Genomic DNA, 70,764 nt, shown 5'->3' with positions numbered 1-70,764 from the left:
GAAGCCTCAGGAGCGGGGGGGGGGCTCTTGTGCTTGAATCCTGCTTGGGGGGTTTCCATAATGGGCACCTGCTTAGCCACGGCAAGAACAGGAGGCTGGACCAAATGGGCCATTGGCCTCATCCAGCAGGCTTTTCTTATGTTCTTAGGATTACTAAGTCTTAAGAAAAGCAGCTCCTTTTTTGCAAATACAGTGGTACCTTGGTTCTCATACATAATCTGTTCCAGAACTTCTGTTCCAAAACCAAAGCATTCCAAAACCAAGGCACGCTTTCCCATAGAAAGTAATGCAAAATGGATAAGTGCAGGCATAGGCAAACTCGGCCTTCCAGATGTTTGGGGACTACAACTCCCATCATCCCTGACCACTGGTCCTGTTAGCTAGGGATGATGGGAGTTGTAGTCCCAAAACATCTGGAGGGCCGAGTTTGCCTATGCCTGTGCTACTTACTAGAAAAGCTTTAAATGGCCAGGTTTCTGCACGCAGTTTCGGGAGCAAGTCTTTACAGACCTTGCCACTCCTCAAGATCAATGGTTTAATCCATTCCAAACTTTAAAAAACAACCCATAAAACAGCAATTTAACATGAGTTTTACTATCTAACAAGACCATTGATCCATAAAATGAAAGCAATAAACAATGTACTGCAATAGCTGAACTGGGTTCCACACAGTCACAAAAACAAAACAAAAAAGAGCCGCAAAAACAAAAATGCAAAATAAATAGCAAAAACAGACAGACCTCATCATAACACTCAAAAGGGAAGTGTGGCACTCAAAGTGGAAGCTTAACACTCAAAACGGAGCATGTTTGGCTTCCGGAAAAAGTTTGCAAACTGGAACACTTACTTCCGGGTTTGCAGTGTTTGGATTCCAAGTTGTTTGGGTACGAGGGCGTTTGAGAACCAAGGGATCACTGTAACAGTTTTGGAAGCAACTTTCCAACCAGCCCCCAAATCAGAGCCAAACCGACTAGGAATCTGCAGTCTTGTTCTTTTTATATTTTACCCAGCCAGATGGGGGCGGAGTACAAATAATAAATCTTCTTGACATGAGTCAACAGTGTGATGCAGCAGCTTAAAAAGCCAATGCAATTCTGGGCTGCACCAATAGGTGCAGCCCAATAGCATCTAGATCTAGGGAAGTAATAGTACCACTGTATTCTGCTCTGGTCAGACCTCACCTGGCGTACTGTTTCCAATTCTGGGCACCACAGTTCAAGAAGGATACAGACAAGCTGGAACGTGTCCAGAGGAGGGCAACCAAAATGGTCAAAGGCCTGGAAACAATGCCTTATGAGGAACGGCTTAGGGAGCTGGGTATGTTTAGCCTGGGAAAGAGAAGGTTAAGGGGTGATATGATAGCCATGTTCAAATATATGAAAGGATGTCATATAGAGGAGGGGGAAAGATTGTTTTCTGCTGCTCCAGAGAAGCGGACACGGAGCAATGGATTCAAACTACAAGAAAGAAGATTCCACCTAAACATTGGGAAGAACTTCCTGACAGTAAGAGCTGTTCGACAGTGGAATTTGCTGCCAAGGAGTGTGGTGGAGTCTCCTTCTTTGGAGGTCTTTAAGCAGAGGCTTGACAGGCATATGTCAAGAATGCTTTGATGGTGTTTCCTTGTGGTCTCTTCCAACTCTACGATTCTCCTCCTCTTCTTCTTCTTCTTCTTCTTCTTCTTCTTCTTCTTCTTCTTCTTCTTCTTCTTCTTCTTCTTCTTCTTCTTCTTCTTCTTCTTCTTCTTCCTGCATTTCCAGGACACACGCTCACACCATGCATATTTCCTGATCTGAATTGCACCCCCAAAACTGCTGTTTGCATTACAGGTGTCAGAGGAGGACTGTTTTTCTCCTTTACAGATGTCAACTGTGTGCTGCAGTGTTTAGAGCCCTGGACTAGGACCTGGGAGACCTGGGTTCGAATCCCCTCTCAGTCCTGGAGCCCACTGGGTGACTTTCACCAGTCACTGTATCTCGGTCTTGCCCAGCCTCGCAGGGTTGTTGTGAGGATGAACGGGGGAGGGAGAGGTGTGTACACCACATAGAGCTCTTGGGGGGGGGGATATAAATCTAATACTGAATTAAACTGACCCTGCCATGTTCCAAATCAACCCTCAATGAAGTTACTCAGGACTTGATTCTATTTTTGCAGAGGGATGTTTTTTTAAAAAATAATAATAATTAAAGAATAAAGGAATTGTAAGATAAAGGTAAAGGGACCCCTGACCGTTAGGTCCAGTCGTGACTGACTCTGGGGTTGTGGCGCTCATCTCGTGTTATTGGCTGAGGTAGCCGGCACATAGCTTCCATGTCATGTGGCCAGCATGACAAAGCTGCTTCTGGAGAACCAGAGCAAAACACGGAAACGCCGTTTACCTTCCCGCCGGAGCGGTACCTATTTATCTACTTGCACTTTGACATGCTTTCAAACTGCTAGGTAGCAGGAGCTGGGACTAAGCAACAGGAGCTCACCCCACCAAGGGGGTTCGAACCGCCAACCTTCTGATCGGCAAGCCCTAGCCTCTGTGGTTTAGACCACAGCGCCACCCGCCACCATAAACCCAGAGCGTTTTGTTAAATGGTTTGTAGGAACAGACACCCCCTCACACACACACACACAAGCTGTGATTTCAGGAGGATTCCCCCCCCCCCCAATAATTCTGGACTGGACAAAAAATAATTAATTTTAAAAGTCTTAGAAAATGAGCATCACCGAAGCGTATAATTAAGGCTATCTGGGAGGACCAGAAAGAGGCAGCTTAAAACTGAAAAGGAAGCGCGGCGGGGTCGAGAAAATCATTAAGATCTAAATTGTTTTAAAAATGGGACAGTGGGGGCGGGGAGGGAAGTGTCCCTTCGGAAAGAGCTGTGTGCGAAACAGCCACACTTTCCCGCCAGTCGGGATGCCTCTCTGGGCTGACCTTCACATCCCTGGCTCCTCTCTTCTTCCTCAACCTCCGTTTGTGGAGAGGAGGGGGAGCCTCTTTCTTAGAGCTGAGTCCATCTCTTTTTCCATGCTCAGCGCATGATGGACAATTTCCTCCCGACTGAGCCAGTCTCCCAGTGAATCGACAATGGATTCTGAAAGTTTCCCCCAGAGATGTATTTTTGGACAGGAATGTGACAAGGCTATATTTACACACACACCCCGGGCCGCCACCATTGCTCATCCCATACTCTCCCCACAAACAGTATTTTCACAGTCCTGACATATGTGTGAGCTTGAAATAGCTCCTGCTCCTGCCCTGGGGGAAGATTTAGACATTGCATCCATTAAGTGCACCCTTCTCCATCTTTTGTTTAAAAAAAGCCCTTTTCAGAGATGCAGCTGCTATTCCTCCGCTGGCTGTTTCCCTCCCCAGATCGTGCCCCTCTCCAGGATTTTCTCTGCAGAAGGTCAGCAAACCTCTGGGTCTCATGCCTATGGAATGTGGCCCCAAATATTTCAGAAGTGAATCATGCCAGCTTGCTTAGAATCATAGAATCATAGAGTTGGAAGAGACCACAAGGGCCATCCAGTCCAACCCCCTGCCAAGCAGGAAACACCATCAAAGCATTCTTGACATATGGCTGTCAAGCCTCTGCTTAAAGACCTCCAAAGAAGGAGAGTCCACCACACTCCTTGGTAGCAAATTCCACTGCCGAACAGCTCTTACTGTCAGGAAGTTCTTCCTAATGTTTAGGTGGAATCTTCTTTCTTGAAGTTTGAATCCATTGCTCCGTGTCCGCTTCTCTGGAGCAGCAGAAAACAATCTTTCTCCCTCCTCTATATGACATCCTTTCATATATTTGAACATGGCTATCATATCACCCCTTAACCTTTTCTTCTCCAGGCTAAACATACCCAGCTCCCTAAGCCGTTCCTCATAAGGCATCGTTTCCAGGCCTTTGACCATTTTGGTTGCCCTCTTCTGGACACGTTCCAGCTTGTCAGTATCCTTCTTGAACTGTGGTGCCCAGAACTGGACCCAGTACTCCAGGTGAGGTCTGACCAGAGCAGAATACAGTGGTACTATTACTTCCCTTGATCTAGATGCTATACTCCTATTGATGCAGCCCAGAATTGCATTGGCTTTTTTAGCTGCTGCATCACACTGCTGACTCATGTCAAGTTTGTGGTCTACCAAGACTCCTAGATCCTTTTCACATGTACTGCTCTCAAGCCAGGTGTCACCCATCCTGTATTTGTGCCTTTCATTTTTTTTTTTTTTTGCCCAAGTGTAGTACCTTACATTTCTCTTTGTTAAAATTCATCTTGTTTGCTTTGGCCCAGTTGTCTAGTCTGTAAAGGTCATTTTGAAATGTGATCCTGTCCTATGGGGTATTAGCCACCCCTCCCAATTTGGTGTCATCTGCAAACTTGCTCAGGATTCCCTCAAGCCCATCATCCAAGTCATTGATAAAGATGTTGAACAAGACTGGGCCCAAGACAGAACCCTGTGGCACCCCACTAGTCACTACTCTCCAGGATGAGGAGGAGCCATTGATGAGCACCCTTTGGGTTCGGTCAGTCAGCCAGTTACAAGTCCACTGAATGGTAGCATTGTCTAGCCCTCATTTTACCAGCTTCTTTACAAGAATATCATGGGGCACCTTGTCAAAGGCCTTGCTGAAATCAAGATAGGCTACATCCACAGCGTTCCCTTCATCTACCAGGCTTGTAATTCTGTCAAAAAAACGAGATCAGATTCGTCTGACATGACTTATTTTTCAGGAACCCATGCTGACTTTTAGTGATCACAGAGTTTCTTTCTAGGTGCTTGTGCCAGGGCAGAACAAACTAGAACTTTTGGGCATCCACTGGAGATGAATGTTGGCAGATTCAAGTTGGATGGAAGAAAGGACTGACATGCCTTTGCAGGAATTTGTTGCTGAAACATCTCTTTCGAATTAGAAACCGCTAGGAGATGTGATGCCCTCTGGCATGACAATCTTAAAGATGCCTCTGAGCGTGTGCAGAGTGCCCTCCCCAGGAGTCCCCAACCAGGTCACCATAGCCAGGTCACAACTTGTGGAGGTAAAGCCAGGACCTGTGAGTTGCAGGGTGGGATTTCTTTGTAGACATGAGACAAATGCTCTATGCAGCACCAGCTCAGTCCTGGCTTCCCTCCCTCAGCTCCAGTTTCAGTGCTTGTCCTTCTGGGATTGTTGCTTTTGCAGAGAAGCTGGCAGAACTGAGCTGTGAGCCGACATTTCAGGAGCATTTGTGGCGCTTGGTCCCCATTGGGACTGGTTGGGCGGAAGGCGGGGAGGTGACCAGTAGGTGGCGCCAGAGCCAATGAGAGGGTGAGCCAACTTGCTTTGTCTGCATGCTCCTCTTCCCGGCTGAGTTCTGCAAGAGAAGCACTGAGGCTGAGGAAGAGAAAGCTCGAAGGCAGGGCCACTCACTGGGCTGGAAATCAGGCAGGCAGGCAGGTAGGGGCCCAGTTAGGCTGCTGAATGGAAAATAATATAGTGCAACTGACTTTCGGGGTTGGTGTGTTGTGCGACAAGCACACAGAGTGCAATGAGATTGAGTATTTGGGGAGGAGGCTTGGTTAATTTCATTGTGCACAGGTTGTACATTGACAATAAAGGCATTATTATTATTATTATTATTATTATTATTATTATTATTAGGTTGGTGGGGTCATGCCCCATTTCCCCGATACACTAGCCTTCTCTCACAATGACCATCTTCTGAGCTCCCTGCACTAGAAATGAAAGAAACCATATTTAAACATTTTGTGAATCTTTTTACTTTTGTCCATTTACTGTATTTATTTCCCCCGATTTGAACTATACAATGGTGATTTTCTTGAGTCAAAATGAGAGTACTATACCCCTAAACATTTTTTTTAGAAGAAGAAAAAAAGCACTGGGAAGAACTAATTAAGCAACCAAGATTATCATCGTTCTGGAAACTAAGCCTTATGAAGAATGCTTGAAGGAGCTGTGTATGTTTAGCCTGGAAAAGAGAAAGCTGAGATGAGATAGGAGAGCCTTTTTTCAATTATCCCAAGGGCTGCCACATGGAAGAGGGACCACCTTGTTTTCTCCTGCTCTGGAGAGTAGGACTTGAACCCATGACATCAAGTTACAAGAAAGGAAATTCCGGCTAAACATCAGGAATAACTTTTTGATGGTAAGAGCCGTTCGACAGTGGAATGGTCTCCCTCGGGAGGTGGTGGACTCTCCTTCCTTGGAGGTTTCTAAACAAAGGTTGGATGGATGCTTTAGCTGAGATCCCTGCATTGCAGGGGGTTGGACTAGATGGCCCTTGGTGTCCCTTCCAATTCTACAATTCTAGGAATCTATAATTCTTCGCTGATGTAGCATAGCTCTTCTCATGTTCAAGGCTGCTTCGTGTGGGTGTTTTTTTTATAATGGCCACTAGAGGGCAACCAAGGGAGGCCCAATAAAAAGGCACTTCCTTCTGTAGCAACACAAATCAAAATCGCTTTTTTAAGAAAGAAAGAAATATTTGGGGGTGGCTAGAACTCAAATCAGAGCATGATTCCCCTTTGCCCAAAGAACTGCTTGCTAGAGTCATTATTTTTTGCAAGAAAACAAAACATACTTCAAGGCAGAGATCATCTTTAAATACCCCGCTATTTTCCCCCAAACATTTGGGAGATAAGTAAAAGATGTAGCAGGGTACTATAGAAATAGGGGGACTGGGCTATGGGGCACAAGCCTTTGATTGTGGGCCCTGCATTGCCTCCTCCACACTGAGAATGGGAGGGACTCATTCATCTCTATTGAGCTCTGCTCCCTCCCTACCAAATAAGCACATATTTTTCTTATTCACATTTATGCCACACTTTTCCTCCATCACAGACCCTGAGGGTCAGGCCTACAAATTGCCCCCTATCTCAGCACTGACTGGGGCAGCCGATTCAAGCCAGAGGGGCTGCGTCAGGTACCTCCTGATTGTGCCCTGATGGGATCTCGACTGCTGCTGTTAAAATACTTTGGCCCATGGAGCCCCGATTCCTGGCTCAAGGCTTTGGAGCGCAAGGGAATTGAGCACGCAACATGGGCACAATGCACAGCACCTCCAACTGGATTGGGGTGTGAGAGCACATCATGTTTATTTATTTTTATTTATTTGTTGAATTTATATACCACCCTCGACCTGGAGGTCTCAGGGCGTTTCACAAAACAAAATCAAAATATGAAACCACACTATACCACATTTTTCCGTGTGTAAGACTATATTTTCCCCCAAATTGGGGGTCGTATTATTATTAGAATGTTTAAAATGTTTATTAATTTTGGGCTCAAAAAATTAGGGGTCTTCTTATACATGGAGGCATCTTATAGATGGAAAAATATGGTATATAATCAAAATAAAAACAACCCAATACCCCCCCCCCCCACACACAAACCATATTTTAAAAGGGCATAGGATGTAAATTGGATCTGGTTAAAAGGCCTGGTTAAAAAGGAATGTTTTTGCCTGGTGCCTAAAGGCGTATAATGAATGCGCCAGGCGAACTTCCCTGGGGAGAGCAGTCCACAAATGGGGAGCCACTGCGGATAAGGCCCCGTTCTCATGTTGCCACCCTCTTGACCTCTCAAGGAGGAGGCACACGAATGGGGGGCCGCAGAAGATGATCTCAGGGTCCAGGTAGGTTCCTATGGAAAGAGGCGGTATTGCAGTCCTGATCCATTTAAGGCTTTATAGGTCAAACCCAGCACTTTGAATTGGGCCCGGAAACTAATTGGTAGCCAGTGCAGTCGGACCAGGATCGGTGGAATATGCTCAAACTGTCTTGCTCTGGTGGGCAACCTGGCTGCCAAATTCTGCACCAGCTGAAGTTTCCGAACTGTCTTCAGAGGCAGCCCCATGTATAACGCATTGCAGTGACCTAACCCATAGGTTACCAGAGCACAGACGACAGGAGTTAGGTTATTCTTCTCCAGATAGGGGTGCAGCTGGGCCACCAGCCAAAGCTGATGGAAGGCACTTGAGCCTCGAGCGACAGCAAAGGATCCAGGAGGACCCCCCAAGCTATGAACCTGCTTGTTGCATCATGCCTGTGTTTTTCATATATATATGAAAAATTAACCCTCTGGATTATTGCATTCGTCTTGGAGTGTTCAGGATTGTGGCTACTTTGCATGAAGTGTAATTACTAAAGCCAATAGAGGTTTTCTCCTCTCTCATAATGTGGGCATCCAGTGAAGCCGAATGTTGGGAGAGGTAAAAGTCCTTCGTGCAGCTCATAGGTGAACTGTGGAACTCCCTGCCACAGGAGGAAGTGATGGCCACCAACCTGGATGGCTTTAAAAGAGGATTATACAAATTCATAGAGGAGGAGAGGACTATTGGTGGCTACTAGACATCATGACTGTGCTCTGCCTCCACAGGCAATAATGCGTCTGAATCCAAGTTGCTGGAAACCAAAGAAGGGGGAAAGTTGCTCTTCTCGCTGGTTCCCCACAGGGTTTTGGTTGGCCACTGTGAGAACAGGGCTTTGGTCTAGATGGGGCATGGGCCTGATCCAGCAGCTTCTTCTTGCGTTCTTATGCATGCAAAGCAGAATCTCTTCCCAAAAAGTGTTCTAGAAGATATGATCTGAAATCACAGACACACACAGAGAGAAAGTTCTCTGTCTTATTATCCTTTGTTTTTTATTTTTAAATGCTTTATTGAGATTAAAAAGAACTAGCAAACAAAAGGGTTATCCAGAAAGGGGGGGGGAGATGGCAATATTTGTTACATCACATCACATTACATTCTTCTTAAATTTATAATGGCTCCCGCCACCCCATCATGCAACTACCACTTAATCTATCTGACGCACTATTTATTTCCTTTTTCTTTTGTTAAGTTTCATCAGTATTCTATTCTCTTACGGTTATCCATCATGCCATAGAAATAATTCAAGGGCTGCCACAGACGTCATGTTATTCCAGTAAACCTTAAGATATTTTTTGTACGTGTCCCATTAAAAAAAAATCTTTTGTACGTGTCCCATTTCCTAATGGGACCCAGGTGGCGCTGTGGTTAAACCACTGAGCCTAGGGCTTGCTGATCAGAAGGTCGGCGGTTCGAATCCCTGTGACGGGGTGAGCTCCCGTTGCTTGGTCCCAGCTCCTGCCAACCTAGCAGTTCGAAGGCACATCAAAATACAAGTAGATAAACAGGAACCGCTACAGCGGGAAGGTAAACGGCGTTTCCATGTGCTGCTCTGATTTGCCAGAAGCAGCTTTGTCATGCTGGCCACATGACCTGGAAGCTATACGCCGGCTCCCTCGGCCAATAATGCGAGATGAGCGCGCAGCCCCAGAGTCGGTCACGACTGGACCTAATGGTCAGGGGTCCCTTTACCTTTACCTTTACCATTTCCTAATAAAAGTTTGATCAGTGCAGCCTCTTGATTTTTCTGCCAATTTTGCCAACGAGGCATATTCCAGCAGTTTATTTTGCCACTCCAGCTTTGCCGGTGTTTTCTCTCCTTTCCAATTCGCAGGGATTAATATTCTTGCAGCTACCGTGGCATCTCTGTCTTGTTATCACAACGTCCTCTCACACGTCGCCGCAGTTTCAGATCCTGCCACCAGGTGTCAACATAATCCAGAGCCGAGCCCACATGCTCCTTTTGCTAAGTGGGGGGAAAAGATTCTTTGAGACTCTGGCCTATCTCCCTGGCCTCACCCCATCTGCTCTGCTCAACCCACCTGTGGGGTTCCAACGCCAAGAGAGTGCAGCAATGTTCCCGTCTAGAAAGTGTCAGGCCAGGGAAAGGGCCCAAGCAGAATCTTCACACACACACACACAAAAAAAAGTCACTCTTTTGCAACGTGGTTCGATCTCGTGTCAGCTGGCACAAGCTGAGGAGTCTCTTTGTTTGTTTTTTGTTTATTATTATTATTTTCCACTGTTTTACATCACAGAAAAGAAACTATACAAAAACAGAGAAATATCCATCACCTCCTAACAGTTAAAAGGACCCACAAACAAACAAACAAACAACCACAATGTCAACAGTACATTAATATTATTTACCTTAATTTCACATAAGAATATTCTTTTTTCTAAATGCTTGACTTCCCATCTACTCCTTACTTACATCTTTTGGTTTTCATAATTTGTATTCTATCCAAGGTTTTCCATCTAACTTTAGATTCTTACTGAAGTTATTTGAATGCTGCTACAGACTTTAAACTGTCGTTGCTATTTTTCAGATATATTTTAAAGACTTCCCATCTACCGTGTTTCTCATATTATAAGACATGTCTTATATTTATTTTTTCCTCAAAAAAACACACTATGGCTTATTTTCAAGGGATGTCTTATTTTTTTCCTCCTCCTCCTGCTGCGGCCGGCATTGCTGCTGCGCCTATCACTATGTCTTATTTTCGGGGTATGGCTTATATTCCTTGAATGCTTAAAAATCCTGCTATGGCTTATTTTATGGGTATGTCTTAAAATATGAGAAACAGGGTATATCTATCTATCTATCTATCTATCTATCTATCTATCTATCTATCTATGTAGGCATTGCCTGCGCAGAGGTCACAGCCTTTCTCCGTAACCGCTGAACTGTAATGTAACAAATTTGACCACAATGTTCCATGCCCATCAGTCTGGCATAATTCCCCCCCCCAAAAAAGCGAACCTTTCATACCTAAAATAATGATTAAACACAAAAAAGTGGCGCCCAAATTAGACGTCACCAGCAGAAGCTCTGAAGACTCCAGCAGCATCCAATAGAAAGGCAGATCGCCCACTGCTGCCTCAAAAGCTGCGCCACCAGATGGCATCATAAAATTCCACAGCAACCAACTGAAAACAGGCCTTTTGCAGCAACAAGGCCCAACATTGCCACGTGGAGGTAGGGGCCTGTATGGGGGGGGATGGGGAGCCGAATAGGGGGCAGGGATAGGTAATGGGTCAGAACAGGGTGGGGGGAGACACAGGGATGAAACCTGCCCTCTCCACAGTATCTCGCCTCGGCTTTGCAGACTAGGCTGAGTGGATTTAGGGGCCTGCCTGGGGGGGTGAGGGGGGGTCGAATAGGCCGCAGCATAGAATCAACTGAATATGGGCCTGTTACACGGCCGTGTCTTTGAGTAGAATAAATGTTATTTCACCTAACACACGTGGGTAGGGGAGTCAGGGTTGGGACAGGGCAAAAATTTACAGAACACACACATTGGGGGAATGATTGTGTGCAAAATGAATGGGTCACAGGGATAACCGGGGGGCTTCTTTGGAAGAACAGGGGATGAGGCCCAAAACAAGATCCTTCCCCGTCTCAGACACCACAAGCTCCCCCAGGACAGACGCTCTCTCCCCACCCTCCAACTGCAATGCTTTTTATTTTTATTTTATTTTTTTGAGTTTAAAAAAAACAAGTTTATTAATCAATTTAAAATATGACATAGAACAAAAGCATAAATGGCAACAGTGTAACATAGAAACATCCGATCTTATAAATCATGACCATTGCCTATATCTATGCAAATCTATGCGAATAAAAAAATACCCCTCCCCCCTCCCCTCTCCCCTCTTTCTTTCCAGTCATTCCCTTACCATCATCCCTCCCTCCCTTCTGTTACCCTCTTTCCATGTTGTACAATATATATGGCATTTATATACAACAATTTCAAAATAAGAAGAGAGAGAGAAAGTCCAATAGAAGTCCTTGAAACTAAAAATGTTAACTCCTTCCTGCCATTTTCTAATGTATTCTTAAACTTATGCGAACGTACTAAACCCAGTATATTTCTCTATTATACATGTCTAATACGTTCATTTTTCTTCATGCATCAAGAACCACGTATATAAATTTAGTTTTTCTTTCCCCCCTTCTTTCTGTTTAATCAATTATTACCAAGTTCAGTGCACCTTTAGTATATTTTTGAACGTATAGTTTATATTTTATCCAATTTTCTGATTTTTTTTTTTTTTGCGATTTGCCTTTCAGGTTGTTAGTTAATAGGGCCATTTCTGCCAATTCTTGTAATTTACTCTGCCAATCCGTCAAAGTGGGGGCTTCAGTCTCCTTCCAGCTTTTCGCTATCAATAGCCTAGCTGCTGCGGTTGCATATAAGAATAGTTCTTTCAATGCTTTTTAAATAAAGAGGGATTTGATCCTGGAGCAGACACCTAAACAACTATAGAATCCTAGAATGGCTGGGAGAACCCAGCCAGATGCCCGGGGTATAAATTATAAATTATTATTATAAATTATTATAGAAGTGTAGAGTTGGAAGGGTCTCCCAAGGGTCCTCTAGTCCAACCCCTTGCAATGCAGGAATCACAGCTAACCTCAACTGAAAGAGTTATTTGCATCAGAGGCCCTGAAGTACAATCTCTTCTGTTCCCGGGGGGGGGGGGGGCAGCAAACTGTTCATTTCACTTTCTCTCCCTTTGATATTTTCCCCATTTTAGAGTGTGTTCACCTTATTTCCTCATTAGTTTCCAATTAAAAAAGAGAGAAGCCTGATGGAGATTTTCATCCTTTCAGTGAAGATTTCTAATAAACTACACATTTTGGCATGTAGCATTCCCATGGACTGCAAGAAGATCAAACCTATCCATTCTTAAGGAAATCAGCCCTGAGTGCTCACTGGAAGGACAGATCCTGAAGCTGAGGCTCCAATACTTTGGCCACCTCATGAGAAGAGAAGACTCCCTGGAAAAGACCCTGATGTTGGGAAAGATGGAAGGCACAAGGAGAAGGGGACGACAGAGGACGAGATGGTTGGACAGTGTTCTCGAAGCTACCAACATGAGGGAGGCAGTGGAAGACAGGAGTGCGTGGCGTGCTCTGGTCCAGGAGGTCACGAAGAGTCGGACACGACTAAACGACTAAACAACAACAGCATTGCCTAATGTATGAATATTTGCAAGATATTGTGCCCGATATAATAAATTTTGTACGTTACTTTCATGCATGTGATGTGTTGTTAATGCACACTTCCCTTTAATTGATGCATTTTCTACACACACACACACACACAGAACTTCATCCTAAAATGTGGAGAAGTGTGAATTTTGAAGGACTGCTGTGTTTCATTTCACATGTTGTTTTGGGCAATATGAATTACAGTGGTACCTCTACTTACGAATTTAATGCGTTCCGAACGCACATTCATAAGTCGAAAAAAATTGTAAGTCGAATCCCATAGGAATGCATTGGGAGAAAAAATGCGTAAGTCGAAGCAACCGTATCTAAAAATTCGTAAGTAGAAAAAATCCTATCTAAATCGCATCCAAGATAGCGGACGGAGCTCCATTCATAAGTAGAAACATTCGTAAGTAGAGTTATTCGTAAGTAGAAGTACCACTGTAGGTGGCTTTCTGTTAAAATGTGAACAAGGCCAAATTTATCTTCTGCCTCTAATTTCCAGGAGCAGCTATTAATATTCTAAATCACCCCCTACACACACACACACACTTGTGTTTGGACTACAACTCCTATCATCCTTCGGTAGCTCCGTGGGGGGGGAATAGGGGGGTAAGAATCTGTCCATTTTGGCTCTTGTCATTTCTCTTTTTTCCCAGTCTTAAATTAGGTACTCAACACTTCGACACAAGATTTTCTTTTTCAAAACTTCTCATGAAGATTCTTCGATCTTCTTGGGCAACTTTCTCCTAATAAATACATTTTTGTACTGTATGCCGTTTTGACCCTAGGCAAATTCATGGAGGAGGAGAAGGGCTATTGATGGCCAATAGCCACAGGGGCAATGTTCTGTCTTCGTGCTTGGAGGCAGAGGTGCTTCTGAATTCCAGTTGCTGGAGAGAGAGGAGAGCTGGTCTTGTGTTCGAATCCTGAAGCTGGTTTCCCCCAGGCATCTAGTTGGCACCTCTGAGAACCATACCTGCCAAGTCCTGGACTGCAATATCCGGGACCGGCAGCCGTGTGACACCGGAAGTTGCATAGACGCAACTTCTGGTGTCGCTTTGCCCATCTATGGGCACCAAAAATGGCCAGTGCCGGCAATGGAAGTCGCGTCTACGCATGTCCGGAAGTGCATAGACACAACTTCCGGTGTCGCTTTGCCCATCTATGGGCACCGAAAATGGCCGGCGCCGACACCGGAAGTCGCATCTACGCACTTCCGGACATGCGTAGACGTGACTTCCGGTGCCAGCGCCGGCCATTTTCAGTGCCCATAGATGGGCAAAGCAGGGGGGAAAATGGCCGCCAGCAGGAGTGGAATAAGGGAGAATAACGGGAGACGAACTGATACGGGGGACCGGCGGGAAACGGTGCGAAAAAACGGGGGTTTCCCGGGGAAAACAGGGTACTTGGCAGCTATGCTAAGAACAGGATGCTGGATTAGATGGGCCACTGGCCTGATCCAGCAGGTTCTTCTGAGGTCCTTATGGGAGTTGTCCCAGCCCCTTGATCATTTTGCTTGTCCTTTTCTGCACCTTTTCCAACTCTGTGGTGTCCTTCCATGCCTCCCACGTCTCCCCTTTGAGGCGAGGGGCAAATATTCAGCTAATCTGGAGTCTCATGTAACATCTTTGTGCTACAAGGAGCTCCCCCCACTTCTTCTTTTTAGATACACTAAAAGATAAATGTTTAAACAGCTGCAATTATGAGTTCTGAGTAAGAGAAAATAAAAGGCATTGTGCCTGGCGTTGGAGCCACAAGATTGGACTTCCTCCAAAAGGGAGGAGCCGGTGGGTGACTCGACCGAATTGCCCCTCGTTTTCCCAAATCCCCAGCATGGCGCAACTCTCGCTGCGGGAGATTTCCCTCCCCGACAGCTGAATGAAAAGGCAGAAATGTGGAGAAACCAGCTCGCGTGATTGATCGCCTCACGGCCTCTCCCGGGATATTGTTCTCGGTGGCCGTGGGCCGAGCATTTCCTACTGCCTCTCTGCTGGGTGCCTTGGCTCCTTGGAGGGCGGTGATAGTGATCGCCATTCTGCGCTTCAGCACGGATACTTGGGCAGAGTGAATTGGAGCCGCCGATCTTATCACCTGCCCAATTCTGCCTATGAAAACATGTCAGGCAGATGGAGGGAGGGAGGAGGAGGAACTCACTGCCTCTGGGTCAGATCGGAGTCCCCGGACCCTCTTAAGGAATGGGATGCCTCTATTGGATGTGCCTGCCCAGCTGTCCTGAGGATACAGGCGCCTTGATTATTTTGGTTATTTCATTTCAACACCCCTTAATATATTAAAAATGTACCAAAGCAGCATACGGGAAAACTGAAGCAACAACAGGGAGCTTAAGCAAAATATTACAAAAATGCACAGCTCCATGTAAAAGCGTTACATTAAGATAGAAAGTGCAAAATTAAAACTGTTAGCACAATTGCAATGCTAAGCAGGGTCTGGGGTGGTTTCAAATTGGATGGGGGGGCTGTACCTTGAAATCCCTGCATTGCAGAAAGTTGGGCTTAATAAATAATTTTATTTATTTATTTATTTATTTATTTATACATACATACATACATACATACATACATACATACATACATACATGCCCTACCCATCTGGCTGGGTTTTCCAAGTCATTCTGGGCAGCTCCCAGCAGAACATTAAAAACACGATAGAACATAAAACATTTAAAAAGTTGCCTAAACAGGGCTGCCTTCAGATGTCTTCTAAAAGTCAGATAGTTGACATCTGCTGGGAGGGCGTTCCACAGGGTGGGCACCACTACCGAGACGGCCCTCTGCCTGGTTCCCTGTAACCTCACTTCTCGCAGGGAGGGAACCGCCAGAAGGCCCTCGGAGCTGGACCTCAGAGTCTGGGCTGAATGGTGAGGGTGGAGATGCTCCTTCAGGTCTACAGGGCCGAGGCATTTTAGATGAGCCTCAGGGTCCCTTCCAGCCCAAAGACGCTGGATTCTCTGGAACCTCTGAATTTTGCAATGCAATCAAGTCTTCAACCAAACAGTGTGTACAAAAATATACTATCAGGAGAAAGTGTGCATAAGGATGCATTTAAAATCATATTTATTTATGCATTTATTTATTTGGATGCCTCTAAGAGCTAAACGTGCAAGACAGGAGTGCCTGGCGTGCTATGGTCCATGGGGTCACGAAGAGTCGGACACGACTAAACGACTAAACAACAACAAAGAGCTAAACTAAACATCCACAATTAAAATAGGCTCCAAAACAAACTCAACAATGCAGCAATTAAAAGAGGCCGAGAGGTCAAAGCCGGTGGAATGCCAATGCAGATGATAATATTTATGAAAATTGCATGCTAAAATTCATTGCATTTGGGAAAATGTGTATAGTAGGCAGCACTGGATACAAACATTGAGATATTAAGAGAAATGTACACTAAGAGTCTGATGATCCTTGCATGAGGACTTAAAAAAAGAAGAAGTAAAAGTGGAAAGTGATATGGAAATGTGGAGAAATGCAAATTAACGTTGGGCTAATGAGAAATTGAAAGAAAGGGAGGTTGACTGGTTCATCCATCCCCATTTCTCTGAATTTTTAAAATGCCTCCCCCATTTGCATGCCTGGCCTGCCCCCCACCCCCACCCCACAGCTGCAGATCTGCAGGAAAAGGCAGCGTTTGGGGAGATGCAGGAGGTGTCCCACCCAACGTCAAGAAGAGGATTAACTGTTCCCTGCCTTGACACCTGGAGGGCAGCGCCGGCCAATTCTGAGCGCAGTGACCTCGAAGCTCAGCCGAAACATACATTATTTGCCTTACAAAGGATGGCAAATCAAACAAGGGAGAGGGAGGGGGGAGGGAGGGAGGGAGAGGCCACAGCAAGCAACTTCTGCGGTGGGAAAGGCAAAATATGACACAGCATATCTGTAAGAAGCTGGCTCTCCAAATAGTATGGGGAGCAGGGGGGCAGCCTGGGAGATATTTATCCCCCCCCCAGTTCATCTCTCACACATGGAGGGATTCCGACACCCCCTGACTCACACTGGATGAATCACAGGGTGGAATCCCTACAGGCAATTGCAGAAAAAAGAGGAAGGGGGGGGAACATCCACCTAGTTTTTATATGCATTTAATTTCTGGGGTGTATGAGGAATGGTCCAGGAGTGGGGAAGTTTAGCCTGGAGAAGACAAGATCCAGGGTTCATCCATACTTTTGCTCGTCCCATGCCAAAAAAGTGCAGGTCGGAGCAGCATAATAATAATAATAATAATAATAATAATAATAATAATAATAATAATAATAATAATTTGTTGTTGTTGTTGTTGTTGTTTATACCCTGCCCATCTGGCTGGATTTCCTCAGCCACTCTGGGCAGCTTCCAGCAAAATATTAAAATACAATAATTCATCAAACATTTAAAAACTTCCATAACAGGGCTGCCTTCAGATGCCTTCTAAAAGTCAGATAGGATAGCTGCTTATTTCCTTGACATCTGATGGGAGGGCATTCCACAGGGCGGGCGCCACCACCGAGAAGGCCCTCTGCCTGGTTCCCTGTAACCTCACTTCTCACAGGGAAGGAACTGCCAGAAGGCCCTCGGAGCTGGACCTCAGTGTCCACACTGAACGATGGGGGTGGAGACACTCCTTCAGATAGAATCATAGAATCATAGAGTTGGAAGAGACCACAAGGGCCATCCAGTCCAACCCCCTGCCAAGCAGGACCTGACAGATGGCTGTCAAGCCTCCGCTTAAAGACCTCCAAAAAAGGAGACTCCACCACACTCCTTGGCAGCAAATGCCACTGTCGAACAGCTCTTACAGTACAGTATATCTTACAGATATACTGGGCCAAGGCTGTTTAGGGCTTTAAAGGTCTGTGGGGAAAACCAATTGCTGTTTGCTCCAAATCAGTGGTAAAGGTTGAGTTTCCCCAGGATATTCCCTGAGAGGTGATGTGAGAGTCATCCTGAAATATATGTAAGGCTGTCCCATGGGAGATGGAGATGGCTTCCATGCTGCTGATTCAGAGGACAGGCTGCAAAGCAAGGGAGTCAAATGACAAGAAAGGAGGGTCCAGGTGAACATTTGGAAGAACTGTTCAGCAGTGGAACGGACTCCCACGGAAGGTGGTGGACTCTCCTTCATTGGAGGTCTTTAAGTAGAGGTTGGGTGGCCATCTGTCATGGATGCTTTAGCTGTATACCAACACTGAAATACACCCTTAGAGTTATTTCTCGGCAGATGAAGCATCACTTATGAAAATGGGCTCTGCATTTGCACAGAACAATGTCTCCTATGCATACCATATGGGTGAGAAATTTGGTCCAGCAATTTACACTCCACAAACCCATAGACTGCTACCATTCAAAATTCACACTTCTCTGAATTTTGCGGTGCAATTCTCCAACGCAATAGTGTGTTTGAAAATGCATATATTAGGGGAAAGTGCACTTTTTTTAAAAAAAAACCCAAAACCATATATTAGTGAGAATAACATGGAAATATGCATCGTATCATGGAATGTTGCTTGAAGAAATGTATTTCCTACAAAGATGTAGTTGGTCTCTAAGGTGCTATTGGAAGGATTTTTTAAATTTTGTTTTGACTACAAAGATGGGTACATTGAGAGAAGTGCCAATTAAATTTCAAGCAGGCTATTTTATTTTTTAAAAATGCAAAATGATGCAAAACAAATGAGAAAGTGAGAGAAAGTGATAGCCAACCATCCCTAGTGTAAACTAGTGAATTGATCGATACATTGTTGGCTTTATATAATGCCCCTTCATCAATATGGATATTTCCGCCCGCTCCTAACTTGCTGCATGTGCCCTTGTGGGACCCTGCATTCTCCCCTGAATGTCTGGCAAGTGCGATCTGTCTGGCAAGCATATGCAGCGAAAACCTTTTCCGCCGTCATGTGGGCTAGGAACTTGGCAAGCACAGAGGACTTTTGCTCTCCCTCGCAGCGCAGATGCCTGGAGAGAGAGAGCAGATAACCATCGTGTTCTGGTGACAGCTGGGATCAGCCAGACAAAGGCACTTAAACACCCTCCTTAATGGGTTCTTTCTTGAGTGACTTTATAATTAAATCGCCCATCACTTCTCTGTGTACTTTTCAAAGGCCCTGTAAAGTACCTCAATGATCGCCCTGGAGAGAGAAATGCATTCCTTGGACTAGGCAAAAGAAAAGAAACCAGCCTTGTTTCTCCACGCAGCCAGCCTCCGGTGCATCTTCCCTTCGTGGGAACTGGGAGAGGTAACTCTATCTCCGTGGAAGCAGCCTGAACACGGCGGGGCGTGAGCGACGCTCTTGGTGTGCTGTGTCCTGAAGCAGATCTAAATATGGCAGAGACGCCCAACAGGTTGCTAAGAAGGGGGAGAATTGCTCCTGTCCCCGGATCCTGCTTGTGGGTTCCCACCAGGCATCTGGTCAGCCCCTGTGAGAACAGGAGGCTGGACTGGATGGGCCATTGGCCTCATCCAGCAGACTCTTTTCTTAAGGGGACTGCTTCCAAATGCCACCCTTTCCATAATTACAGTGGGGGGTTGGAGTGTGTGTGTGTGAGGAGGCAGCAAAGAGGTTGTCCATGAGAAAATTATCAAGCAGGTGAATGAAACTCAAACTTTACATTGCACAGGGACTCGCTGTTGTAGCATACATGAATAAATTCTTTGTTTTCCTTGGCAGGTCTTGTCCTAAAATCCCTAACAAAAATGCTTCTTCTTTTTTTACAAATGTAATTTTAAACATTTTTTTTCAATTCATTGTAGATCATCTCCCAAAGCTTTTTAACTTCTCTACATTCCCACCACATATGATACAAAGTACCTTCTTTTTCCTTACATTTCCAACATATATTTGACCCAGTTTTGTACATTTTTGCCATTTTTACTGGTGTAAAGTGCAAGCTGGATTTCGAAGGGGCAGAAGAACCAGAGACCAAATAGCAAACATGCGCTGGATTATGGAGAAAGCTAGAGAGTTCCCGAAAAACGTCAACTTCTGCTTCATTGACTATGCAAAAGCCTTTGACTGTGTCAACCACAGCAAACTATGGCAAGTTCTTAAAGAAATGGGAGTGCCTGATCACCTCATCTGTCTCCTGAGAAATCTCTATGTGGGACAAGAAGCTACAGTTAGAACTGGATATGGAACAACGGATTGGTTCAAAATTGGGAAAGGAGTACGACAAGGTTGTATATTGTCTCCCTGCTTATTTAACTTATATGCAGAATTCATCATGCGAAAGGCTGGACTAGATGAATCCCAAGCCGGAATTAAGATTGCCGGAAGAAATATCAACAACCTCAGATATGCAGATGACACAACCTTGATGGCAGAAAGTGAGGAGGAATTAAAGAACCTTTTAATGAGGGTGAAAGAGGAGAGCACAAAATATGGTCTGAAGCTCAACATCAAAAAAACTAAGATCATGGCCACTTGTCCCATCACCTCCTGGCAAATAGAAGGGGAAGAAATGGAGGCAGTGAGAGATTTTACTTTCCTGGGCTCCTTGATCACAGATGGTGACAGCAGTCATGAAATTAAAAGACGCCTGCTTCTTGGGAGAAAAGCAATGACAAACCTAGACAACATCTTAAAGAGCAGAGACATCACCTTGCCGACAAAGGTCCGTATAGTTAAAAAGCTATGGTTTTCCCAGTAGTGATGTATGGAAGTGAGAGCTGGACCATCAAGAAGGCTGATCGCCGAAGAATTGATGCTTTTGAATTATGGTGCTGGAGGAGACTCTTGAGAGTCCCATGGACTGCAAGAAGATCAAACCTATCAATTCTGAAGGAAATCAGCCCTGAGTGCTCACTGGAAGGACAGATCCTGAAGCTGAGGCTCCAATACTTTGGCCACCTCATGAGAAGAGAAGACTCCCTGGAAAAGACCCTGATGTTGGGAAAGATGGAGGGCACAAGGAGAAGGGGACGACAGAGGACAAGATGGTTGGACAGTGTTCTCGAAGCTACGAACATGAGTCTGACCAAGCTGCGGGAGGCAGTGCAAGACAGGAGTGCCTGACGTGCTATGGTCCATGGGGTCACGAAGAGTCGGACACGACTAAATGACTAAACAACAACAACAACAAAATAGCCAAGCCAATGGGAAGCCCATAAGCAAAACCCAAGCACAAGAACCCTTTTCTCTCCTGTGGTTTCCAGCAACTGGTATTCAGAAGCAACAACATAAGCAGAACAGAGCCACTGTGGCTAGCCATCATCAGTAGCCCCTTTCCTCCTTGAATTTTAAAGTCAACTGGGTTGGTGGCCATCACTGCCTCTTGTGGGAGTGAGTTCCATAGTTTAACTCTGCACTCCATGAGGAAGGACTTCATTTTATCTGACCTGGAAGATGGATCTTCCATTGATCCGTTTCTGCCTCGCTAGATTCTGTGACTTTGTTCAAAAGCTGCAGAGGCAGGGAAATAGCAAAACAGCACCCGTTCCCCCTTCTCCCTCCCCCAGATGAGCCCCAAAGCATCAAACTCAGCCTGTGAGGCCTGCAAAGTAACTCACCCACCACCTCCCCACCCCCTTTCCAGGGATCTGCGGGGCGAATGCCCACTCTCCCAGAGGGTTGTGCCTCCTGGTTGTTGAGGAAGTAAGTGCCTTGCGCCCTGATTGATTAGCTCAAATAAACGGGCAGGGAAGGGCACTCTGCCTCCGAATGATCGTTTCTTTTCTCCTTCTCCCTTTGTTCCATCCAAACTCCCAGGGACCTGCCCAGCCCATCATCACAACCCGTTGAATATGCCGCAGATTGGTAAATTAACAGCCGGTGGTTGTTTCTGTAAGCTGAGCTAGTTCCAGGGCTGCGTCTAAAAGGGAGAATTAAGCCAAATGTAAACAGACGATGGGCCCACTCCTGTTTGTGTTTCGGTCCGGTGGTATAAGTGTTTTCATGATTGTTGGGGTTTTTTTTTAATGAATTTGATGAGACATTGCCAGCTAGGTTGCCACCAAACCCAGGGGCTGATTCAGCAGTGGAAGGGGAGATCAAAACCGGATAAAACGTTAGTCGAGAGCTGTTGCCCGTTTAGAAACATGGGAAGGCCACTCTTTCGATTGTCATTTGTCCTGATCTACCTCTGAAGGGTGGGCTTTACCTTGGAAAAGATCAGGGCAAAGGGGAAACTGCTTGGAACTGCCTAGAAAGTGTAGGTCCACTCGGACCCATGCATTCGAAGTACAGGACAAGCAGAAGGGTGGATAAGCCATAAATAAGACCACCAGTCCATCTAGTTTAGTGTTGTCTTTGCTGACTGGCCCTGCTGGATTTCAGGCAGGGAGTCTCCACAGCAGCAAAAAAAGCTAGTGCTCTTCTAGGCTGCATCAGCATTCAGATCAAAGGAAGTCATAGTACCTCTCCCTTCTACCTTAGCCAGACCACGCCTGGCGTCTTAGAATCATAGAGTTGGAAGAGACCACAAGGGCCATCCAGTCCAACCCCCTGCCAAGCAGGAAACACCATCAAAGCATTCCTGGCATATGGCTGTCAAGCCTCTGCTTAAAGATCTCCAAAGAAGGAGACTCCACCACACTCCTTGGCAGCAAATTCCACTGTCAAACAGCTCTTACTGTCAGGAAGTTCTTCCTAATGTTTAGGTGGAATCTTCTTTCTTGTAGTTTGAATCCATTGCTCCGTGTCTGCTTCTCTGGAGCAGCAGAAAACAACGTTTCTCCCTCCTCTATATGACATCCTTTTATATATTTGAACATGGCTATCATATCACCCCTTAACCTTCTTTTCTCCAGGCTAAACATACCCTCATATGGCATCGTTCCTCATAAGGCATCGTTTCCAGGCCTTTGACCATTTTGGTTGCCCTCCTCTGGACACCGTCCAGCTTGTCTTCTCTCCAGTTCTGAGCACCACAATTTAAGAAGGGTGTTGAGAAGCTGGAAGGTGTGCAGAGGAGGGCAGTTGAGATGATCAAGGATTTGGAAGCCAAGCCTGGTGAGGAACGGTCGAAGGATCTGGGTCTGTTTAGCCTGGAGAAGACAGAGAGGTGACCTGGCAGCCATGTTCAGATATCTGAAAGGCTGTCCCATGGAAGATGGAGCAAGCTTTCTTTCCTGCTGCTTCCGAGGGCAGTACCTGATCCAATGGATTCAAAGGACAAGGGAGGAGATTTGGGCTAAACATTAGGAGGAACTTTCTGATGGTAAAAGCTGTTCAATAGTGGAACGGACAACCTCGGAAGGCGGAGGACTCTCCTTTACAGGAGAGTTTACCCTTTAACATCTTGGTTGCTCTCCTCTGTCCATGTGCCAGTAGACTAGAGCAGGTCAAGGAAGGGGGAAAAGAGATCTACAAGGCATTGGCAGCTAAATGCAAGTTGGCCGAGGGAGCTTCTCCCTTTGGTCTCTTTCCTGGATGCCCTTGCTATTACTTAACCCACTGCAGGTAAAGAGGCTTCTCATTTACAAAACCCAAATCCATTCATCGGTTTCCACCCCACGCCATTCATAATGATGGTTTTTTTTTTCCTGGTTCTTTTGTAACCTGGGTTGGCAGGGGTGAATAATGGCCTTTGTGGCTCACGCAGTTTGACAGTTGCTTTCGCCTCTGCTTTCGCCTCTGGGCTCCGGGAGAGCAAGTGAGCGATGGATGCAAGGCTGGCACGGAAGAACAATCGCTCTCCTGCTCAGGGCCAACCTGACCGCGAAGGAGATTTGCTTGGGGGAGGTGAGCAGGACAAGAATCACGGGAGTCCTTGCCAGCTATGTCATGTGCAATGGATTTAAAAGAGAAGAGACAAGTCTGGAAAAGGTGGGTGGAGGCGAAAGATTATTAGCCACGACTCCTGAACAGAACCACCAATGAGTTTAAAGGCAGCAGGTGCAATGACCCCCCAGGGTCTCACACCAGTGTCCACAGTTAGACCATGGAACTCACTGCCACAGTGTTGGCCACCAACTTAGATGGCCAGGATGGCTGTGCTCTGTCTCTGTGACCAGAGGCAGCCATGCTTCTGAATACCAGTTGCTTGGAAATACAGGAAGGGAGAGGGGTCTTGTGCTTGAATCCTGCTTGCAGATTTCCCACAGAGATGCCCCAAAGGGAAACTCATAATCAAGATTCGGACACAAGAGCAACTCTCCCATCCTGCGGTTTCCAGCAAATAGCATTCAGAGGCATTGCTACCTCCTCATTCTCGGAATGTGGAAGGGGAACTCCTTTGGTGTTTACACACATTGCTGCCTCCACTTTTTCTTCCAACTCTGGACAAAGTTTGGCCAATTCCCAGTTCCCTTATCTTTTAGTTAAACAAGCTGGAGCTTAATTCACTTTTCTTTTTTTAACCCTCTCTTTCTTGATTGTTAGGAGCCGGGGGGGGGAGGGCCAAAGTGAAGTCAGTGTCAATTTGGGTCGCCTCCAAAAAAAGAAAGAAAGGGATATTGCAGAGTTGGTAATGGTTCAGAAAAGGGCAACCAAAATGATTGAGGGGCTGGACGGAGCGACTCCTCCAGGAAGAAAAGTCGCAGCATTTGGGACTTCTTAGTTTAAAGAAAAGGTGAGTCAGAGGTGGCACGATTGAAGTTTGTACAACTGCACATGGCAGAGAGGAAGTGGGCAGAGGAAAGCCCCCCCCTTCCTAACACCAGAGCTCATGTGCATCCCATGAAGTTGAACACTGGAAGATTCAGGACAGATCAAAGGAAGGACATAGTCATAGTGCATAGATAAACTATGGAACTCACTGCCACAGGACACAGTGGTGCCCACCAACCTGGTTGGCTTTTAAAAAGAAGATTAGACAAATTCATGGAGGGCTATTAGCTGTGTCCCCACCGTCAGAAGAAGCAATATTCCTGATTAGCAGCTGCTGTAAAAATACAGGAGGGGAGAGAGTTGCTCTTGAGTTTGAATCCTGCTTGCGAGCTTCCCAAAGGAATTTCGTTGGTTACTGTGAGAACAGGAAGCTGGACTCAAGGGGCCATTGGACACAGGTAGATGCCGATTATATGTGTTCAGTGTAACATCTGAACAGCCCCAAAGCCCTCTTACTTTGCATAATGGAGTGATGTAAAAAGTAAAAAAAGAAAAAAGAAAAAAGGTAAAGGACCCCTGGACCATTAAGTCCAGTCAAAGGCGACTTGGGTTGCAGCGCTCATCTCACTTTCAGGCCAAGGGAGCTGGCGTTTGTCCACAGACAGCTTTCTGGGTCATGTGGCCAGCAGGACTAAACTGCTTCTGGCGCAATGGAACACCGTGATGGAAACCAGGGCGCACAGAAATGCCGTTTACCTTCCCACCACAGCGATACCTATTTATCTCCTAGTGTGCTTTCGAACTGCGAGGTAGTCAGGAGCTGGGACAGAGCAATGAGAGCTCACCCTGTCGTGGGGATTCGAACTGCCGACCTTCCGACCAGCAAGCTCTAGAGGCTCTGTGGTTTAGACCACAGCGCCACCTGCAAGGGGATGGTACCTCAAGGTCCCTTCCAACTCTACAATTCTATGAATCTATAAACTACCCTTTATTCCCTCAGAGCCTTATTGTTCTGTGAGTTAATTTCTGGACTCCACTATCTACACAGACTTCTGTCTTGGGCCCAGTCTTGTTCAACATCTTTATCAATGACTTGGATGATGGGCTTGAGAGCATCCTGAGCAAGTTTGCAGATGACACCAAATTGGGAGGGGTGGCTAACACCCCAGAGGACAGGATCACACTTCAGAATGACCTTAACAGATTAGACAACTGGGCCAAAGCAAACAAGATGAATTTTAACAAGGAGAAATGTAAAGTACTACACTTGGGCAAAAAAAATGAAAGGCACAAAGGAGGGAGAAAGGTTGTTTTCTGCTGCTCCAGAGAAGCGGACACGGAGCAATGGATTCAAACTACAAGAAAGAAAATTCCACCTAAACATTAGGAAGAACTTCCTGTGGTCTCTTCCAACTCTATGATTCTATGATTCTATGATTCCATCTCCAGCTCTTGCAGGGGAATAAATTTGAGCAGGGTTACCAGACTTTGCAATCGTGAAAATTGATGGCAACCTGTTCCCCATTCGTCCAGTAGATGGCAATGAGGAGGAGCTTTGCAAAGGAAAATCCGGCAGAGGTTGAATGCTACTGGGCTCTACAGGTGAACATTTTCAAGGTAAGCAAGCCGTGAGTGACACAACTTGCTGTACATGAGTAAGCCAGAAGTGCAGGTCATGTCTTGGTGGGGGGGGGGTGTCACCTCTGGATCACTCAAAATAACTATAAATATACAGCCAAGTTTAGCATGCTCCAATGGCCTCCATAAATAAATTCTGTCCCACTTGTTGCCTTTTTGCAGTCTGTCTTTCTTTCCAACTTCCACACCAGGCTTGGAATGTGACCAGAAGCTGACTCCCAAGCCAAGGAAATTGCAAGAAGAGAAAGCTTGTTTTCTTAGGTCTGTATTCCATGCAATCTCACTGTTTGCAAGGCTGCAGGGTTCTTTTTTCTATGGGTGGTGTGAGTCTGTGTTCTTCTGAGGGTCTTACAGACCTCTATTTTTAGGGAGATGAGCAGGTGGGAAGCAGGTGTTTGGTCATGCTTGAGTGGCAGAGCACATGCTATGCCCGTGGGATCTCAAGGTAAAAAGATCTCCAGTACCTGGAGAAAGAAAGGGATCTTCCAGGGACCTGAGAGCAGGCCCCAGCGCTCTCATCCTGCAGAAGCCAACGTCATGTGCTTCTCAGGGAGAAACCTCAACATCATGTGGTTTGCTTGCAGGAGATTCCAGGTTCCATTTCAAGAAGCAGTGCTAATAGAATCGCAGAGCAGAAGTGTTGGAAGGGACCAACGGTGGAGGAAGGGGGTGTGGTGGGGGTGCCATCTGCCCCAGGTCTCATCCCTGGGGGGGGGGGTGACATCGCTGCACACACACACACACACACACCGGGATACTCGCCGTTCGCCGTGGGCGGTGCCCCCCTGGGGAGCTTGGCCCACCCCCTGGGATGCTAGCCCTGCCCCCATGGGTGGCTAGCCCCGCCCCAGGTACACAGCTAGCTCCGCCTCTGGAAGGGACCCCCAAGAGTCACCTAGTCTGACCCTCTGCAGTGGAGGCTGCCCTTCTAATTGCAGAGTAGGCTCATGTAGGCTTAGGTTAAGCAGAGGGGCTGTGAGCCTTGCCCTATGGCAGCTTCCTATGGGCGCTAGCCATGTCTTACAATAAAAGCATCATTCAAGTCTGGAATCAGGAGCAGAAATCACATGCTTCCCTCTTCCGCTTGGTGTTGCCAGGATAATTCAGGTGGCATTTCCTGCCCTCGCCCTTGGCCTTCTCTGGTGCTGCCCTCTGGCCTCTGCCTACTAGGCAGCACAGCCCACTGATGGTTTCTGTGGGAAGGAGGCGGGGCTGGAGCTCATTCAGCTCATGCTGGAGGCAAGATGTTCCCCATGAAATGGAGAAGTCTGCTCCACAGCCCGAGGAAGAGCTTGCCAGAGCTTTCAACACTGAACAGCTCTTGAGATTTGTTGCTCTTGAAATCTCTCTGTCTCTCCTTAGGCACTTATCTCCGCCCATACAGTTGGGAACATAAGAGCATGAGGAGAGGCTGCTGGATCAGGCCAGTGGTCCATGTAGTCCAGCCTGCTCTTCTCACAGAGACCAACCAGATACCTGTGGGAAGCCCACAAGCAGGATTCGAACACAAGAGCAACACTCTCCCCCTCTCGTGGTTTTTCAGCAACTGGAACCCAGAAGCATTGCTACCTCGAACTGTGGAGGTAGAGGAGAGCCATCCTGGCTAGGAGCCATCAATAGCCCTCTCCTCCTCCATGAATTGGCCATCACTGACTCCTGCAGGAATGAGTTCTGCAGTTTAACTATGCGCTGTTAGAAGAAGGACTCGCTTCTCTCTTCTTAGCCAATCTGTTTGCACCCTTCCCTACTTGGACACCTTCCCCCAAACTCCAAGCATAATGTGGATTCAGAGCCATAGAATCACAGAACTGTAGAGTTGGGAGGGGCCCTCAAAGGTCATCCAGTCCAACCCCCTGAAATGCAGGAATCACAGCTAAAGAATCCCTGACGTGTGGTTCTGCAACCTTTTTAAAAACCTCCAATGAAGGAGACTTGCTCTCTTTGCATAGTTCTCTCTTTTTTTGCTTCATTAGCACAGAAATGCATGGCAGTGCAGATTAACCCCGCCCCCCAAATATGTCACCTTTAAAGAAACAAAAACCTTTATGTCTACATGAGACGTGGGACAGGTCACATGCCATGAAGGGGAACGGGCAGGGAGATGTCTCTGTGCCAGCCAGGATGGAGGCAGCTGCCGCCAGGAGGCCTCAGGTGGGCACCGTGAGCAGCCAGGCGATGCTAATGTCAACACAGAAGCAGCTCATCAAAGCCTGTTACTGTCAATGATCAAATAGGAGATGGCTCAATTAAGGTGCGGGGCCACGGGCGCCCCTCATGCCCTCTCCCTGCCTGGCATGTCCCTGTTGCACATTAACTCTCACGTCCCATGTCTCTGCCAGCAGGGTCCAGTCAACCAAAGGAGTCTTTGTTATCGCTGGGCTGCTCCGAGAGCTGGAAACTTATTAATTTAATTCTAAAATGCTCATCAATGGCTCCTCCTCATCCTGGAGAGTAGTGACTAGTGGGGTGCCACAGGGTTCTGTCTTGGGCCCAATCTTATTCAACATCTTTATCAATGACTTGGATGATGGGCTTGAGGGCATCCTGAGCAAATTGGGAGGGGTGGCTAATACCCCAGAGGACAGGATCACACTTCAAAATGACCTTAACAGATTAGACAACTGGGCCAAAGCAAACAAGATGAATTTTAACAAGGAGAAATGTAAAGTACTACACTTGGGCAAAAAAAATGAAAGGCACAAATACAGGATGGGTGAAACCTGGCTTGAGAGCAGTACACGTGAAAAGGATCTAGGAGTCTTGGTAGACCACAAACTTGACATGAGTCAGCAGTGTGATGCAGCAGCTTAAAAAGCCAATGCAATTCTGGGCTGCATCAATAGGAGTATAGCATCTAGATCAAGGGAAGTAATAGTACCACTGTATTCTGTTCTGGTCAGACCTCACCTGGAGTACTGTGTCCAGTTCTGGGCACCACAGTTCAAGAAGGATACTGACAAGCTGGAACGTGTCCAGAAGAGGGCAACCAAAATGGTCAAAGGCCTGAAAACGATGCCTTATGAGGAACGGCTTAGGGAGCTGGGTATGTTTAGCCTGGAGAAGAGAAGGTTAAGGGGTGATATGATAGCCATGTTCAAATATATAAAAGGATGTCATATAGAGGAGGGAGAAAGATTGTTTTCTGCTGCTCCAGAGAAGCGGACACAGAGCAATGGTTTCAAACTACAAGAAAGAAGATTCCACCTAAACATTAGGAAGAACTTCCTGACAGTAAGAGCTGTTCGGCAGTGGAATTTGCTCCCAAGGAGTGTGGTGGAGTCTCCTTCTTTGGAGGTCTTTAAGCAGAGGCTTGACAGGCATATGTCAGGAATGCTTTGATGGTATTTCCTGCTCGGCAGGGGGTTGGACTGGATGGCCCTTGTGGTCTCTTCCAACTCTATGATTCTATGTGATTTTTATTTCTAATATCTTTTGATGAGTATTTTGATTGTGCTGCCTTACTGTATTCAATGTTCATTTGCAATGTTCCGCGCTGGCAGCTTGCAATGCTCTATCCAGTGTTTGAACATAGATTTTTAGCTGCTTGGGGTGCGAGCCGAAGGCTGGATCCACCAGGATGAGCAACACCCCTTTGGAGATGGAGAGCGGCCTGCTCAACACCGGGGGGGGGGGTGCAAGGAAGGACACCAAGGGAGCCCCCTGTTGCCTTTGCTCTGATCCTGCCCTGAAAGCTCCCAATGAAGAATGCCAGACACACGCCAAACTGGCGCAAGGCCAGCCCGCAAGCATCTCGCTGAAAGCAGAGGAGGGAACCAGCCCTAATCAGGTTATCGTAGCCTTTCCAGCAAGAGCTAAAAGAGCCATTTATCACCATTTACACTAATGCCACCATTCTTCTTTGCTCTGAGCTCCTGGGGGGGAAGAGGAGGGGGAGAAATTAATGAGGAGCAGCCAGTAGGTGCCAGGGCTAGCTGGGCACACCGTGGCAGACCTATGATCAACTGGGAGGGTGATGTTCCTCCTCCAGCCCCTTGAACACCCCAAACTCAGCGGCACAGCAACTGCTTTGAGTGCAGAAGGCCCTCCTCTGGACACGTTCCAGCTTGTCAGTATCCTTCTTGAACATACAGCAATGCAATTAAGAAAATCTATGGATAGGGCATTGTTAGCAACTGATGAAGGGGATTTCAATCCAATTAAAGTTGTGCCACCATAAATTTGGTGGTCTTTAAAATGCCACAAGATTCCAGGCTGTTTTAGCTGTGCCAGGCCAGTGCGACTCCCTCTCGAGAATTGTGCCTTTCCTTTTACTTCTTTTCTCATTATTTTCCTTCCAATTGAGCTCGTTTAAAAGATAACTCGGCACCCCAAGCCGGGCACAAGGCTGGGGAGGTCAGGTCCCTGGTTGAAACAGGCAGATCAAAAAAGATTAATTCCTCCCTCCTAAGAAGTTTTAATTGGAGATTCTTGTGGGTTTAATGTTTAATGCAAGTGACCATAATTGGTTACCTCTTTCCACAGACGATGAGCAGAGGAGAAGCTCCCTGAGTGCTCCGCTGCCTTTGAATTGACATAGCGATCATTCATGAGTTACGTCCCTGGCAAGGAGCATTGCTTGACAGAGCAAGGCCTTTGGTGCTCCAGACTGGGAAGGAACTGAGCTCCTGAGGGCATGCTTAGAATTTGCCACATGTCCTAAATCAGGGCCACCCTTCCCCCTTGGTTCCATACATTCATCCCAGTGTCCCCCAGTGTCCCTTGCTCTAACCCACAAGCTGCACAACCCACTAAGGAACGACAGTAGTCAAAACAGTACATTGCACATTGATTTGAACTGAAAGGGTTTAGTTAAATTAATTTGACAGAAAGGATGAACTTAGAATAATAGAATCATAGATTAGTAGAGTTGGAAGGGATCCAGTGGGTGATCTCGTCCAGCCCCCTCCAACGCAGGAATCTCAACTAGATCATACGTGACAGGTGGCCATGCAAACTCTGCTTAAAACCTGATCCAGCCCTCTCCTCTGTGCATTTGTCCAATCTTGCACCTTCAGACAGAACTATAGTGCTGCTGCTACTGTTTATAGCAATAACCAATTGCTAAAAATTGGAAATCAGAAGAAGTACCATCAGTGATAGATTGGCAACAATTTTTTTTGAAATGATTGAATTAGCAAAGATGATGGCAACAATTAGAATGCAATCTAACCAAAATCTCAAACAGGAATGGAAATGTGTAGAAGAATATATGACCAAAAGATGCTCCAACAAAAATTTATTGACATGCATAGACTGATTTCACAAAGTCAAGTTAAACAGATATATAAGAATGTATGTTAAGTTATTAAGACACAAAAATACAATCACAATAAGAAAGTTATAAAATGAAAACAAGGAAGTCACACACTGCTGGAGGGAAGACATAGGGCAAGAAATGAGAAGCAAATAAGAAATGACTAAATGTTGGTACATAATGAAATGTGAAGATGTGAATTTACAAATATAATGTATATGTAAAAGGTAAAGGTAAAGGGACCCCTGACCATCAGGTCCAGTCGTGACCGACTCTGGGGTTGCGCGCTCATCTCACATTATTGGCCAAGGGAGCCGGCGTACAGCTTCCAGGTCATGTGGCCAGCATGACAAAGCTGCTTCTGGCAAACTAGAGCAGCAGACGGAAACGCCGTTTACCTTCCCGCTGTAGCGGTTCCTATTTATCTACTTGCATTTTGACGTGCTTTCGAACTGCTAGGTTGGCAGGAGCTGGGACCGAGCAACAGGAGCTCACCCCGTTGCAGGGATTCGAACCGCCGACCTTCTGATCGGCAAGCCCTAGGCTCAGTGGTTTAACCCACAGCGCCACCTGGGTCCCTAATGTATATGTATTACTATGTAAATATTTCATATATGGATCGTGATTTCAATAAATAAAATAATAATAATAATAAAGCAATAACAATTAATTCCACATATTAGCTCTCGTAATTCAATAACTGAACAGCACACAACTCCATGGGATGGGACTGGAATGCTAGCCCAGAGAGGGCTTGCCGATTTGCCTCCAGAGCCGCATTGGGAAGGCCTCTGGAACAAGCCACTTCTGTGCAGAGTCGGCAACACAGCCAAACCAGGGGCGGCCCACTGCCTTAGACAAACAAGGGTTGCCGATCCGGCCGGCTGGCGTCCAGGCTCCTGGCTTTGTCCATTGTGGCTGGTCCTGGAGATGCACAGAGTGCCAGGCAGAGCTTTCATTAATCCCACCCGCGGTTGGTCTGATTCCGCTGCCACCAGCACAATGCCTTTTTCTGTCTGCGGTGCCAGGGAGAGGCATGTTTCCTGCACCACGGACCACCTCCTGTTACTTCTCGACAAAAGCTGGCAAGCAGCAGACCACGGCCAGTGGAGCAAAACAGCCCAGTGGGTCACAGGCGGCTGAGTGGCAGGCCAAGCTGGAACTAACACCAGGCTGCTCAAGCTACAAATAAATCAATAAGTGTCGCTCTGCGGAAAACCATCCTGTTCCACTTTGCTTCCTCCCCAGCCACCCTCTAAGCACCAAGTGCCACGTCAGGCATTTAGCATGTTAAACGCTGACCTGTCTAGAACATGGGCAAAGGGAATCGGCACATAGGAACATAATCGCTCCAGGTGTGTATTTTTATTTTAATTTTAAAGTATATATGGAAAACTTTCCGATTCCAGCTCAGGGCTAGGGAATTGTGGTCCTTCAGATGTTGGTGGACTCCAGTCCCAACACTTGAAAACTGCAAACAGCATGTCCGAAGGACAGGGATGAGTCTATGTAAGGTAGAATCATAGAGTTGGAAGAGACCACAAGGGGCATCCAGTCCAACCCCCTGCCAAGCAGGAAACACCATCAAAGCATTCTTGACATATGCCTGTCAAGCCTCTGCTTAAAGACCTCCAAAGAAGGAGACTCCACCACACTTCTTGGCAGCAAATTCCACTGCTGAATAGCTCTTACTGTCAGGAAGTTCTTCCTAATGTTTAGGTCGGTGGAATCTTCTTTCTTGTAGTTTGAATCCATTGCTCCGTGTCCGCTTCTCTGGAGCAGCAGAAAACAATCTTTCTCCCTCCTCTACTTTTGTGCTTTTATATTGTAAACCTCCCAGGGATCCTGGGATGAAGAACGGTGTAGAAATTTACTTCATAATAATGAGGATAATGGTGAGATGTGTCATTCAGCAATAACTATAGGGCCTCCGGTAACTCTATGCCTGCTCTGGCTAATACAACTTTCCGAAGGAGATGAGCTACAAGGGTCTCCTGCCCCCCCCAGTCATTTTACTGGGGTTTGTTCAGCTGCATTTCCAAGCAGATCAGGTCCTTGGTACCACAGGAGCCAATTCCCACAGACCGAGGTCCCTTCAGCCCCCCAATAAAATACTTGAGGTCACCCTCCCCCATAGTTTATGGGCATTGCCATTCAATTGGTGTGTGTGCGCACTACATTTTGTGGTTGATTATTCAGGATGGGGGCTTACCTGGGGACCCCACCCCCCAATATTTTATTCAGGTTGGCACGCACCCCCACATGGTACCCAGATGGCATCCCAGAGAATGATGCAACTTAGAGGAGAGTGTGCAGAGAAGTGGGGGGGGGGTGCAAAGTAAGGGCTCTGATGGGAGAAAATTTCCTTTGGGGGTTCAGTCCGGAGGCTCAAGCCAGATTCCCAATTAGTTGGACTTTTGTTCAGAAATGCATTAGAGTCCAAAAGAGTTTAGGACACACACCTGTGTAGGAAATATACATCACCTTGGCTTTTCTGTTTCTAGCCAAGCAATTTCTGCCACCACAGCACCTCACCATCTCGTCATTCTTGAAGTCACTTACTCAACCCAAGGTGGTTTGTTTTTGTTTTTGTTTTTGCACCTTATCTGGGAATGGCTTTCCCTCTAGCTGTCAGGTTCCTCCTAAATTGGTTCTTTCCAGTTTGGTGGTGAGGCTGCACTCTTGCACGGTGACCCTAGCCTCCCTGAGAATGGGCTTTGCAGAGTTTCTATCTCACTCCAGAGGCAAAATAAAATTATGCACGTATCTGGGACTTCCTTTCCTCCCCAATTTCCACCTCATTTCTAAAGGAGCCTCCTTCCAGCTCTCTCTCTTTCTGTTTTTTTTGTGATGGTTCCCTGCTGAGAAGCAGCCATAAGAGGAGGCCAAAAACAATGGAGGAAAGGGCATTCAGTGAAGCCAGCTCCCAGGGGCCATTTTTCAAGGACCTGTCAAGTTCTTGGCACCTGCTGGGGCATTTCGAGGCTCAGAGGCAACCTTGAGGGCTTCACCCATTTGATTCCGTCAGCCTGTTGTTGATTTACGAAGGTGGAGGTTGCAGGAGATTGAAAGGAAGGTTGAGTCACCTTCCTAAGTCAACAGAAGCTTGAAGGGACTAAATACTCTCTTGGCTGGTCTGTAACCAGAAGGCTTCACGGTCAATTTTTTTGTTCAGTTCATACCCATGTGTAAGCCCAGGGCATAGCGAAGGTTGCCCTCAAGCTGACAGGAGCAAGCTAGCAGTAAATTACGCCAAGCAAGCTGGCATGAATTCTTTATTAGCAAAAACAGGATCTGCATGAAGCAGTTGCTGAGACTAAAGTTTCCGCCTCTCCACAGCTGCCTAGGTCCCCTCCTCTCAAGCAATCTGAGACTGTGCCTGCATGAAGCTAACTTCTCCTCCGCTCTCTTCATGCCACTTCTGGTTCTGGGAGACCAGCAGGGAGGGGAGCTTGTCACAGCAGGAGGGGGAGATCCCAGTGCCTCTTCACCTGCAGGACTCATCTCTGGCTCTTGGAGGTGGAGAACTCTGTCTGACACCTTGAGATATAAATGTCATGAATAAATAAACTCTGGTGTGCCGCTGCTGCCAGTTAGTGTAGACAATACTGAGGTCGATGGAGCAATGGTCTGACTCAGGCAGCTTCCTATTTCCCTACATAACGGGCTGCAAGGGACTGTTCCCCCTGCTTTCACAATTGCCTTGTTCTTCCCTGGCACCCGGTATTCCGAAATACCTGTTGCTTTTAGATTCTGATGCTGGATACCAGCCCTTGCAAACCATCCCATTGCCCCAGTGCAGCCACCGGGTGATTTACGGCTCTCAGTGGAACGAAACCTGACCCCAGGTTTTACGCTGATTTGTTCTCTGTGGGAGTTAATTTTTTACCCAGTGGCAGCCAAGCTCTTGGTCACCGAATGCCTAACAGACAGTGCGAGGATTGATGGTTGCATGCGCAAATACCGTATTTCAGATTTAATTGTGACACGTGGAAATTGCAGTGAAGGCCACAGGTAGATTGGGATTGACTGGGTCAATTACCTGTTGAACCCCTTGAGTGTGCAGAGCGAGCACCCTGGTGCTCAAAAGCACACACTGGTTGAACTGGGCCAGGTTCAAGGGTCTTGTAATAATTTGCAAGGCCCTTAAGAACTTGGATCTAGGACATCCCAGGACCACCTCATCCCTTTTATCCCTGATCACTGCAGTCTTCGATGGAGTCACTGTTAGAGTTCCCCTGTGGCTCAGATGTTTATATCCATCAGAAGCCAAATGTTGAGTGTTGTGGCCCAATTTTATGAGTATTGGGATACCAGGTTCAATTACTTATTGAAAACCTTTGCATGCAGAGTAAGCTGTGTTTAGCTGATGAATCTTGGTTAGACACTATACCGGTTGCATTCGCACAGAGAGAAGCTTGGTTGTAGGAAATTCCTAACTTGGATAGAAAAAAGTTTCTGTCTCTAGTTTAATTAGTCTAGAGAAGAACAAGGCAACCTTGCTTGCTTCTTCCTTCTCTCAGACGATGTCACCTTTAAGATTTAAAAAACAAACAAAGTGGAAGTTTCTAACGTTTTGTTTTTTTCAGCTTCTCCTATGGATTCAGATGACAAGAAAGGAGATTCTGACTAAACGCCAGGAAGAACTTTCTGATGGCAAGAGCTGTTCAATGGTGGAATGGACCACCTTGGAAGGTGGTGGATTCTCCTCCACTGGAGGTTTTCAATCAGAGGTTGGGTGGCCACCTGTCAGGGATGCTTTAGTTGTGCTTCCCACATTGCAGGGGGCTGGACTAGATGATCCTTGGGGTCCCTTTGAACCCTACAATTCTGGGATTCTATTATAAAATGGCCTGTGTGCCACTCAGCAATGTAAATACACAAGTAGGGTAGTCCAGGGTGAAGATGTACCTCTCCACATATAACAGAAATTGCGTAATGAAGGTGCCGGTTGCATCTTTGTGGAGCAGAAATTCCACAGCTTTGGGGCTGCCACAGAGAAGACTCTCTCCTGGACCCCCTCCCAAGCTTTTAGAGATGGAGGAACCACCAAAGGGGGACCCCCCCCTGCCGTTCTGCTGATTTTAGCACCCAGGAAGGTCTGGCCAAAGGCTCTCTTTGCTGAAGACCACTGAAATTCCTACTCCGTTGCTTCATTTGGAATTCGGTTAAAGCTGCAGTCCTGGAGAGTTCCTGCTTTCAGCACCTTGGCCAGAGGCAAAATGTCTTCATTTCAAAGAAGCTTGTTTTTTTAAATGAGGTGGGGGTATAAAAGTATCAAGGGGAGCTCTGATTATTCTAGTGAGCAAGGCTTTGAGGCACTGAACTGCTCTCCACCCACCCTATGACATCAGATCCTAAATTTTGCTCCCCACAAATGTCTTGCAACTTTCTCCTCCAAAACTCAATAGAAGGTCTAGCTGAGCCAAGAGTGGAGGCCAATTTGTATTTCTAAGGACGACTGTCAATAGGTAGGGCTGAGTTCTCAGGGCCCATCATTCTGTTACTGCAGGCAGGGACTCTCTTGTTTTCATTGATTACATGAAAGCCAAATAATAATAAATGTTACTGTGAATTTCCTTTCTCATCATTTGAATCCATTGGTTTGTGTCCTACGCTGTGATGCAGCAGAAAACAAGCTCACTTCATCTTCCATATCCTTCAGATATTTGAAAATAACCTCTCAGTCTTCTCTTATCCAGGCTAAACATACCCAATCCCAGTGCTTTTTTTCTTTAAAAAATGTTTAGGGGTTTTCTTCTGCTTTGGCGATCCCTCATAGCCGAGTAAGATTGTCTTCCATAAACACGGTTTTAACAATGAGTCCGTAAGTGACTGTGGAGGCCAATTCTGGATCCACACATTCTTCCACAGTGGGGACATTGATTTCTGGGTGGGAGTTGATCACGGTGTGGATTTGCCAAGTGTGCCTTCCTCTTAGCACCTTTCTCTCTTGAGTTTTGAGTTCGAGTGTCTTCAAAGCCCACGACACCTTTGGTAAAGGCTGTTCTCCAATTGGAGTGCTAACAGACAAGTGTTTCCCAGCTGTCGGTGTTTATACTACATTTTTAAAGATTTGCCTTGAGACAGTCTTTGAACCTTTTTTGTTGACCACCAGCATTACGCTTTCCATTTTTAAGTTGGGAATAGAGTATTTGCTTTGGAAGACGATCATCAGGCATCCGCAGAACACGGCCAGTCCAACGAAGTTGATGTTGAAGAATCATTGCTTCAACACTGGTGGTCTTTGCTTCTTCCAGTACACTGGTATTAGTTCGCCTGTCCTCCCAAGTGATGTGTAAAATTTTTCGGAGACACTGTTGATGGAATCTTTTGAGGAGCTAGAGATGGCCTTTATAAGTGGTCCATGTTTCACAAGCATATAGTAAGGTTGGTAGATCTCATTTTGACTCAAGAAAATCACCATTTTATAGTTCAAATTGGGGGGGGGGGAATTAATGCAGTAAATGGACAAAATTACAAAGATTCACAAAATGTTTAGAGCTATGCATACCCCTGCGCGCGCACACACACGCGCACACACACACACACCAGAAAAAAGCACTGCTCAATTCCATCAACCATTCCTCTTAAGGCTTTGATTCCAGACCCTTTTTCAGCCTGGTCCCCCTCCTCTGAACACCTTCCAGCTTTGCAGTTGTCATTACCGATATTGACTTTTTGGTAACATGCTAGTAAAAGGATACATGAAAAGAACAACCCTCCTTCATGAATTTGCAAGCATCTAAGGCAGACACCATCACCATGTTCAGTGGCCCTGAATTCCACAAGGAAACTGTTTTGAATTTTGGGACCAGCGGCAATTCCTGCATCGCAAGGGGTTGAACTACATGACCCTCTAGGTCCCTTCCAACTCTACAATTCATAGTAGCAAATACTTTGCATCCTTGCCAAGATGAACCCCCAATTCCAGGAATACATGGGGTCAGCATCCATTCATTATACCACCGAATGACACTACTTGAGGCAAAAATGTTAGTGGCGCAGGAGTATGGCAAAAGAGCCTCCTCCTCCTGGTTTGAAAGACCTCCGGTGCCTAATATTCTCATCTCCATTAAGCAGTTTGGACCTCCACTTCTTGAGTCTGGGTGGTGTGCGCTGGCCAAAAGCTGAAGGCATCCCAAAAGTAACAGGCTGTCTGAGAGACACCCTCGCTCTCTGCCACCTCTGTCTCCATCCTCACTGAGCTCCGCCCTGCAACACCTGGTGCAATTGTGCGTGGCCTTTTGCCTTCATTCTGTCAATGATTCATAAATCAATGGATGTCTGTTAAGGGTTAAAATAATATTAAGTCATCAAGGAGAATTGTGGGCTGGAGATCAAATGGGATGTGCAAGGAGCAAAGGGATTCAAAGTTTGAGGCGCAGCTTGTGTCTTCTTGATGGGCAATTAAATCCATTTGCATTCCAGTGGAAGGAACATCTCTCTGTGATCCCACCTGTCCCACAATTACTCATCAACCTGTCCAGAAGGAGAAGTTAATGAGTAACGTGGCTTGTTTTTCAGATGTCAAGCACAAGTGATTTGTCCCAGAACTGGCTTCTTCCACTCCTGCTTCAATCTCTCGTCCTCTTGCCCTGAGAAGCAGCAGCCCTCCTGGGAAGAGACCATTCTCTTTGGAATGATGGCTGTCAGGCAAGCCACCCTTCCATGGAGTCCAGAACAGCACATCGGAGGAAGCCATTGCAAAACAAGGCAGGAGAACGTCCAAAACGCTGCATGAACTGAAACGACAGCCATCACTCAGAATTCTGCAGCCAAGTAATACAGGAAAATAACCCGCAGAAATACATTGCATTCAGGGAAAAGATAAACCTAAACATTAGGAAGAACTTCCTGACAGTAAGAGCTGTTCAGCAGTGGAATTTGCTGCCAAGGAGTGTGGTGGAGTCTCCTTCTTTGGAGGTCTTTAAGCAGAGGCTTGACAGGCATATGTCAAGAATGCTTTGATGGTATTTCCTGCTTGGCAGGGGGTTGGACTGGATGGCCCTTGTGGTCTCTTCCAACTCTAGGATTCTATGATTCTATGAAATATTAGGGGAAATGTGTGTGTTGGGGGGGGAGTTCATACAGAAATGTTTGTATTAAGAGACAGTCATATTAAAATGGTGGTTAATTTTTCAGGCAGACTTTAAAAATAAATTACAAACTTGTGTAGACATATGGAGAGGTGAACTCAAGTCTGCAAAAGTGAGAAACGGAGAGAAACCGAAATTGACCTATTTGCCCACCCATCCCAAATGAGGGCTGTATTCCCCCCTGGGTGACCTCATCAGGATTGGTTTCCAGACATTCTGCTGCCTTTAAATACTTGGGTTGCCTTTATGGGCTGGGAATAAAGCGAGGAGAACACTTGTTTTAACTTAGGGACGGGTGAATCTCTGTCATGGTCAGTTCCTTTCCATTTCTCTTTTTTTCCAGTCACTGAGATACACATAGCTATGCACGCTGTACCCTAGAATCTACACTTTTGTGTCCATTGCTTGGCACTACAAAAATGCAGAGAAGTGTGGATTTTGAAAGCTGGCTGTGTTTCAGTTGCGCCTTGTTTTGGGAGGGGTGAATTAGGCCAATTTGCCTTTCTATGTGAGCTGAATCAAATGTCTCCCCGGTCCCTATTTTAGCTCACTGGCATTTTAGTGCAACATCCTAAATTTTAAAAGTCTATGGCAGGCACGTCCAACAGGTAGATTGTGATCTACCAGTAGATCACTGGATGTCTGTGGTAGATCACTGCTAGATCACTGGCACCCCTAAAAATAGCTCACCCAAAAATTTCCTCCTCCCTAAAAAAGCTGAACAACTATGACCTGAAGCCCTAAACAAAAAATGGGCCTTCCTCCCTCCTAAAAGAAGGTCAACAAGTTTGACCTAACCCCCCCCCAAAAAAACAGGGCTTCCCTTCCTTAAAAAAACCTCAACAGCTTTGACCTGAACCCCCCAAAAGGGGGTAGATCACTCCCAGTTTTTAACTCTGTGAGTAGATCACAGTCTCTTGGGAGTTGGCCACCCCTGGTATGGCAATCCACTTGGCATTTTTTTCAGGATGTGGAGAACCACAAAATCAATTGGCATCAAAATGAAAAGAGAAATTCAGGCCAAGGCAAGCAATGTGTTACTTTTATTAGACATCACTACAGGTACATTCCACCATGAAGTTCTCCCCCCACCCCACCCCCAAAATGAATGGGCACCTTGCTGAGCCCATTCATTCCAATAGGATGTGTCTGCAAAAGAACAACATGCTTTTCGAATGGAGCAATAAGTAATAGAGGCTTTTCTTTTAACAAGGAAAAAAAATCACTCTCACACACAAACATTAAACAAAAATCATAAACAAACCACATATTATGCATCAAGTTAAATTAATCAGGATTATCCATTAAATTAAATTAAATTTATTGCTGCTGGCATTGCAGCATTCCAAGAATGTGGGTCATTATCCTCACGAATAACTGTGTGGATCTTCTGGCTAGCAAGTGGGGGTGCAGGATCATAGGCTGTGGAGCGATTTGCTCTGCATGCAGAAGTTCCCAGGATCAGCCCCCACTACAGTCGTACCTTGGAAGTCAAATGGAATCTGTTCCAGAAGTCCGTTCTACTTCCAAAATGTTTGGAAATCAAAGTGCGGCTTCTGATTGGCTGCAGAAAGTCCTTGCAGCCAATCGGAAGCCACGGAAGCCCCGTCGAACGTTCGGCTTCCAAAAATAGTTTGCAAACCGTCACTTCCAGGTTTGTGGCATTCGGGAGCCAAAATGTTCAAGAACTAAGCTGTTCAAAAACCAAGGTATGACTGTATCTCTATCTAATAACGAGTATTCACATAGAGAAAGTCCTTCTTTACAAAGCTAAACTGTGGAACTCCCTCCCACAGGAGGCAGTGGTGGCCACCAACCTAGATGGCTTTAAAAGAGGATTGGGCAAATTCTTGGAGGAGGAGGGGACTTTTGATCGCTACCAGCCAGGATGGTTCTACTATGCCCTCCACAGATGAAGGAAGCAACACTCCTGAATGCTAGTTATGGGAGACCGCAGGCGGGGAAAGTTGCTCTTGGGCTAGGGTCTTGCTTGTGGGTTTCCCATTGAGGCATCTGTTTGGCCACTGTGAGAGCAGGATGTTGGACTGGATGGGCCATTGGCCAAGGCAGCACCGATAGAGGGGGAAGTAGGTGGCATGACATGGAAAAGTCAAGTCCTTCAAAGCTGGAGGAACCAAGTCCTTCAACTGGATCAGCTCATTTTTGTCAGAGTTTTCTGGCAAGACTTCAAGACTTCAGGCCCAACAGGGCTGTTCTTCGGTGGGCCAATCAAGTATACAGGTTTCAACTTGACGCTGTCATTTATCATCAAGTGAAGAAGATGTTCACAGAGAACTCTCCTAAAGATCCACATGGAAGCCTGTCTTCTTCAGTGGGTGGAGAAAAAAACTACTTGTTTGGGCAAGACAACAGCTTGGGGGACCTGATGAGGCCCCGTTGAAGAACAAGTGCCATAGCGCGGAAGAACTTCACGCAGCACATAATTAACCTGCGGAACTCACTCCCACAAGATGCAGAGATGTTCACTAACTTGGATGTTTTAAAAGAGAGCCAGAGGAGAGGGCTATTCATAACAGAGCTATGATAGCTCACTCAGTGGAGCATGAGACTCTCAATCTCAGGACTGTGGGTTTGAGCCCCAGGTTGTGCAAAAGATTTCCGCATTGCAGGGGATTTGAGTAGGTGGGCCTTGTGCTCTACATTTCTATGGTTCTATGGCTATGCCAGAATGGCTATGCTTTGCCCTCCACTGTCGGAGGCAGAGATGCTTCTGAATGGCAGTTGCTGGAGATCACAGGAGGGGAGAGGACTTTTGTTCTCAGGTCCTACTTGTGGGTCTCCCGTGGGCAACTGGGTGGCCACTGCAAGGATGCTGGACTACATGGCCATTGGCCTGATCCAGCAGGCTCATCTTACATTCTTAAGTCTTGATGAGTGCCAATGAACATGGAATTTAGGCTTAGTTCTCACTGGGGAGGTCAACCTGCTTCTGGGCTACATTGCTTTAGACTGCAGTGGGGGCTCACTTTATCCTTATCCCCCCCCCACACACTCCCTACACAGGTTGCGGGCCTGCTGGCGATTCCCTCGCTGCGAGAAGTCAAGTTACAGGGAACCAGGCAGAGGGCCTTCTCGGTAGTGGCACCCACCCTGTGAAACGCCCTCCCACCAGATGTCAAAGAGAAAAACAACTACCAGACTTTTAGAAGACTTCTGGAGGCAGCCCTGTTTAGGGAAGCTCTTAATGTTTAACAGACTATTGTATTTTAATATTTTTTTGGAAGCCACCCAGAGTGGCTGGGGAAACCCAGCCAGGTGGGTGGGGTATTAATAATAATAATCATCATCATCATCATCATCATCTTATTATTATTATTATTCATGGGGTCATGAAGAGTCGGACACGACTAAATGACTAAACAAATAATATATTATTATTATTATTATTATTATTATTATTATTATTATTATTACAGCTCTAATTGTCTAAGTGCCAGGAACACTTGTGTACAGGGAAGCATTCAGTTACGACGGTTGCCATCCACATTCTGCAATGTACAGCCCAAACACAGGTCAATCAGCTTACAGAGAATTAGTTTCCAGTTCAGAACAAATTTAGGAGAACGAGGGATGTTGGGCCCTTTCGAGCATGGCATGATAACTGAGGTGAATGAAGATGCTCCAGACACACCAATCTCTCTACAACCTGTTTGTGTTGTTAATAGCAATGTGAAGCAGAACTGGAACTTATCCAGAAGAATTCTGGAATTTCTCTGAAGCACTGAAGAAGGGAAAGATGACTGTTATCCTAATTTAAGACCTCCCCCACCCCCACCCCAAGTTGTTGTTTAGTCGTTTAGTCGTGTCCGACTCTTCGTGACCCCATGGACCAGAGCACGCCAGGCATTCCTGTCTACCACTGCCTCCCGCAGTTTGGTCAAACTCATGTTCGTAGCTTCGAGAACACTGTCCAGCCATCTCGTCCTCTGCCGCCCCCTTCTCCTTCTCCCCACCCCAAGTATTCTCACTGATTGACATTTTTGGATTTAGTGACATTAGAAACAAAGTAAGCTAATGGTGAATCTGGAAAGTTAACGTTTAACATAATTGCCTTAAGATGTGTCAGTAGAGTTGCTTAAAAAAAAGAGAAGCAAAGAAATAAAATTGCATTTCACACTTAAAATTTGGATAAACTCAAAATTCTTGATTTGAACTGGGGCCAGAGGGGAGAAACAGCTGTGCCAAATTCTGTTTCAGCTTTGGTGGGGAGTCAGTTCCTCTGCCAATATTCTCCTGCAGCCGTGGCACTGGTTTCTGTGGCCCTGGCAGCAGTGGTGTCACAATGGGGGGGCGGGGGGCGGTGCACTCCTGGTAGCACGTCTCTGGGGGTGGCAAGGCGGTGCCACGTCACGGTGGCACGAGCAGCCATCACGCCGCCATCACGCCGCCACAGCCACATGTAGAGGATCCTCCATTCGCGGCTGCAGCCGTATGTAGTGACGCCACACATGCGCACTATGTAGCGATGCCCCCCCCCCCGGCGCACGTCATGTTTGCCACTCCGGGTGCCTGAGCGGCTTCCTCCGCCACTGTGATCAGGATTGGATTACACATTTGGACAGGCTCAGAGTAGACCCAGCTCCCTTCCAACCAAACCACCCTTTGCTAAAGTAGGGCATTTCTGGCTGTAGTCGCAATGTGCTCTGGTCACAAAGACACAGCTGCAATTAATTCTGGAAACTGCACAATTAGCAGCAGAAAAGAAGAAACTGGATTTCAGCTCCCGTACCCAAAGACAACTGACCTGGCAGTCTCTTTCCACAGGGAACTGACAACTCTGTTCTCAGTTCTATGCAGGGTGGAATCTCCTTGCCTACACTGTCGGAGGCAGCAATGATTCTCAATCCCGGTTGCTGGAAAGCACAGGAGGGGAGAGACGCTCTTGGATCCTGCTTATAAGGGTTTCTGACAGGCATCTGCTTGGCCACTGCGAGAACAGGGTGCTGGACTAGGTGGGCTCCCTCTGGCCTGATCCAGCAGCTTCTTCTGATGTTCTCCATGCTTTGGTTTCAGTGCTCATCTTACACCTTCCTGCGCTGGCAGCCATGCCTCCACTAACTTCTCCATGACACACCAAACAGGACAGGGCTCTGGGTGGAAGGAGAGCAGTCCATTTGTGGCAAAACAGTAATGGGCCAAGGCAGCACCGATAGAGGGGGAAGTAGGTGGGGTGAAATGGAAAAAGCAAAGTCCTTCAAAGCTGGAGGAACCAAGTCCTTCAACTGGAGCAGCTCATTTTTGTCGGAGTTTTCTGGCAAGACTTCAGGCCCAACAGGGCTGTTCTTCAGGAGGCAGCGGGGGAAAGTGCAGCTGGGGGTACATACTGTATCTTGCCTCTCCCTGCTCCAGAATGAGCATGAGGCAGGCAGGCAGGCAGGCAGGCACTCATGCGGGCAGCTCTTTGTGGACTTCATTGCCTGCCGCTGCCAAAGCTCATCTGACCCACGGATCTCCAGGTCTGAGCCTAGTGCCCAGCAGCAGCTACAGAGCCCCTCTGAGCATGTGCAAAATGGACTGCCATTGATACCCTGCCGGGAAAGCTATAGAACATGGCAAGGTTTCTGGGTCTCCTCCTTGGATAGAAATCACAAAGTTGCAACTCTCCCAGAGCAAATGGAGCTCTCAAACTCTTTGGGGAGCACATGGGAGGGAGTTGGAGGGAAGAGGAAAAGGTTTCCGGCAGGAGCCATGTAGCTTTGCAAACTTGCACAGAGCATCACCTGCCTGCCCTCCACCTCTTCCCTGCTCCTGGTTTGATTGTCTGCATCAATCAGCCTTGATCCATAGATGCGTGGCTGCAATTTGCATCTGGGCAGTGAGCTAGACCTCCACAGCTGCGTATCAGACTAGCAGTAGCAACGATAGTCCTAAACCCTCCCATTCTCAACAGAAATGCAATAGGGCCTTTAATATTTTTTTTACCACTCTTAATCTGTAAACACATTGTTTTCCTGGCAGTGCTGAGGTGGGTTTTGGGTTGGGGGGTGGACAGGGAAGAGCTCCTTCACTCAGGCTGCTTGGGTACCCAAGTCAGCTTCCACCCTCCATCCTCATCCCGGCGCACGAAAGCCTGTCCCTGGCGGAAGGTGTGCGTTTTGACGTTGCAGTGGGGGCTCAAGGAGGTGGTGAAAGCCACCTCCGTTGGGTTGGGCGAGGCATCCGAGCAACAGGGCAGCTCACAAGGCAGCGGAGGGTTGTTGTTCTCAGGCACTGAGAAATGGCAAGGCAGCTCGGGTGCGTGACCCAAAGGCTCTTCCCTGTTGTCGCTCGTCCTGTCCACGGACATCAAAGCAGCACATCTGTAAACAGCTGGCAGGCTGTCGTCGCACCCAAAGCTCGTTGCCTCAGGTGGGTCTCCGATGAAAGAGCCCAGGGGAACTTCTGGGGTCAAGGCACTGTAGTTAGCTGAAGCAGGAGACTTGTCAATCGTGTCAAGGTCTTTGAGGCCCAGCGTCCGGAGGACCCAGGTGTCCACGTGGGGGTCGCATGGCTCTTCGCAGGCGGAGAAGGAGCCCAGGAGGTTCCGCCTGGCCTTCTGTGGGTGGGACGCCTCGCGAGGAAGGGGGAGGCCTTCTGCTCTCAGCCTCCGCTTGCCACTTTGGAGAGGGCTGCGAGGTTTCTGGCCGCTCTGCCGCAGCAGCTTCTGTTTGAGAGGGCAGCGGAGAGAGGGGGACAGAGAACATCTGATGAGCAAGTCTGAGAATATTTTGCAGTTTATAAGCGTAAGAGGCTGGAGGGGGGAATCTGCCTACCCAAATACACCTGGCGTAGCAAGGGGGTGTGATGGGGCAGTCCACCCTGGAGGGGGGTGACACTCGGCACGCCCCCCCGCGACTCCCAAGCCAAGCGCCACCGCTTCAGCACCGTGCGGATGGTGCCGGGATCCTCTGTTTGCCGCTGCAGCCACGAGTGGAGGATCTTCCCTTCGTGGCTGCAGCCGTGAGCGGCTTTGGGGGCCACTGCTGTGTAGTGCGCATGTGCATGGTGACGCTGCACATGTGCGCTGCATGGCGATGTCCCACCCCCCCGCGTGCATGCCCCCGGGTGCCTGCCCCCGGGTGCCGCTCCGGGTGCCCAAGCGGCTTCCTCTGCCCCCTGGTCTGGAAGGGCTATAGCACAGCAAAAGACAGATCCCAACAGCATTTACAGGATATCAGCAAGAAGTTCCAAGGCAACCATTGATTGGAAATGAAGCAGTATGGACATCCCAGAACTTTTGCAGGTGCAAACAGTACTGAAAGTGGGATTGTGTGTAACAGCCCCAAAAGCATCCCAAGCGCAAATAATCATGGATGTGCAATTAAAAGGATGTCTGGAGAGTCTCTGGGTGAATTCAGAAAGGAACTGGAAATAAAACTGCCCATATCATAATGCCTTCTGCAAATCTATGGTGCGACCGCATTTCTGCTCCGCTCACCTCAAAAATGATCAAGGGGACGAAGTGAGGAAAGATCAGCATTTGGGACTCTTTGGTTTAGAGACAAGGCAACTAAGAGTGGCAGGATAGAGGCTTATAAAATTATGCCTGGAGAACAGAAATATAATGGTACCTTGGTTCTTGAATTTAATCCGTTTCGGGAATCCGTTTGACCCCAAAACGCTTCGAAAAACAAGGCGCAGCTTCCGATGGGTATCAGGAGCTTCCTGCACTCAATCAGAAGCCGCAGAAGCCGCTTCGGACATTCGGCTTCTGAAAAACGTTCGCAAACCAGAACACTCACTTCCGGGTTTGCAGCGTTCAGGAACTGATTTAGTTACAGGTAGGTAGCCGTATTGGTCTGAGTCGAAGCAAAATAAAAAAATTCCTTCAGTAGCACCTTAAAGACCAACTAAGTTTTTATTTTGGTATGAGCTTTATGCATGATCAAGCTTTCTTTAGCCCCTCAGCCCTTGCTTTTCCCCCGCAGGACCAATTGCAGTCATCAGCAGTCGTTAACAGCCATCTACAGGTTTACCACTCCCATCAGCCCATCACCCATTCCCACCCACCCACCACCCACCCTCTGAATATACATAAGGGTCTGGTTACTTCTGTCTCAGTGTATCTGAAGAAGTGTGCATGCACACGAAAGCTCATACCAAAATAAAAACTTAGTTGGTCTTTAAGGTGCTACTGAAGGAATTTTTTTATTTTGCAGGAGCTGATTTGTTCAGGAACCAAGCCATTCGAGGACCAAGATACCACTGCAGAGCAAAGAACATTCTTATGTTCTGAATGGGTCAGGTGGCTATGTCCCACAGACCATGGTCTATCTCTCTCTCACTCCCCTTCTCCCTGCCCTGGTTACCTTGGTTTTCTCCTCTAACTGCTTGACCAGAGCAGAGTTCAGGAACTGCCTGAGGTGGTTGTTCTCCTCCTGCAACCTGGCCAGCTCTTCCTCCTTCTGCAAGAGGGTGTCTTGAAGCTGCGAAATACAGAGAAGGGTGAGGACGAGAAGCTCCGCAGCCCTGTAAGCCAAACTGCTAACTTTGCACGGGTGCCTTTGGAACCCGACACCCAGGAGGGAACCCAAGGGAGCCAAGGAGATTAGGAGCACGACTGTCCCAGCCTTACTTCTGACTTTTTCTATTCTCTCCTCGTGTATTTGAGGAGATTCCTTTGAAAAACGTAACCACAAAAGCACAAAAATGTGTGCAGGAGGGAGGAAAAAGTCAACAGCGAACAATGCGCAGTGATTAAACACACAGGGATTAGCTCTATCACAATGCGGGGCTACCAGTTCATCTCCTTCTCCATTTTCAGAGGGGATTTCAACAAGGCAAGAGAAATTAAAGGGTCCCCTTCAAAAGTCATCCCAGCTGCATTTTATACCTTGGGGCAGGTGAGCATGTAAGATCTGCGTTGTAACACTGGCCAGCAATGCTTAAACTGATATTCTCATGCGTTCTCCGAGTTCAGTTGCAATAAATAAACTCCGGTTTTCGGCATCAAAATCCCAGCCTAATTTCGGGTTGGTGTAGATTCACAATTGTTACCTGTTTGTTCCTGTAGAGCTGCGTGGAGAGCTGGTCTCCAGACCCTCCATCGTCTTGGAGGGAGATGCCCAAATTGCAGAACTGATCTGCAGCAACAGAGAAAGATCAAAGAAGTCAGAGAGCTGGAATTGGGGGCTACAAGAATGTGATGCATTTGGGGGTTTGCCTCAAAGGGGGGAACCCCCAGGGGTCCCCCAATTCACCTATTTTTCCTCCGTAAGATCTGAAGAACTGGATGCTTTAGTTGAAATCCCTGCCTTGCAGGGGGTTGGACTAGATGACCCTTGGGGTGCCTTCCAATTCTATGATTCTATGTCTGCAGGTGCTTGGGTGGATCTTAATGGATCAAGACAAAAGTCTCAATTTTTAAAAAAGACACTGATTAACCATTGTGGAAGGGCGTACTCTTAATTTTCCTGGATAGGTTTTCAGCAGGCATTTAAAAGTTGGCACACAAGGTGCCTGCTGAATTTCCAGTGGCAGGGAGTTCCACAGGGCTGGGCCAATGACACTAGATGCTTGGTTTCTCACTGTTGTCAAACGAGTCTCGCCAACTTGCAGAATGACCAATGACACTCCTAAGAAGACGAGAAGAGCCTGCTGGATCAGGCCAATGGATCCCATCTAGCCCAGCATCCTGTTCTCACAGTGGCTGACCAGGTGACTGTGGGAAACCAGCAAGCAGGATTCGAGAGTAAGAACCACTCTCCCTTCCTGAGCTTTCCAGAAGCTGGCACTCAGAAGCATCCTTGCCTCCAGTGATGCTCCTGTAGGTGGTCTCAGGGCCGCTGAGACATGAGGGTTCAGGCACCCTGGGCCAAAGTTGCTCAGGGCTTTGTCAATTAATAGAAGAACCTTGATTCTGGCTGGGCTGTAAGTGGGCAACCAATGAAGATGCTTTAACAGTGGTGCCGCATGTATCCGTGGTGTCTTCTGAGCTACAGTCCGGAGTGGCGGCTACACAGACCATCCCAAGAGAAAGGCCGTCCCTCCCTCTTGCCCCATTAAAAATGAATTCCTTCCCCTAAATAATACTTGATCACCAAGCTCTCTGCTGCAGTTTGCCAAACATCCCCATTCTGAGCTGTTCTTGGCATCCCAGGGCCAAGAGGAGCTGGAGAGGCCTGGAGTACCTTTCAAGGCCCACTCAGACCACAAAGGCAACACAGCCCCTCTCTTGCGCCCCTCGAGGGGCTGGTTCCCACAAGCCCTTCGCCCCTGCTCAGAAACCTCGGGACTCCCCGCCGCCATGACATTTGTTCCCAGGAGCAGAAGGGTTAATTGGCCTGGGGGGCAAGTGTGTGGGGAGAGATGCAAGTGGCTCTTGTGGGCTATTTAGAGTCCAAGGAGTCCTCTCCAGGGCTTAATTTGCAAAAGGAGAGGGGCCCAGGATGAAAGCGGGACTGGGAGATGGCGCTCCCTTGCAAGGAAACTGGTCTGTGCACGAGAATCAGGGGTGTGAAGTCATCACCGGTGATGCTTTGCCTACAGGAAATAGCCACAGTATATAAAATAAAATAAAATAAAATAAAAAGTAAAATGGAACATGATAGTGTCTCCAGCCTCAGGCTTACCAGGGAGAGACCAGCTACACCAAGGAGGAAAGCAGAGTAGAGAGAAAAGGCAGAGGAGGGAGATCGAAGAATATAAGAAGAACCATTGTAGAATTGTACAGCTGGAAAGGACACCAGGGGTCACCTAGTCCAACCCTGGGCAATGCAGGAATCACAGCTAAATAATTCCTGCTAGGTCAGGAATTCAGTGTTAGAAACTCAGATATGGAAGCTAGACACCAAGTGGCTCCTTCAACCAGGGTTACAGTCACCAAAACATAGAATCATAGAATCATAGAATCATAGAGTTGGAAGAGACCACAAGGGCCATCCAGTCCAACCCCCTGCCAAGCAGGAAACACCATCAAAGCATTCTTGACATATGCCTGTCAAGCCTCTGCTTAAAGACCTCCAAAGAAGGAGACTCCACCACACTCCTTGGTAGCAAATTCCACTGCCGAACAGCTCTTACTGTCAGGAAGTTCGTCCTAATAGTAAGAGCTGTTCGGCAGTGGAATTTGCTACCAAGGAGTGTGGTGGAGTCTCCTTCTTTGGACAGAATGCCTGGTTGCCATTTTGGGGCCAGGCAGCTTGAACATTTTGGTTCCTGGAATTCGTTCTGATTGTGCAGATAAAATATAACGGATGAAATTCTACAGGATGGGGTATTCGTGTGTGAAAACAGTCCAGACCTGAAGATCCCCAGGCAGGCACCTCCAGATGGGAGAGATAGAGACAGATAGGGCAGAAGACACGGAGACCGGCAGTAGGTGGCGCCAGAGGCACTGACAGGCAGAGCCATCCTCTGGTTGTAAGAAAGGAAGCAAGCATGTGGGGATTAGCTTATGGTTACCAGACGTCCCTGTTTCCCGGGAACAGTTAGTTTATAGATTTCATAGTAGGGAGTGAATGTTGCGTGATTGGTTCAACGGCACAAGACACATCATATGGGGACTTCCGGCGAGGCGAAATGGTGGGTGCCACGGCAGTGAGCAGCTCCTGGAGCCAGCCAGAGCCAACTGCACTACCAGGCTGGCTCCAGGCTGCTGAGACTGCCGCTGCCGAGGGGGAACCAGGGATGCCTGGCGTGTCAACTGGGGGAACCACTGACACACAAACACCCGCAACCCAAATCGAGCCGGGAGCGAGAGCACTCGGCCACCCAACTGACTGCCCAGTGGCACTCCGGGGCCAGGAAAACCCTGGAGCTGATGCAGGGAGAAGGAGGAGAGGAGAAGGAGAAGGAAGAGAGAGAAAGAGGAAGGAGGAAAAAAGGGGGAGCCCCCAGCTTGCCGCGCCGCTGCTGAGGAAGAGAGGTAAGAGAGCACAGGGAGGGCAAAGACACGTGGCTGAGCCCAGGCCCGGCCTGAGCCTACTCCACGGCGGCTAGCACTCCAAGAGAACAGGCCGGGGCCCAGAGGAAGGCTGCGCGACAGAGGAGACCACAGAAGAGAAGATATTACAGTACTTCTTAATTTTTTTAAAAAATAAAAAATTCTATTTTCAAAAAAAAAAAGTGTCCCTGGATTCTTTGAAAAAATCTGGTAACCTTCGACTAGCTGGGGTTGGTTGGTCAGCACCCCATCGGACCTGATGGATCAGCCTCTGCTCGACTTGGCACAGAGACCACCATTTTTGCAGTCCTTGTCCTAACTTTGCTGGCAGTGGGTGAAAGGGAGGCAGGTGCCCTCTGATTCTATTCAGGCCAGAACTCTGGAGCCTCTGCATCACAGAAGTGCTTTTGTGATTCCCTTGAGCGGCTGTGTCTTAAAGGCTTTGGACTTCCAGGCAGGGAATGGTTCTGGCGCTGTTTTGAGGTTGTGTGTGTGTAGAAATCATTTACTAGAATAAAACAAAATAAATGCTTAAAAATGCATAATTGACTTATGGAACTCCCTGCCACAGGAATCAGTGATGGCAACAAACTTGGATGTCTTGAAAAGAGAATTAGAGAAATTCACAGAGGAGAAGAGGGCTATTGGTGGCTCCTAGCCAGGATGGCTCTGCTCTGCCTCCACAGTCAGAGAGAGGCAGCCATGCTCCTGAATGCCAGTGGCTGGAAACCACAGGAGGGGAGAGTTGCTCTTGTGCTCAGATCCTGCATGTGGGTTTCCCATAATGGGCATCGTTCAGCCACTGTGAGAACAGGATGCAGGACTAGGTGGGCCATTGGGCTGGTCCAACAGTCTCTTCTTATATTCTGCTGTCAGATTGAAGACACACAGCATTGATGCTGTGAAGAAATTGCTAGTTTTTTGATGCTGGAAGTGAAATCCCATGTGGGTTTTCTAAAGGGGAGAAGAGACCAAGAAAGAAGATTCTAGCTGGTACCAGATCAGGGTTTTTCCCCTGGAAAGATGTGAAGAGGGAGCATTAGCCCTCTCCTCCTCCATGAATTTGCCTGATCCTCTTCGAAAGCTCTCAAAGAGGGTGACCATCCCTGCCTCCTGTGGGAAGAAGGAGGCCCACAGGTACCATTATGCACTGCAAGAGGGAGGACTTGTTTCATCTGTGGATCTTCCCACACTCCGCTTCATGGCTTTTTGTGTTTCGAGAGAGGGAGACATGCTTTACTCTGTCCACTTTCTCCACGCTCTCGTGGGTCCCTTCCAACTGATTTGGGAACCCCGCTGCATGCAAGCGCCGCCGCTGTTCCCCCGGCCTTCTTTGCAGGGAGGGAGCCAGGGAAGCCCTAGCCTAGCGCCTTCCTACCTGGCCCGCTCCCCGACGGAGAGTGCGAAGCTGCGAGCGCAGCAGCCGAAGGAGGAGGAGGAGGAGGAGGAGGAGGAGGAGGAGGAGGAGGAGGAGGCTGGAGGGGGCGGGCCGAGGGGGGCCGAGGCGGACCAAGCGCTCCTCCGCCTCCTCTCGCCTGCGCGCCCGCGCCGCGCCTGTCCGGCCGTCGGACGGCTCTTCCTTACCGGCGACGGTGCTGCTGCTGCCCGGTGCCTCGTCGTCCTCCAGGAGTCCCGCGGCTGTCCAGACGGCGTCGAGCCAGGTCTCCGGGGGAACCTTTGCCGCCGCTGACGTCGAGTGGGCCCAGGGGCGGACGCAGACGGGGCCCCCCGCGAAGGCCGGCGGCAGCTCTGGACAGGGCGCGGCGCTGCTCTGCCAGGAGGGAGGAAGAGAGGAAGAGGGGTGGGGTGAGAGGGAGGAGCGGAGAAACCCCCCTCGACGGCGGGGCGGGGGCTCCTCTGTCGGGCTGCGCGCCCAGGACCCTTCGACGGGATCCGGAACGAGGGTCTGAAACCCTCAGGCACACACACACACCCTCCAGCTTCTCTCTGTCTCTCCCACACACACAACACGTCTTCCACCTGGTGCCCCTCACGATGGTAGGCAAGGGGCGCCCTTGGACTGGGAAATTGCTGGAGGGGTGCACCTCTTGCCTCCCCTACGGGCTCTCTTTGCAACTGCAAGCCACACACACAGCCCCCCACCCCAAAAAGTGCCCTGTACCGCGCCTATCTAAAGGTGATGGGCGGGCAGCGGGTGGGCTTAGACGGGGCGGACTCTGCCAAAGCATTCCCCCACCACCCGCAGGAAGCGCCCCCACGAATGACCTCCCCCCCCCTCGGTCCCTTCCTAGCGCCTCTTTCACCGGGCGTCCTGCCGAAGGCGCCCACGTCGAGTGGCGGGGATGGGGGTGGGGTGGGGGCTGCCGAGTTGCTTCTCCCTTGGGCTTCTGGAATCCGAGCCCGTCGAAACTCCCCGGACAGTGACACACACGCCTCGCTGGCCAGCTAGAACATCCCGGGAGTTGGGGCACAGAGAACACCCACCCACACTAAGAGGCAGACCCTCCTCCCTGCCCAAAACGACCCCTTCCCGGCTTACCATCTGGCAGGTTGGGGTCGGGATCCGGTCGTCCCCCCGCCCTCCCCTTTCTACTCCGGGGAGCCTTCTCCAGCCGGCAGCCCCACGACGGGACGGGACGGGCGAGGAGCAGGAGGCGAGTTCTAATCTAGTGGAGAGTGGCCCCCGCGCGACGCCTCCTGCGCGCTCCTGCGCCCTGCCGTCTGATTTGGTGCGAAGCTGTCAAAGTGGTGACGAGAGAGCGAGCGAGAGCCCTGGCTCAGGTCCTCCTCACAAGGAAGGGGGGAATGGAAGGAGAAAGAGAGAAGGAGGGAGAGAGGGAGGGAGGAAAGAGGGAGGGAGGGGGCTGAGTTGTGCCTTGCAATCTGCAGAAGCTTCGCTCCTGCCAGAGAAGAGTCGGGAGCGCTTGGGCCAGTTTGTTGGGAAGCAGCGCTGGGCGACCTGGCTATTAACCGTAGGCAAACCAAGGAGCCAACGGAGCATCTTTGATCCTAAAGTGAATTACTTGGGGTGGATGCAGAAACTGGACAGAAGGAACTCCAAGCGAGAGATGGGGAAGGATAAGAAGCCGCGGTCCCTTGTTGGAACCAAAGGGTGTCAAAGCCAACCATTTCTTTTTCTCCACCGGGCCAGCAAGAAGTCAGCAGCTTCCCACTTCTTTTCCGGGGGGTGGGGCACCTTTTTCACCCTGAAGGGTTTCAATGCAATGTTGAACAGGCACCTGGAGGTGAATGATATCAAGGCCCGCTGCTGTTCTGTCAGGTTCCCCTTTTTCTAAGTCCGTGGCGTGGCTCTGGATGATGCTGTCCTTGCAAGGTGGCATCTAGGTGTGAATGCAGGATAAAAACCGGGGGTGGGGGATGGGGGTGAATTTCTAAACTGAATGTACAGCTCAGATTTTGTAATCAAGCCACAGATACTGGCGATCTTGAGAAGCAACGTAAGATTTCTTTATTCACTCATAAAACGTAGGTCTCCTTTTTCCCCCCCACCCATCTGGTCCTCAGGAATGACAGAAGAGCCCTTGCGTTTCATAGAATCAGAACTGTAAGTGTTGCAAGGGACCCCAAGGGTCATCAAATCCAACATCCTGCAAGGCAAGAATCACAGCTAAAGAATCATTGGCAGGTGGCCACCCAAGCTCTGTTTAAAGACTTCCGAGGAAGGAGAGCCCACCACCTTCTGAGTGAGTCCATTCCACAGCTCTTAACCATCATGACGTTTCTTCTAAGGTTTAGTCAGAATCTCCTTTCTTGCCATTTGAATCCATTGACTTGGGGCCTCCCCTCTGAAGCAGCAGAAAACAAGCTTTCTCCTTCTTCCATGTGGTGGCCCTTCAGAGATTTGAGGATAACTCTCGTTTAAAAGGAAAGGACTTCACTAGCCCTCGGCACCCCAGGATGGATTCAGCAACCAAATTTGGCTACCTCATGAGAAGAGAAGACTCCCTGGAAAAGACCCTGATGTTGGGAAATATGGAGGGCACAAGGAGAAGGGGACGACAGAGGACAAGATGGCTGGACAGTGTTCTCGAAGCTACCAACATGAATTTGACGAAACTGTGGGAGGCAGTGGAAGACAGGAGTGCCTGGCGTACTCTGGTCCATGGGGTCACGAAGAGTCGGACATGACTAAACAACTAAACAACAACAACCTTCTTCAAGCCTTTGCAGAATAGTCACAGTTTGCTCGACTTTCTACAGGAAAAAAAGTGGGGGGGGGGGCTGGGTAGGCAACAGAGCACCCATGGGGAGAATTTCACCAGGAAGAGCCATCTACTAGTTATTTCATGCTCATCATTAAAATACCCTCCAAAATGCATAATAGTTAGCTTTTTCTTCAAATAGCACCATATAGATCTCTTGTTTTCTCTTGCAGTTCAAAGGACATCAGTTTTTGAATGCAAGAGGGAATCATATTACACTATTAACTCGAGTGTGATGAAAATGTTTGATAATACACAGGACCCCTCTAGATGTTTTTTTATTAAAAAATGCATTCATGGCAATTTGTGATCTGGGGGTATCAGGGCGGTCCTAACCAATCCTACTTGCAATATTTTACACCTGCAAAAGTTTCAGGGTGGACTGGATATACGGTTTCCTTTGTGGCCAGAATGTGCCACACACACACCAGCTTCCTAGTGAAATCTACTAAATTTTCACACCAGAAATGTTTTGGGTTCACCCCCACGTCACCCACTCTCTCTTTTTTGTTCCATTGTAGTGCAAGAGTGCCTCACCAGTTGACAAAAATGTGGCAACAGCTACTAAAGAATCATAAAACCATAGAATTGTAGGATCAGAAGGAACTCCGAGAGTTATCTAGTCCAACCCCCTGCAATGCAGGCATAACAGCTATAATAATAATAATAATAATAATAATAATAATAATAATAATAATATATTATTTGTAGCCTGCTCATCTGGCTGGGTTTCCCCAGCCACTCTGGGTGCGTTCCAACAAAGATTATAAATACATTGAAATGTCACACATTAAAAACTTCCCTAAACAGTTAAAGCACCCTTGACAGATGGTCACCCAACCGTCTGTCTAAAGATCTTCAGGGAAGGAGATTCTGCCCCCATCTGAGGTCACGGAATCATAGAACTGTACAGTTGGAAGGGAACGCAAAAGGGTGCAAAGTGGGGCTCCAGAACAGAAAAGAGAAGCTGCTTCAGAAACAGGGTTAGGAAGGGGAAAAGAAGGTTTTGGCCATTTCATAGGATTCAAAGGGGAAATTTTAGGGGGTTGGTATGGAGAAGTGGGGAGTTGGTGAGCAGATCGAGTAGGGGTGGCAGAGTATATATATAATACAGAAATTACAACATAATAGAATCATAGAGTTGGAAGGGACCACAAAAGTCATCTAGTCTAACCCCTGCAACTTTTGCCCAACATGGGACCAGAACCCACAACCCTAAGGTTGAGTTTTGTGCTCTACCCATTGAGCTACCAAGGCATGCACTGCTCTTTGTTCAAAGGAAGCTGACCAAGGAGCATAGGAACCTGCTCTGGACCAAGTCAGACTCATCTGCTCAATACCAAGCTCACCTAGCTCAATGCTGTCTACACTGACTGGCAGCGAATCACTAGTGTTTCAGGCAGGGAGTGTCTCCCAGCCCTACTCAGAGATTGAATCCAGGACTTTCTGAATGCAAACCTTGGTTTTTTCCTCATCTGTATGTGAGCATAAAACAATGCGCTTTTAAAAGCATGTCAAATATAGACGGAAGGGTTGTTGGGTCAATTACATTAACATTCCTCGCTACATATCTGATTCAAACTCCTCTTCCTTGCAAGGTTCTCATTCCAAAATTGTGTCCAACATAGACAATGAAGGTATAAATCAGTGCCCATTCTTTTGGAGCCTCCCTTCCCAAGATAGCCCAGCTCACAACAACTGGCACGATGAAATGCCAAGCTCAGGCTAAACATGGGGCTGCCACATATGACCAGCAACCATTACATCCCGCTACAGTATCTTATTTTTCCTTCTTTTAGTAATTTCAATGTGTGTGGCAGGTTGACAAAAAAAAAAAAAGTCCGCACTGGGTACCAACTGACCTTGCTATGCCACTGAGAAGAGGGGGGGGGGACTTCAAGGAACCTCGATCAACTTGCAGCATCTCAAAGATGGGATCAGTTTGTAATACAAATCTTAAGCCCAACTCCTTTGTTAGCCTTGCTAGGAATAATACGTTAATCAAATCAGTGTTTATCCCACCAGGATATACTGACATTTTTGCTGGCAGAGGCTCATTTTGAAATTACTAAATCTGGACAACAGCCCTGTCAGTAGACTCAAGGGATGCTCAGGTGTGGTCCGTTGTTCTGGCCAAGATATTGAGCTGTCAGGTTAGGGTGGCCAGAGACAGAATCTTCCACATGAGAGCCATCTTCAAATATTTGAATAGTCGTTACATGGAAGATGCATCTAGCTTTCTTTCTTGTCCTCTGGAGAGTAAGTCCTGAACCAAGGGATTAAAGTTACAAGAATTGAGATTCTGACTAAACTTCAGGAAGAACTTCCTCGTAGTTGGAGCTGTTGGACATGGGAACGGTCTCCATTGAGAGGATGCAGACCTCTTCATTGGAGATTTTTAAGCAGAGGTTGGCTGACCATCTAGATGCTTCATGGAGACTTTAGTTGAGGGTAGGGGGTTGGACTGCCTTGTAGGGGGTTGGACTGGATCAGGGGTCAGCAAGGTTTACCTCGCCTGGGCCGGTTCACTCCAGCGGAGATGCCTCTGTGGGCTGGATTGTGAGAGTGCGTGGCTGCGATTTCCTGTGTCTGCATCTGCGCAGACGTGATTTCTGGCACCGCGGAAGCAAGTCCCCATGCTGCGCGGTGCCAGTTTAGCACAGCACACGGGGACTTGCTGAGCAGGCGGCTCAGTTTGGGGGGTGGCTCGTGGGCCAGTTAAACGACCCCTGAGGGCCACTTGTGGCCCATGGGCCTTGGGTTGCCTACCCATATAGATAATACTTTGGGTCTCTTCCAACCCAGAAGTTCTATGATTTCATGATCAGTTGAGATAACCTATCCTGACTAAAAACCAGGAAGAACTTGACAGTGGAACGGGCCGCCTCAAGAGGTGATGGACTCTCCTTCCTTGGAAGTTTTTAAGCAGAGGTTGGATGGCCAGGGGGTTGGACTAGATGACCCCTGGGGTCCCTTCCAGTGCTACAATTCTATGATTCCCTACGGTAATTCTATGAACATCCTCAGACTCACAGAAACATCGGCGAGACCTATTGGATGAGAGTCTTTAATATGGATCAGAACGTTCTTCTTAGTAGTGGTTCTGACATGAAGCTGCTTCCCTCCTAAGAAATGACAGACTAGCTGCTCTTCTCGTTGTTCGTAGTATTTTAAATAATGTTTTATTATAAGTGGAAAAGCAGTAAAATGCTTAAGAGAAAAAGATGCCAACCATGGGACTGTCTCAGGTGGTCATCGGTCCAAAGCAGGATGTGCCCTTGACTTTGTCTTTGGCACCTGTGGCTAGCTCCATCATGTATGTGCTCCAGCCAGTTCTGCACATACCGTATATATGCTCAAATTAAAACTCGCACCCACTTTCTAAACATCTCGGTAGGCATGCCTGAACAAGAATATTTTTAGCAGGCACTGAGAAGACTACAGTGAAGACCCATGTCCGATATCAATATGCAGGGAATTCCAAAGTCCCACATGAAACAATCAAATGTGGGGTGGGTATTATGAGGTGCCTGTCACGGTGCCACTTCTGCCAATCCAGCCGGCTGAGTGGGCATAGATGGGGTAGGGTGATCTCGCAGGTGCCTTGCTCCTTATCAGGGTTTGGAACTGATGTAACTTTATGCCAGCTGAATTTATGCCAGTTTACTTCACGCCAGGTTCTTGCACATGAGATTGCTCCCTAGGTCACCTCCCCCCCCCCCGAAACCAAGTTTCTACATTGGTCACAGTGTGCCTTCCAGCCTGCACATGCCATCTAGAGGATGGAGGGTGTATTGCAAGCATGGGGATGAGAACAGCATTTCCTCTCCTTAAGAGTTTAGGACAGGCATCCCCAAACTGCGGCCCTCCAGATGTTTTGGCCTACAACTCCCATGATCCCTAGCTAACAGGACCAGTGGTCGGGGAAGATGGGAATTGTAGTCCAAAACATCTGGAGGGCCGAAGTTTGGGGATGCCTGGTTTAGGAGACCAGCAAGTGGGGGGGGGATGCTGACATTTATCAGTACATCTGAAGAGTGAATGTTTTTGGAGAAAGAAGAAATTTCACTGTCTCGCAAGGGGCATTTTACCAGGACTCACAAAGGGTAGATACTAGAAAGGGGAATACTTTCATCGGAAGCAATTCTGAAAGATGCCTGTCCACCTCAGGAAGCACTGAGTGCCACCAATTAATTATCCATTGCCACCCCAAGCACCAACCCCATTTTCATTATTTTCTGGTGTTTATTAGTATCAACAGTGCTTTGGAGAAAAGGCAAGTATGAGGCAACACGATAGAAGTTTATAGAATTATGCACAGCATTGATAGAGAAACATTTTTCTCCTTGCCTCGCAACATGGTAAGGTAGAGAGGTAAAGGACCCCTGGACGGTTAAGTCCAGTCAAATGTGAATGTGGGGTGGGGCACTCATCTCGCTTTCAGGCTGAGGGAGCCGGTGTTTGTCCACAGACAGCTTTCCGAGTCATGTGGCCAGCAGGACTAAACCGCTTCTGGCGCAACGGGAAACCAGAGCTCATGGAAACGCCGTTTACCTTCCTGCCACAGCGGTACCTATTTATCTACTTGCACTGGCTTGCTTTTGAACTGCTGGGTTGGCAGGAGCTGGGGCAGAGGAACAGGAGCTCACTCCGTCACGAGGATACGAACCGCCAACCTTCCGATTGGCAAGCCCAAGAGGCTCAGTGGTTTAGACCACAGGCAGCTCCTGCTGGACTTAACCGTCCAGGGGTCCTTTACCTTTTGCTCTCACAACATGAGTACTCATGGGCATCTAAAGAAGCTGAAAGTTCAAAGAGTGAGAACAGAGGGTGAAATGAAGTTATTCACACAGCAAATAGTTAAACGATGGAACTCTCTCCTGCAGGAGGCAGTGATGGCCATCAGCCTGAATGAGTATTAAAAATAATAACAATGAGATGGATTCTTGGAGAGGAGAGGGCTATCAATGGCTACTAGCCAGCCTGGCTCTGCTCTGCCTCCACAGCCAGAGGCAGCAATGCATCTAAATGCCAGTTGTTGGAAACCGCAGGAGTTGAGAGGGCTCTTGCGCTCAAATCCTGCCTCCTAGTTTCCCTTGGGGGCATCTGGTTGGCCACTGTGAGAACAGGATCCTGGGCTAGATGAGCTGCTGGCCTGATCCAACAGGCTCTTCTGATGCTCTTGAAGAATGAAACAAGTACCCCAAACAAGGGAGCAAGCAGAGTTGGCAGTAAGAAGACAGAGCCATGGGGAATGGTCCCCTAAGGATTAAGTGGATCGCCTAAGAGGATTAGGCCAGCGACAGGACCTCCCTGGGGTGGCGTCTGCAGTGGAGGTGAGCCCTCGCTGGCCAGGCTGCGTCGTCCAGACCTTCCTGTCAAAGGGCTTCATTAAGAGCAAAGTTTCCTGTTGCTCTCACGGCAGTCTTACTCTGCCCCACAAACCCTGCGCCCCCCTTTTGCAAGGTATTTGCTGATGCAGGAGTCTCCATCCTTGTTCCTCGAGTGCAAGGCCAAGAGGCGAGGCCACCAGCCTGCTGGGAAAACTTCATTAGTTGGCTTTCTGGGCTGAGGAATCGAGCTGGAGCTGGATTAGTTGGGACGGCAAGATGCCCTTCTGTGTGGGGCTGAGGGCTGCCACTGCTGCCTAGCAGAATGTGTGCGTGTGGTTTTATCCTGCCTGGTCCACAAGGAATAGTAAGCACAGCTGTAAGACTAGAGCAACATGCACTTTGGCAAGCATATATTTATAGAGGATGACGGTTGGCAGAGATATTTGACTCAGTTTGCATTTAAATGCGAACACACTTAATTCACCCTTTCTGAAACCAGACACCAAGTGTACACCCAGAGCTATCCTTTGAAATCTTCTTCAGATTTTTGCAATGCAGTTCTGCAGCCAAGCAATGTATACAATGATGCCTCTACCAGGGTAAAGGGGGTGTAGAATCTATGTATCAGTGGGGTTTCTCTTTCAGTTCATTTGGAAGCTGCAGTTGGTGCAGAATACTGCAGCTCAATTCAGTGGTGTAGCATGGGTTGCCTGTGCCCGGAGCCCTGCAGAGGGAGGGAAACAGATGAACTACGCATGCTCATTCAATTGCCTCAGGCATCCATGTCACCCAGAATATCCCAGCTGAAGAAATAAGAAAAGAAGGGCCATTCCATTGTCTGGAGAGGTCTCTTCTTGGTTTGCATGAGAAAACATTTTCAACAGAGCCCAGTGACGGATGCAGGCAGCTATATTGAGGCAGCACCAAGTGTTGAAATTTTGCACCCCTAACAATTTTGCACCCAGAGCAACCGCCCCGTGCCCCCTGATGCTACACCACCAGCACGATTGCTGACAGGAGTGAGGCCTTGTAGCATTGAATGCTTGTGCTCAGAGACCTGCACTGGCTGCCCATGGCTGCTCTGGTCAGACCTCACCTGGAGTACTGTGTCCAGTTCTGGGCACCACAGTTCAAGAAGGATACTGACAAGCTGGAACGTGTCCAGAAGAGGGCAACCAAAATGGTCAAAGGCCTGGAAACGATGCCTTATGAGGAACGGCTTAGGGAGCTGGGTATGTTTAGCCTGGAGAAGAGAAGGTTAAGGGGTGATATGATAGCCATGTTCAAATATATGAAAGGATGTCATATAGAGGAAGGAGAAAGGTTGTTTTCTGCTGCTCCAGAGAAGCGGACATGGAGCAATGGATTCAAACTTCAAGAAAGAAGATTCCACCTAAACATTAGGAAGAACTTCCTGACAGTAAGAGCTGTTCGGCAGTGGAATTTGCTCCCAAGGAGTGTGGTGGAGTCTCCTTCTTTGGAGGTCTTTAAGCAGAGGCTTGACAGGCATATGTCAAGAATGCTTTGGTGGTGTTTCCTGCTTGGCAGGGGGTTGGACTGGATGGCCCTTGTGGTCTCTTCCAACTCTATGATTCTATGATTCTATGAGATCAGGTCCAGTTCAAGGTGTTGCTACTGTTAGCCAAGGTAAATTTTAACAACGAATAAACCGTGTGCTGCAGAAGACGAGGGCTTGGCTGCTTTTCCACCCCTAGACAGCTGTTTGGAGCAAATTGCACTTGGTGCAGATGATTGTGGCCCAGGCTGGGTTCTACCAAGTTTGGGGTCCCTTTATTTGGGCCAGAAAACTCTCCCTTTTACTTCTTCCCCCTCCTTCCAAAGGGAGAGGAATTTGCCCAAGCCGGTGGCCCAGATGGCGGCCAGGGAAGCTAATCTTCCCCTGAGCAGCAGGCAGCAGGAACCAGGCAGTCTGGTGGGGCTGCTGCTAACCCAGGGGCAGATCAGGGAACAGCAGGGAAGGGGATAAAGAAACCCCCCTCCTCTAAATGCAGTCAGGAATGTGCCAGGAAATTATTGCCGAGAACTCGCTCCAGAGCATAATAGCAAGGACCACAAGTGTGAACTGTCAGTCGTTGGAAGGACAGACATGTGTGACTCTATTCCTCTTGCTGAATTCATTTGGGCGGCTTTCCCATGAGTATCTGATCCTGTCTTTTGGATGATGGCACGCTGAAGGCCTAACCATCTCCCAGACTAGTGAGGAAGATGAAACTTTGCCTGCTGTTTGTAGTTTTTATTGCAACAGTGGAAAAATCAGGAACTTTAACCCACCCATTTTTTTTATTTTTCCCAGTGACTTCTCATCAGATTTTATGCCTGGGAGATGTCAGATTCAGGCAAAGATTCTGGAGGTTTCATAAATTTGGAGGAGAATTGTGTGGTCCTCAACCAGCACCAACAATACCCCCAAATTGGATGGTACAGTGGTACTTCGGTTCTCAGACTTAATCCGTTCCGGAGGTCCATTCCAAAACCAAAGCGTTCCAAAACCAAAGCGTTCCAAAACCTGTGCTTTCCCACAGAAAGTAAGACAAAATGGATTAATCCGTTCCAGGCTTTTAAAAACAACCCCTAAAACAATAGTTTAATATGAGTTTTACTATCTAACGAGACCATTGATCCATAAAATGAAAGCAATAAACAATGTACTGCAGTCACACACTCCATCAATCAGTAGCTGAACTGGGGTCCACAGAGTCACAAAAACAAAACAAAAAGAGCCGCAAAAACAAAAACGCAAAACAAATAGCAAAAACAGACAGACCTCAGTGTAACACTCAAATTGGAAGTATAACACTCAAAACGGAGCACATTCAGCTTCTGAAAAAAGTTCGCAAACCGGAACACTTACTTCCGGCTTTGCAGTGTTTCAGTTCCAAGTTGTTTGAGAACCAAGGTACCACTGTATTATATTGATTTTTTAAAAAATTATGGTGATGATTATGATGATTACAATTTATTACTCATTCTTCACCCCAAAATTTTATACATAATCAGTTGAAGATACATTGGTCATTTACTGCTTTAACTTCTCTATTTTTAACTTTTATCCTGTTATTAAAAATGCTTAAGGTGGTGAGGATAAACCTACAATATTCAAAACAAGGACCAGGGTATTCCAAATGATGTCATGACTGGAAAGCAGAAATTCAGCTACCAAGATAGATTGCATTTATTTGTTTGTTTGTTTGTTTGTTTGTTTGTTTGTTGGATGATTATTTGGTACCCACCATTCATCACATGCCCCAAGATGGATTAAACAGACTAAAACGCAATTACAAAGCAATCCATAATCAATAGACTGTAAAATAACTACTGTAAAAGTATAAAGCATCTAACAACTAACAGGACAATTTTCAGGAGGGTGGGGGACAAAATTCATGCTGTGCTTCCAAAGGCCAGAGGAAATAATAGGTGCATCTGAATTACTGGCAGCTGATAAGTGCCACCAAGTTCAGATTAAAAGATTAACAACACTAAAAGTATTTTGCAGATTGTAGGAAGTTGCCTTATGCTGGGTCCATCTAAGGGTGCTTATCAAGTAGCTGAAATTTTTAATTGGCCTTGTGTTTGAATCCTGCTTCCTGGTTTCTCACAGGCATCTGGTTGGCCACTATGAGAAGAGGATGCTGGAGTAGATCCTTTGGCCTGATCCAGCAGGCTCTTCTAATGTTGGATGGTCACCCTTCATGGAAGCTTTAGTTGCGATTCCTGCCTTAGAGGGGGTTGGACTGGGTGACCTTTGGTGAACCTTCCAACTTTGCAATTCCACAATTCTATGTCCTTAAGCCGCTTCATTCCCATCATGTGTGATTTCATGATAATTGGGTTTGGGGCTGTGACTGAAGAAGAATTGCCAAATGACAATGAACTCATAGCACTTGGCTCTGGCATCCAACAACTTTGTGGGTAGTGCCTGGTCTTGGTGAAGGCTTTTTCTACCCAACTGCTCAGCTTTGGAAATACTGATGGAGTGGGAAGAGATTTAGGCTTTTCTTCCATACTTTTGAGAGCTGTGCTGCAAAGTGCTGTCTTCATAAACTCAATTCTTGCACTGACTATTTCTTATTCAGGAAGGTAGGCTACTGCTGAGCCAGAGAGAGGAACAAGCCAGGGAGATCCAGTTATAAAACAGAGGGGGCAGGAATAGGCATCAGGCCGAGCTGCAGCCAAGAGCTGCAAAGGGAATATTTGACTCCAGAAGGTTGTTAGTAGTGGATGTCTCCTGAGAAAAGTGACACAACCTCCCACCCTACCCAAGCCAGTAAAGAAGTGAAACATCTGGGAAGGGAAGATTTCTCCCTACAGTTTGAGCGAGAAGCTGGATCTTGCATTCATTTGGCCCACGGCCAGCCCCAGGGACTGAGCTTTAGCCCCCACGGAGCGTTTGAGCAGGAGAGAGTTTGCCATCTGGATTTGACAACATTTGCATGCCAATGAAAATGCTTCAAGAGGAGAGCAGAAGAGAAATATCGAGGCAGGAGGAGCTGCTCATCCCAAAATAACTTGTGCAATTGAAACCTTGTGCAGCTCTCAGAGAGCCAGGGTGGCCTGGTGGTTAAAGTGTCAGATCAAGAAGAACTGGGAGACCAGGGTTCAAATGCCCCACTCGGCCATAAAGCTTAGTGGGTGACCTTGGACCAGTCGCTGCCTCTCAGCCTAGCCTATCTCACAGGGTTGCTGTTGCGGGAATTGAATCGGAAGCGGGAGAAGAATCATGGAGGCCCCATTGAGCCCCTTGGAGAAAAGGGGTCTTTATAAATGCAATAAATAAAAAAATGATATATTCAAAAGTTTTCCAGAACACCTCTCACCTCCTCTTTGATCAAGCAAAACCTTGGCAAGTAGGTGTGACTCAAAGTTTGTGCTGTGTGATTATTTTGGTGCGGTAGTGGGGGCTTTCATGGACCTTGAACTTCCACCAAAGCATAGCTGCCCCCTTCATGTTTTGTCCTGTGTTAGCAGTAGCTTTAAAGCCATTGTTGTTGTTGTTTAGTCGTTTAGTCGTGTCCGACTCTTCGTGACCCCATGGACCAGAGCACGCCAGGCACTCCTGTCTTGCACTGCCTCCCGCAGTTTGGTCAAACTCATGTTCGTAGCCTCGAGAACACTGTCCAACCATCTTGTCCAACCATCTTGTCCTCTGACGTCCCCTTCTCCTAGTGCCCTCAATCTTTCCCAACATCAGGGTCTTTTCCAGGGAAACTTCTCTTCTCATGCGGTGGCCAAAGTATTGGAGCCTCAGCTTCACGATCTGTCCTTCCAGGGAGCACTCAGGGCTGATTTCCTTAAGAATGGATAGGTTTGATCTTCTTGCAGTCCATGGGACTCTCAAGAGTCTCCTCCAGCACCATAATTCAAAAGCATCAATTCTTCGGCGATCAGCCTTCTTTATGGTCCAGCTCTCACTTCCATACATCACTACTGGGAAAACCATAGCTTTAACTATACAGACCTTTGTCGGCAAGGTGATGTCTCTGCTTTTTAAGCTTTTTTTAAGCAGAAGCAAAAAGCAAAAAAAAAGCAAAAAAAAAAAGCAAAGCCATTATATATACTATATATTATATATATATATATATATATATATATATATATATATTCCCCATTCAATCAGGGAACACCAAACCAATGTGAGGACATCATGAATTGTTTTTTTTCTTGGATCAACAGCCTCATTCGCACCCCAGGGCTGCACATCCCATTGAAAGCAATGCAGTGTGGATAGACAGCCTCTACACAACCTGGGACCAGCTTCCCTATGAGATTGCCTATATGCCCACTTGACTGCTTTAGGCGGTGGAACTGGCACTTTGACAGGTGGCACATAGCACATGTTTCACCTTTGTAAGAACTTAAAACTTTTAATGTGAAAGCAGCGACACTTTGGAACTCCCTGACTACTGACATCAGGCAGGTGCCTTCGCTGCACCTGCTAAAAACATTTTTGCTTAGAAAAACCTTCCCACTTTTCATTTTAAAAGTTGCTGAGAGTTTTGCCCTAGGCATCTGGTTGGCCCGTTGTGAGAGCAATGCTGAACTAGGTGGGCCGTGGGCCTGATCTCTTTCTGCTTTATTGTTGCTTGTTTAGACTTCATCAGAGTAGGTTCATGTGGGATAGAACATCACTGAAGCAGTCAAATACAACATTTCCTGTTTTCCCAGAGTGGAACACACAATCGTAGAATCGTAGAGTTGGAAGAGACCACAAGGGCCATCCAGCCCAACCCCCTGCCAAGCAGGAAACACCATCAAAGCATTCTTGACATATGCCCGTCAAGCCTCTGCTTAAAGACCTCCAAAGAAGGAGACTCCACCACACTTCTTGGCAGCAAATTCCACTGTTGAACAGCTCTTACTGTCAGGAAGTTCTTTCTAATGTTTAGGTGGAATCTTCTTTCTTGAAGTTTGAATCCATTGCTCCGTGTCCGCTTCTCTGGAGCAGCAGAAAACAATCTTTCTCCCTCCTCCATATGACATCCTTTCATATATTTGAACATGGCTCTCATATCACCCCTTAACCTTCTCTTCTCCAGGCTAAACATACCCAGCTCCCTAAGCCGTTCCTCGTAAGGCATCGTTTCCAGGCCTTTGACCATTTTGGTTGCCCTCTTCTGGACACAAGGGAATGCTGCTCCAGCCAGGAGGACTTCTTGTCACACCTGGTCTGGAGCATCCTCCCTCTGCATGTGGTCAGGTAGCTGGGCGTGATCCTAGCAGACCGTATAAAAGGGACATTCACGCAGCCATCTTCCTCTTGCGGGGGCGTCGCAAGGGGGGGTTGTGCCCCAGGTGCCATGTCTGGAGGGGTGACAAGAAGGCAACCCGCGGGGTGCTTGCCCCGCCCCCCTGGCCGTGGCGGTGCAAGCAGCCATTGCGCCGCCGGAGCCGCATGTGGAGGATCCCACCACTGTCCGTAGAGCGCTCGGGTGGCACCGGCGGCAAACTGCTGCGTACAACGCATGTGTGGTGTTGCACGCATGAACTGTGCATAGCAACAGCACACATGTGCCCTATGTAGTGATGCCATGCATGCATCGTACGTAGCGGTGCAATGCGTGCGCAGCCGGCGGTTTGCCCCACCCCGGGTGTCGGTTAGCCTTCGTTCGCCCCTGTCCTCTTGATACTCCCTTGATGCCCTTCTCTCAATTTTGCCTTTTGCTGTCTGCTGACTCAGCCAGCAGTACATGGCTTATCCCTACAGAGAATGAAGCTATGCTTCATATCTCTATCAATGTAACTGCAAGTATAAGCTAAAGCCTGCCTTCAGGAAACTACTGTCGACTGAATGTATGTAAACTTTACTGTTACCTTTAATGAAAACTGTTGTCTTGTTATTTTAAGAGGGAATTATATGGGGGAACTTACTAGGAACAATCCAGACTGGGGAAGCCAGACTGGATTGCTTAACTCAAATGATTCTCACGAATCCCTCAACTTACTTCCATCAATGAGCAAGGGAATGTGCTCTGCTACTAGCTCACTAGCATGAGTGAAGAAGGATAATATTTAATCAAGATATCCTCTCCTACTATCCACAGCATTCCCACAGTTCAAAACATCGAATTGTGGGGCTTTTCCCATCCCCAATATGCATAACTTTACTTTGGGGCGCATTTGCCATTTTGTTGCTCATTCAGTTTCAAAAGACCCTTTCGGAGCTTTTTGGAATCATCTGTGGTTTTCCACCATCCCGAGTGGCTCAGTGTTTTGGGGGGCCACTTCACTGCCCACCTTTGACTCCAGATCATTTATGAATAAATTACCCAGCATTATTCCTCCAAGTACTGATTCTTGGGGGGAATCGGCCTTTTCTCCCTACCACTGTTAGATCTGCCATGGACTCATACTCTCTGCTGCCATGGTTCACCTACTTACCCATCCCTTTTATCAATGACTGCTATGTTTATGAAGCCTCTGTTAAGCGCTTTTTGGAAGCCTAAGAATATAATGTCTCGGACAATATAATCCACATGCTTGTTAAATATATATTCTTTTTTTTTTTTTTGGATTTAACCGATCTTTATTGAAAAATAATGTCTTACGGAAAATTTACAGAAGGAAAAGAAAGAAAAGAAAAGATAAAATAAAATAAAGAACATTATCATTTCATCACCTAAGTAACTAATACATCAGAATTCTGCCATTGACTTCCCGTCACCATCTGCAACTTGTCTCCTTTATATTCTTTATGTACTGACATTCCTCATCATAATCTTGTTATTCTTTTTTGTACATAATAAAGCTTATCCTACCAATTTGTCTGAGTATTTGTTATATGCCCATCAATACAAAACTGCCATGAAGATTCCTTCCCTATTATCAATTTCTTGCATATAATTCCTAAATTTTTCCCACTTTTCCGTAAATGCCTGTTTGGATTTTCCCTTTAAACTATCAGTTAACTGAGCCATTTCCATAAAACCCAATAACTTGACTTGCCACTCGCCAACTGTGGGGATTTTATCTCCTTTCCAGTTGGCAGCTATCAGCAGGCGGGCTGCCGCCGTCGCATACAGGAAATGCTCTCTGTATTTTACTGGCAGATCTGTTAAATATATATTCAAAGGTTCACGGAGCAAGACTCCCTTTTGCAGGAACCATCATTAGAGCTATGCTGAGCTCCCAGGAATTGGTGCTTGTAAGTGCAAATCCATGAGTGGATCTTAATCTCTATTTAGCCAAACGTAAAGAAGGGAGTCTTAGATCTCCCGTGTGGGTGACGGGGCAGCTTGCAAATCTCTGCTTCCCTTCGTGAGCCGTTCTCTTCTCACAGGATGACTCATTAGGTCTCATTCTCGACGGGGAGCTGGCATTCAATTAACTAGCTGACTTCTGCCGGTGACCCCCACAAATCTAACAAGGGTCTGTTTACAAACACAGGCTGTTGGGCCCATAAGGGGGGGGCAGGTTAGGTCAGCTTCCCACTGGGGCAGTTTGTTCGGATGCATCAGGAGATGTTAAACAAGGCCTTTGTGAATGAAAGATCAAGCATATTGCTTCCAGTGGGGAGGCCAGCCGGTCTAATGGCAGGCCTCACATTTGGCGGGAAAGAACGGGCAGGCGAGTCAGTGGCTCTGCAAAATGAAGGGAAGGGTTGATTTCCCTGCTCCTTCCCCACCTCTCCTTCTTTGAATCTGTGATTTTTCAAACGAGTGGAAGATATTCGTTGAAGCTTGCACATGAGCCAAATCCAGATGTTATTTCAAATACGTTATTTCAAATCAGAGAGTTCTTTTCTTGTTCCAGAAAAGAACACCAGATGCTGTTCATTTGCAAAGATAAGTTGCATTGAGTTTTGTATGCGTGTCGGTCAGTGATCTTAAATGAGGGTAAATGATACATTGCATGTTGCATGTGAAAGAGGATATTTTATGTCCATGCCAGTTTTATTTGTAAATCATGATGAAGTGGCAAATCTTCTAAAATGAAAACACACACACAAATAAAACAATCAAAGGCAATGACCATAGCAAGAGCAGATGTCCCTTACTTAGACCAAGGTCTGATGGGTTAGAGCAGTGGTTTTCAAGCAGTGTGCCCTGGCACCCTGGGGTGCCTTGACTGGTGGGCCCTCTTTCCTTCCCTCCCTCCTCTGATGCCCTCTCGCGTCTCTGCCTCCCAAAGGCTTGCACAGCTGTTTGTTGCAGCAGCCCTGGCTACAAGCTCCCCAGGCGAATGGTGCCTCTGGGGCTAGCCAGGGGGTGCTTTCCAGGCCCCTGTGGGGCGGTGTGAGGAGGCACCTTTCTTTGGGCAGCTCAGAGATCAGGGGTGGCAGCAGTGGCTTCCCAGAGGTCTCCCAAGGAGAGAGGAGAGGAGAGGAGGCTGAGGGAACACTCTGCAAGGGAGAGTGTTGGGAAAAGGGTGAGAGGCTGCCCACTCTGCAGGCAAGGGGTGACGTAACTGGGCTCCTGAGCCCCACAGGGGTGCCACAGAGAGAGAGTAGTTGGTCAAGGGAGCCGTGGACTCAGAAAGGTCGAAAACCGCTGGCTTAGACTATAACAAATAAGAGCCCTGGAGCT

The 70,764-nt window shown here is 47.5% G+C and overlaps 2 protein-coding genes and 1 long non-coding RNA gene across 3 annotated transcripts; 2 read left to right on the top strand and 1 right to left on the bottom strand.

The window, feature by feature from the left end:
• The first annotated feature begins 23,775 nt into the window (after positions 1-23,775).
• On the top strand, positions 23,776-37,942 carry LOC148685821 (uncharacterized). The gene is made up of 3 exons (XR_015949945.1): positions 23,776-25,949; positions 26,133-26,231; positions 34,564-37,942. It is a non-coding gene; the product is annotated as an uncharacterized LOC148685821 (long non-coding RNA).
• A 2,406-nt stretch (positions 37,943-40,348) lies between these two features.
• GMNC (geminin coiled-coil domain containing) lies at positions 40,349-53,840 on the bottom strand. Its single transcript, XM_060274261.2, has 5 exons — positions 53,708-53,840; positions 52,792-52,978; positions 48,321-48,406; positions 47,633-47,749; positions 40,349-45,987 (listed from the first exon to the last, which is right to left on the bottom strand). Exons 1-5 carry the CDS (start codon positions 53,708-53,710, stop codon positions 45,349-45,351), a joined length of 1,032 nt encoding a protein of 343 aa, XP_060130244.1. The 5' UTR covers positions 53,711-53,840; the 3' UTR covers positions 40,349-45,348.
• On the top strand, positions 53,489-55,660 carry LOC148685820 (uncharacterized). Its single transcript, XM_088669362.1, has 2 exons — positions 53,489-54,325; positions 54,694-55,660. The coding sequence occupies exons 1-2, from the start codon at positions 53,511-53,513 to the stop codon at positions 55,049-55,051; spliced, it is 1,173 nt and encodes a 390-aa protein (XP_088525488.1). The 5' UTR covers positions 53,489-53,510; the 3' UTR covers positions 55,052-55,660.
• Positions 55,661-70,764: the final 15,104 nt, after the last annotated feature.

The sequence above is a fragment of the Zootoca vivipara genome, chromosome 5 (genome assembly GCF_965207765.1).
Source record: "Zootoca vivipara chromosome 5, rZooViv2.hap1.1, whole genome shotgun sequence".
In the NCBI taxonomy this organism is placed as follows: Eukaryota; Metazoa; Chordata; class Lepidosauria; order Squamata; family Lacertidae; genus Zootoca; species Zootoca vivipara.
The sequence above is the reverse complement of the archived record's forward strand: the minus strand, read 5'-3'. Positions and strand labels throughout refer to the sequence as shown.

What these genes read in the sequence shown, in the direction of transcription:
- LOC148685820 (XM_088669362.1), top strand. Translation starts at nt 53,511, where the DNA reads ATGGGGGTGGGGTGGGGGCTGCCGAGTTGCTTCTCCCTTGGGCTTCTG. An exon ending in CTCCACCGGGCCAGCAAGAA is followed by an intron (nt 54,326 to 54,693) that starts GTCAGCAGCTTC and finishes TCTGGTCCTCAG; the next exon opens with GAATGACAGAAGAGCCCTTG.
- GMNC (XM_060274261.2), bottom strand. An exon ending in CAGCAGCAGCACCGTCGCCG is followed by an intron (nt 48,407 to 52,791) that starts GTAAGGAAGAGC and finishes CTGTTGCTGCAG; the next exon opens with ATCAGTTCTGCAATTTGGGC. An exon ending in AGTTAGAGGAGAAAACCAAG is followed by an intron (nt 45,988 to 47,632) that starts GTAACCAGGGCA and finishes CCTCTCAAACAG; the next exon opens with AAGCTGCTGCGGCAGAGCGG.